Below are 72,089 nucleotides of genomic sequence, written 5' to 3' on the forward strand. Positions count from 1 at the left end.
AAACAAACACGAACATGTTCATTTCTTAGCGAACAAACATGAACACAAATATGTATTGCATTAAAAATGATTGTTTGTAGTTTAATGAACGAACACGGAAATGCCCTTGTCCGTGTTCGTTCGTTTAGTTTAATTTGTTGAACCGAATTAAACGAACATAATGTGGTACCTTTAATTTGTTGAACCGAATCCTTGCATCCGAAAATGAATACGATATAATGGTCAATCAACAAATACTTCTTCCCAATTTGATTTTCAACATCCCATCTGCCTCAATATATCAAGAACACAGTTTTTGACTTTTTGGTTCAATATGTCCTGTAAGATATTCAAAAGCAACAGAAAGCAAGTATTACAACATTCGTCAATTAATATAATAGGATAACTCAAAATAGTAAATACAACTGCATATCATAAAACAAATATACGTCTTACCGGGTCACATGTCGAACCAGGTCAAAGGTTGGACCGGATGTTAAAACATGATAGTGTCATGATAATATATACATACACACACATATATATACAAAAAAAATTATTCAGGAAACTAGAAAAATAAATTGTTTTAAAAAAAAGAAGAAAGAAAATAAAAATCACACAGATACAATAAATATGGTTAAAAAGACAAAAGCATTTAAGTTTGAACCCAAAGAAAAAAAACATATGGCTCCCTAGATCAGATAGGTAACTTTCTTGTGTTACATTCAGACTAGCGTTCGAAACGGTCTCCTGATCCAAGGTTCAACCTGGTTCAATAAAAAACCGCCTGGTTCAATCGGGACCGGTTCAGATGTACTGAACCGAACCTTTGCCCAAGCCGGTTCCCAATTTAACCGCCCTGACCGACAGTCATGTAAAATCATAACATTGACATAATAATACGAATTTCTAATAAACTGACGCTAAAATCAAGAATCATAAATTACACCTTTAGCTGTTAAAGGAATAGAACAGAGGAGGTGTGAGCCTGGAATCCATAGCTGAACTTAAAACCATGACGATTTTACCCCTGGAACTCGTACCTGCATGAACCAAACCTAACAACACATAACATATGATTGATTATATCTTCACAAATACATATTATAAAATTGTTGCAGGTTATCATCATAATTAAATAGAACAAAACAAAAATTGCTAAATTTTAACCTTGAAATAACAGACGATTAACAGTTTAAACACGCACAAATCCTCTTTCATTTGTTTTAATTGAAAACCTGCACAAACTGATAAACCTAAATCATGCACAAATTAAAAAGATGAACCAAAACAAAGCACAAATTGAAATATATTCAAACCTAAATCTAGCGAGAAACACGTAAATGAAATCAATTGGTGGAACGAATTGACCTAAAAATCAAACATAATCAGTATAAAAGATAAAATAACTAATTATGTTGATATCAACTTTAAACTAACTGAATCAGAAGCATCGAACAGTTAATTAGCACAAACTGAAAAGATAAACTTCCATTATAGGTCTCATAAACCTAAATCGGTGCACAAATTGAAGGTAAAGGTGGAGAGATATCGGAGCTGATGAACGAATCTGAAATTAGGACCGGAAACTGGCCTGAAGTTAGGATCGGAAATTAGAATCAGTAGCATCGATTAGTACCAGACGAATTAACAGAGTGGCAGTTAACATATATGTGTGAGTGTCTGAGAAATTAAACGTACCGGAAGAAATAACCGGCGGAGCGAGAGGTGCCGAGTGATGCTTCACGGCGGACGGCAGCAGTGGCGGTTTCAGATGTACCGGTGATCGAACAGTTAATCAGCAGTGGCAGATATGATAAAATTAGGGTTTCATATGTTTGGGGAGTAACTTGCTTTTAGATGGGAGAGTTACAGAATTTAACTTTAGATTTTATGATTTTGTTGAAATCTTAAGTTTTAATGAAAATCAACAAAGTCTTTCGTAACCAATTTAATTAACCTATTGCTACCGCTAAGATGGTGGTTGCAAATCAAAACTACCTTCAAAACTTCGACCCCTTAGTTATCGCGAACAAAAATGGTTGCGAAAACTCTGACCGCCTAGTCGCAGTTGCAAAAATTCCGACCGCCTAGCCGCTCGGTAGCAAAAACTCCAACCGCCTAACCACCAGTTGCAAAAATTCTGACCGCTTAGCCACAGAAAATAAACCGTTGCAAAATATTTGACCGCTTAGCTACCGTGTCTAGCAACTATGCATTTCGGTAGCAAATTTGCTAAATCGGTCGCTAAAATTGCTACCGTTTTTTTCGTAACAAATTTTGATAGCAATTGCTCAATTTTCTAGTAGTGTCGGTTTCTGAGACATATCTAGCGTCCATCTATTAAAATAACAAAACGTGAAAAATATATAAACATAAAGGATGATTTGTGTAATTAATGAAGAATAATAATGAAAGCTACAGTTTCCTATATACCAAATTGTGTAACCAATATTTTAGGTGCATCTTCAATATGATGATTAGGTCGTTGGTGTTCATTCCAAAACCCAAATCAATTTCCCAGCCCATTGGTATTATGAGCTACAGTTACATATGGTTCGAGGATTACTTGAATCGAGGTGCCGATGTTCGGTGGTAGAGTGGCGGACCCAGGATTTTTTGCCAATGGGGTCCCATATTTTCGGTGTTCAAATTTTTCGGGTCGGTCGTTGTTCAGGTCGGGTCGAGGCGAAGAACATAATAAAAAACAATATCATAATAAAACTTTCTTTTCAATCATCACTACCTGAACGGGTCAAAATGGGTCGGGTTGACACATAAACACTTTGTTTTCCCTTTCTTAAACATTTTTGAGATAGAACCTAGATCCACCCTTTCATAAGCATGTGTTGAAAACCATTAACTTAAACTAGTGAAAAATAAAACTGATATTTTAAAGTGTTTGAATGTTTCTAAAGAAAACCATGCATAAAGTTGAAAACAATGATATGTATTTTAGAGGTGTTTGAATGTTTCCAAAGTTATCATTGCAACATTAGCAATCAAATGATTGATTAACACTAAAAATTAACACAAAAAACCAAAAACTGAGCCTTGTAACCATGACCTTTCAAAGATAAAACTAGGGACTTTCCACCAGACCACATCAACATTAATAGTATGGGTTCCAAGTATTAAATCTTATGGGGTCCTCAAAAAATTTAATATACCGCTTCTAATAAATTTTTAAAAAACATTGGTGTCCCGGGACCCCGATCCACACTTCTAATAAATTTAATATACCGCCCTGGTACGATTGATGAGTCAAATTGGTGATGGCATTGAAAGCCAATCAAATTGATTTAGAAGTTATGGGCAAGTGGAAAGTCGTTTCATCTTGGAGATAAGTCAATGGTCTCAAACAATGAAATTAAAAAAGGTTACGAAAAGGCTAAAAGATTTAGACTGATAACCTAAATAAATGTATGGTACATTAGTATTAGATTATCTTCTAGCGTAGACTAGAGTGTTTATGTCATTAGTGGCCGTGAGGTATCTAATTACAAGCCTAACCCTAGCTAAGCCCGGTCTTAGTCTTAATGTTGTGCGTATCGTGCCAGGGCGTTAAGGCCCGGGTGGTAAAGGGTAGGGCTTTAGCACAGTAATGGCGTGACAAAGAAGAATTAAATCGGCCAACAATTTTAATAAGGAAATGGTGGGGCTTTTATGTGGTAACAAGTCTTTAAACCATAGCGCGATGTTAAATGGTGTGTTAACTAAAGTCTCACTACCTATGTAGCAGTGATGTGACGCCTTAACTTGAGATGTAAAGCCCCACAACAACAACTAGCCTTAAGGCTAAGACTAGTATCTAACTATCTATAGTAAAGTTGTTATTGTTGTTGTTTGTTTAACCTAAAAAATGAGCCAAAGATCAAACAAATGATAATGAAAATAATTTGTTTTTTGCTTTAAATAATAAAAAGATTGCTTCCAAAGTGCTGACAACAAACAACGGATGTGAACCACTGATGATTCTAAGATACAAACTGAAGAAACTACTGAAGATCAAAAGACTGAAGACAAAAAACTGATGGTTATTATCAGTTGTTTGATGTTTTTCAGTTTTTATCGGTTGTTTGCAACTAATTTGTTATATGTCGCTTTTCACATGAATTTTAGCAGATGTCTAACGTTGGGGTAACAGTTAGGCTCAAAGTGCATGAGTTTGTAGACGTCGGGGGGTACCAGAATGCAAAAATCCACCATGAGGTTTTATCCTGTATTTTGGTATTGACCACTGGGATGCAAATTGTACTTACCACATGAAGTAATTAGTTGTTTTGTTGTGCTTTCACATTAGACACGTGAGCATCTATTAGAGGCTGAGATATCCATTAACCAATGTTTCATGAAGGCTATTAGGGTGTGGTTACATGTCTTAGATCATTCACAACAGTTCCCTTAGATTTTAGTGAGTGAGTTTGCAAATTATAGGATAGAGTTAAGAATGATTGTGAGGAGAATAGAAACAAAAATTAGTGATTTTTTGTAAATTTGGAGAACGTTGTTTGCCTCCTATTTATTTTTTCTTATTTGTTGAATAGGTCGTGAGTAGAACACAGAGAAAACTTTAGTAATAAATATATAAAATAGTATTATTTAATTAAACAGAAAAGAAAAACGTAATGATTTTTAGGGTGACGATGGAAAGTGGGAAACATGCTAAATGCTCTTAGGGGGTGGGTGGGTGGGAGTTAACCATCTTCAATAAATGGTCCCAACCTATATAAACGCCGACATGCACAAACCATGAAACACGTTATTGACTTCCAATTGTGGATCAGTCCTTTACGCAATATTGTAATACCAATTTGTGAATTATTCCAATATGTAAAGTCTCTCAAGAAAACCTTTGAAACTAAAGACATCAACACAGTCATAGAATATTACGTCACATATACGTTTTCTTATACCATGTATCATAAAACCGAACAAAAATAACATCAACATTTATCTATCGGTAGATATCATATACAAAACTTAATAAGTAACAACATATCATCATTCTCGTACCTTAATCTTCACCAGAAACCCATCTTTCATCTTCGACGTTAGAGCCGTCACCAAAACAGGCTCACTGCCGTCATCCACAACCGGAACCACCTTAAACTGTCGTAAAATACCCGCCACTACCCTCTTCATCTGCAAAAACGCCATATCCTTCCCCAAACAAATCCTTGGACCCGCTTGAAACACGGGATACGTATACGAATCTCTTGCTATGAACCTCTCATTCTCTGTCCACTCGTCCTTCTCCAACCACCGCTCTGGCCGAAACTCCATCCAATCTCCGCCCCACAGCTTCTCCACTCTCCCCATTGCATACGGATGATAACTCACCATCGTTCCTATTAAGGAATGAAAAATTCTAAAAAAGATAAATCATATAAAGCCAGTTGATTAATAATACATAATACCTTTTTTGACGACTGTTCCGTCAGGCAGAACGTCATCGTCGCAAGCCGTCTTTGAGTCCACGGGAACGGGCGGGTAGAGCCTCATGCTTTCACAAAGAGAAGCATGAGTATAAACCATGTCCTTAACCTCATCATAAGCTGGTGAATCCGATTTCTCAACAATTTCTTCAATAATTTTACTTTCGACCGCGGGGTTCTTCGAAAGCAACCAGAAGAACCACGTCAACGCCGCGGACGTCGTGTCCCTACCCGCCAGTATAAAACTGATCACAATATCCGTAACAAACTTCTCATCTGAGCTTAAAAATCGTGATAACAAGTCAACCGACTGGATCGAGGACTTATCACAAAGTTCTTGTTTCTTCTCGCTCATGATATTCATAGCAAATTCACGTATTTCCGATACAGCTTCTTTAAGCCGTTGCTCCGACCCAATATTCAAAACCCGTTTGATTTTCCATATCAAAGGCGTAATCGTGCGAAACCTCTGGCTGCTTATCCGAACCGCATCTTCAAACGCAACTGCGAATTTCCTTTGCGGTAGCGACGGTGTCAAGTAAGCGGGATCATGCCCAAACGCGATCTTGCATATATTATCAAAGGCGAACCGTTGAAGAATATCCTGGAGATCAAGAACAGTGTTATTAGCAGCAGCAGTGGATAATATAGGAAGCAAACGTTCATTCAGTTCGGTGTCAACGACATGTTCCACGAAATGCCTGAGAGACTTTGTGTTAAATTCATGGCTGGAAAGCTGTCGTTGGAACTTCCACTCATCGCCATCTATGTTAAAGATACCGTCTCCGAGTAAATCGTAAAGGGTTGTCCGAAACATGTCTCCTTTTTGGTAATTTGAGAATTTGGTTTTGAGGATGTGTTGGACGACTGCGGGGTTGCCGGTGATGACCCGGCTTTGGCCGAACGGACGACGGAGTAAGAAGGTTAAGGTGGGTGAGTTGCGGACGGTGTCGGACGTCCATTGGGTGAGACGGTGGCGGTTTGTGTAGATTGAGATGTAGCTTCCGATTAATGGGTATGACTTGGGTGATGAGTTTTGGTCGGAATTTGGTTTGGGTTTGAAGAAGATGACTAATAATAATATTAAAGGGAGGAGAAGATAAAGGAAGAGTAAAGAGTCTACCATTTTTGCTGACTTTGATGTTTTATTAAGGTTTTGATGTATATTTGTAGTGCTTTCATACAGTGACATTAATAAGTTGGAACGTCATTTATCACAAACAGCGTTTATAGACAATTTGGCTTATTATTTATTGAACGAAGAAGACAATTTGACTTCTAGCTTCTTATTAAATACTCGTAACTACTAGCATTAGTTCTAGATTATATTTTATTTGATATTTTGGATTATATATTTTTAAACATGATTATATACTTCTGTACATGAACATGAAAGTTTATTATATAACTGAACTTTTTAAACAACGAATTTATTTCTATCATTTTTGTTCAGGAGACTTTTAACTCATAATCTTTTCCTTTCAAATTTAGGTGTTGAAAGATTTTGCAAATACCAATTGATCACAAGCCCTAATGGTGAGAATAAGATAAAATAATAAAACTCGTCCTTTTTATTTAAATGATTTTTCAATGGATTTTCTTTAGCGAAAAAAGTAACAGAAAACATTCTTTATAATTAAAAACCTTATCACGTTTTGTCTTTTAACTCTAACCCGGTTAAATTTTCTCGTGAATACCAGTCATGTGCAAATGAATTTGTCTATTACTTCTTGAGGGACTATTTAGGTAGATAACTTAAACCAAATAATAGTAGTTAAAAGATAAATTATCTCTCTCTCTCTCTCTCCCTCTCTCTATAAACACATAAGTAAGAGTATTCTTATTTGATTCTTCATCTCCATCTCTATAATTACATTAAAAACACTATCTTTTCTCTTTCATTTTCAATTAAATAATATTTTTTTATACTTTTATCATTACTTTTTCTCTCTTATTCACTCACAACCACTTTAAAAAACATTAAAAATTATAGAGATGAATAGTACGTTTCCCCAAATTTAACCATGAACAGTAACATTTTCTCTTTTCTCTCACAACCATTTTTAACCATCTCTAAAACATAAAGAACCCCTCACATAATTTAAAGAATCCACTGGGAATGCTCTAATAATAATAATAAACAAAACAAGTAAATATTCATGTTCTCTGACATAGGTTTGGTTAATGTTTTATTATCCATGGGCTTATCAAGATTTTTGTTGTACTTCCACTGTTTGTTTTCTGCTTCCCAGTTGTTAGATACTTGCTTGATAGATTTGTTTTTGAGGTAATTTTTGCAGATTATTTTTTCACATTTAAGTTGTAATACATGGATTTTGTTGTTAGACATATAGTCAGGAACTATGAAGAATTAGGTTGAAGCATGAGAAGCTCAAAAATTATATTAAAAAAACAAAGAAGAGAGAGGGTCGGAAAATATGGTAGCCGGAGATAGTTGTTGGGTTTCAGTGGTGATCAGTTAAAATTTTGTTTATTAAATCCGGTTCAATAAACGTGTCAAATAATAATTATCACATTAATTAATAATTATACGTAGCGGAGTATATCATTAATCAGCACCGATAACTAAACCCGACAGGATCCGGTTACAAACAATACGAGTACGAGTCAAAACATTAAATATATAATTAAACTAATGACATATTTAAGTTTACCTCGATTAATAATTAATCGGTTGAGACACCGAAGGCTAATGAACCGAGCTAGGTGACACAACGAGATCCAACGACCAACGGTGCGGTGCACGACGGCAACCCGGCAGCGGTGGTGGTGTGCAGACAGCAAACAGGCGCTGCGGCAGTCAGCGCGGAGGCAGATAGCGGCAACGGCAGGCAGCGGGAACAGCTGGCAGCGGCGGTGGACAGCGGCCGTGGAGCAGTGGCGGCTGTGCAGCGACGGAAGGCAGGCGGATGGCGGCTAGGTGGTGCAAGAAAGGATTAAGGACTTGTTGATTGGCTTAGGGTTAATAAAACATCATGTGTTTATATAACCTATCATTAGGTTTAACCAACTTAGTTAGTTATAAACCCTAATGGGCCAACAAGTCCACTTCTTGTTCCAAAGCCCGCTCCATGTAATTTCATCTCGTTAAAGTATCTAACCCGGTTAACTAACTTAAGCGGGTCAATGGCTCGTTACCTCACGGTGTAACTCTCACGGGTCATAACCCGGTTGGCCGTATTGATTAACCCGAGCCAGTCCATAATTCCAACAGTCTCCCACTTAGACGGTTTCTGGTTAAGTAACTCAATACTGACAGCCAGCGGTGCTCTAGCTACACATAGCTGCCCCCCAGGTTATAACATTTTAAATTCATTAACCAAATTAATCTTGGAATACACTATTGCAAGATAACGAATTTATGGTAATCGTTGTCATCTATCCTTTCTGTATATGACATCAATTGAACAATGAGACATGGATCAGGTTCAATCTCATATGGCGTTCAATCATTATATTTCTCGATCAAGAGTCAAAGTGGTCTAATCAAACACACAGTTAGTTTGGGTGAGGCCTCACACTTTACAAGTTTAAATCAACGAGGGCGCCAAGATGTCTAACTGTTACATATCATGTAAGAGTATAGAATCCCATCTTGATTACATACAACTCCCACTGAACTTCAGATTATTCCCAACCAATGCCTTTATAGCTGGCAGTTACGCGACAACGGTTAACACTGATCAAAGAATAGCCTTTAGTAAACGAAAGTTCTAATATGTATCTCAGGTCTAAGGATACTAAATGAGTATACCAGTATCTGTAGGTCCCCCCGGGGCGTCGCCGATCGATACGAGATCCGCAAGAGGTCTAGGAGTGCGGAATCCTCCTAGACTCGTTAATGGTGTACAAGATGAAGAACACAAACACGTACACGAACAAATACACGAACAAATACAAGAACGGGATAAACAAATCTGCAGATTCTTTATAATAATAATTAAACAAACACGTTACATACCGTAACATAAACAGAAACACGTCCGACCCGAGGTGAGCTCTACCTCGGGTCGTCCCTCACGACACTTCCTCTCTTTTACTCTCTAGACAAATGAACTATAACACAATACTCTTATTTTCTGGATACAAAACCTAAACAAGACACACATATATATAGACAAAACATCTTCTCGGGCTTGGGCTTGGGCCAGTAGGCGAAGTTGTTCTTAACTTCGCCTATGGCGAAGTTGTTAAAACTTCGCCTAAGGCAGAAGTTGTTACAACTTCGCCGTTGGCGAAGTTGTTATAACTTCGCCTAAGGCGAAGTTGTTCTAACTTCGCCGTTGGCGTCTCCGCTGGTCTGAATTGCATAGCGACGGTCACAAAATGCACCAACAGTCTCCCCTTTGACCGTTGCTCTTAATTCTAACAAACACAAAAGATCATCTGTTACAAAACATGCACCAACAGACTCCCTCTTAACTGATGATCTTCTGTTTGCTCATCAACCAGCCGTGTCTGAAACTGTCCTGTAGCTTCACAAATCTACCAATCACCCAGCATCTTCCATATCAGATCTCCCCTACAGTGTAAGCTTCTCCGACTATAATGATTGAGGTCTTTGAAATGCATGCATTCCCGTGCCAAATTGATCATCTCAACCAATCACGTGAAGTCCATCTGACTTCACCAACACGTGAAGTTGGGCTCCCTCCACAACTTCACCGACTCGTCGGCATACGATAAGGTTTAATCTTCAACTACTCAACATCAAGTGATCAATTTCATCACAAAACCACCTTGACAGAATCTAACACATGACCATTAATTAATCTGAAGCATCTTCAATCACCAGGGATAACGATCAAGAACATAAACACTTTAATTCCCGATTAAATCCAACTTGTTCCAGAATTTTCACTTTAATAAATAAGCATCACGTTTTAGGATCCAATTCTCGAACGCCTTGAAAATAACATAATAATATGCTCTGACCGCAATCCAGTAATGACGAAAACCTGCAGTTCAATTTGACTTTCTTCAGTTGGTCAACCTCGAACAACAACAATTTCATTGCCCACAAACACCCGAATATGTGTCAATATCCAGTTTCAAACAATATCCCATTCACAACCTCAACTCCAAATCCAGAGTTGACACGTATTTGTTCACACGTAAGACCAAGAGATAACAAGTTTCACTCGTTGACGGAACAACATCTTCGGTCTCACAATAATCGTGTACACCTGGCCATACAGACGAAAACTCCAAACAATTTTTTTTTTTTTAACTTCACCTGGCTGCTAACTTCACCTGGCCATAACTTCACCTGGCTGCTAACTTCGCCTGGCTGCTAACTTCGCCTGGCCATAACTTCGCCTGTTCATAACTTCGCCTGTTCATAACTTCGTCTGGCTGCTAACTTCGCCTAAACCCTAAAATTTAAGCGACAACTTCGCCTGAACCCAATAACTTCGCATGCGGCGGCTGTTCGGCCGAAAACGCACAGAAACGTGTCAGAAACACCAAAACGCAGATCTCGAACCATAGCATAAGAGCCTAAGGCTCTGATACCACATGTAGGTCCCCCCGGGGCGTCGCCGATCGATACGAGATCCGCACGAGGTCTAGGAGTGCGGAATCCTCCTAGACTCGTTAATGGTGTACAAGATGAAGAACACAAACACGTACACGAACAAATACACGAACAAATACAAGAACGGGATAAACAAATCTGCAGATTCTTTATAATAATAATTAAACAAACACGTTACATACCGTAACATAAACAGAAACACGTCCGACCCGAGGTGAGCTCTACCTCGGGTCGTCCCTCACGACACTTCCTCTCTTTTACTCTCTAGACAAATGAACTATAACACAATACTCTTATTTTCTGGATACAAAACCTAAACAAGACACACATATATATAGACAAAACATCTTCTCGGGCTTGGGCTTGGGCCAGTAGGCGAAGTTGTTAGGCGAAGTTGTTAAAACTTCGCCTAAGGCAGAAGTTGTTATAACTTCGCCTTAAACTTCGCCGTTGGCGTCTCCGCTGGTCTGAATTGCATAGCGACGGTCACAAAATGCACCAACAGGAAATGCCCTCCATATAAAGTGATTTCTTTTCTTTACCACTTTCCATGTGGGATGAAGTCTCCTTACTTCATTCCCTTAACATAAGCTATTTCCATTATTTGTTTTTTTACCTATTATTTATACCATGAATATTTTTATTCCTTAAGTTTTATTAGTTTGTTAAATTTGGACCAAATTTTTGTGATGTTACAATAGAGATTAGAAAATAGGACAATTAAACCTAGGATTGAATGTGGTTATTACACATCATCCTCGTTATTTTTTGTTCATTCGTATAGGTAGAGGTAGATAGAAATTGTTTTTATCTAATAAGCTTGGCCCTTAGGAGTGAAAAAGAGAGTTTTTGAAAAATACCTATTTTAATAAATAATTTTCAAAACACCTATTTTGGTAAATATTTATTTTACCCTCCCAATTTTGGTATTAAAAAAAAACTCACGATGAAAGAGAGAACATAATGGAATAAAAAAACAAGGGGCATTTACATATATCCTCTTACTAAGTTACCTTATTACATATTTACCCATCCCTTAAAAATCAATTACATATTTCTCCTACCTCTTGAAATAGCGGAAGATGCTTTGAGAAAAGCTGAAAGAAAGAGACAAACAATTAAGGCAAATCTAGCTCTACGATGGGCTAGGATGAAATCCAAGCTATTGTTATTCAACCGCCACAAGATCAACAATTCCATAAGCTTGGGCCTCTGTTGCTGACATAAAAACATCTTTTCCATGTCTTCGGATACAACACATAAAGGTTTGCCCGTTCTTTGTACATAAACCCTTGTTAGGGTTTAACATAGTTTTAGCAGTTCTCCCACTTCCAGGATGAATTCTCCCGTTGCTACTTCAAAAAAAGAACCAGCAAGTTGGTGGATCATTACCCTGATGATATAAGATAATAAAAGGTTTCTCTCTTTTTCATGATGAGGGGAAGATAAAAGAAAGATAAAAGAATAAAAAGGAAAAAAGATAGAATCGAACAAACCACACACATTACATATCTTCCAATTTCATTAAAATTAACTAATTAAATGACTGTTTTACCCTTAATGACATGATTAAATAAGTATTTACATGTATCTCCTTTCCTTAAAACATCAATTACATATCTCCCCAAGTTCAATCCAAACCAAGCAATGTAAAGACGAACATATCGAACATTAATAAACCAATTGGCATCGAACTTTTTAATCAATAGTTAATATAAAAAAGTTTTGGATTTAAATTTTTTACCAACAAAAACAACTCAAGTATAATAAAAAAACTGTACATAAGACGGTGGAACTTAGAGGGAAAAAGTAGTGGTAGTCATTTATGGCGGTGATGAGATGGCTAGAAGTTTGCTGGAAAAATCGAGCTTGCCGGAAGTAGGTTGGAGAATATGATTTGATGGTGTAGGTTTAACTTTATAATTACTAATATAACTTTGTTTTTTAATTAATTTATTAATGGTGAGAGATATGAGTAACTTGGTAATTTGATATGAAAAGGGGAAATATGTAATTGCTTGATTAGGTGTGGGGAAATATGTAATTAGGGGTGTTAGGTAAGGGAAAATATGTAAAAATCCCAAAAAAAGGGAAAAAACAATGGGGTAGATGAAATGAATTTAATTGTAGTGTTTTAGGATAATGGAATGAAAGAGCTAATATATGGTACATGGTATTTTGTCTCTCATTCCTACATACCAAACATTATCTAAGGTTGCTTTTTTTCATTTCCTTATAATAGTCCATGGTATTTTGTCTCTCGTTCCTAGTTCCTACATGCCAGACAATTATCTAAGGTTAAATTTGGATAACACACAATATAACAAAATTACACACTTGTGACAGAGAACGAGAACCACCAAAATACCAACCCTAATCTCATCGTACTATCCCCATTCCCATTTTCATAGGGAATAAAAAACAAGGCTGAAGTCGGACAACTTCGGTTTAGTTTTGAGCACCAATCACAAGCAAGCAACAAGGAACGCAATTGTGATCTTGGTGGATTCACAAGGATTGGACTCGCATCCGGATTACGCCATCACAATGTGGGAACTGTCTAGTTTTCATCCTCGTGAACGAACTAAGGTACTGTATTTTAAATACCCTATGGTTGCAAAATTGGGTTTTCTTTGTGTTTTGCAATTGGATTATTAGAACAGGTTTCCTATTTTGATATCTAAAACTTTCATTGCGTTTCATGAGTAATACTTACCAAGAGATCACAACATAGGCAAATCAAAAACACCCAATGTATTATTGGGTATAAGGGATCCATTTCAACATTAATAGTGTCATTATAAAAGGAAGCATTCCTAGAAGTTATAGCTTCAATACAAGACCCGGACTCAGATTTATCCCTCCAACTAGGATTACAATACAATAACTTGAGAATCAATAAGACCTGGACTTAGATTTTCATCTTTCTTTTTCCTCTCTCACTCCTTGCATAAGGATAATTAGGAAATGTCTCATGCCACTTGAGCCAATCTTAGTTGAATAAAAAATAAAAAAATAAAAAATTGAGCCAATATTGATTAAAGCTGGTTGTATCATTTTGAAATTTATTCTCAAATTAATAATTCAGCATCCCTTATTTATACTATATAATAAATAAATGTTTTTCAATGTCATATGGCATCATTATCCAAGATAGCTTCTTATAAAATTTTCCCACATCTCCCTCTTATTAAATACATTTCTCTTTCTTATTAGTAGTTTATATTTAACTTTTTTTCTTTTTAATCTATTATTTTTTCTTTTTAATAATTATTTTTGATTTAAAAACTTTTATACCAACATAAATACATTATTTAGTTTTATATAAACATATTGTATTAGTTATTAATATTAAGCTTTTATAAGTAAAGATTTTTCACGTTGATTTAGATAAAATAATTAATTTCAAATTTAAAAGAAAGAAACTTCACTTTATGCTTGTTTTGCAATAAAGATTAACAAAAATTAAGGTTAATCACTATAGATGGTTGATTTATTTTTTATACAGCCTGTTTTAACGCATGGTAAATTATGTGTTTTATTATCTAAACTTGAAAAAAAAACAAAACAAAACAACTAATTTTTATATGGACGCTAAAATTACAAATATTGTATACAAAAAAATATTTAGAGATTTATGTATTTTCAACAACTTTTTATTTCCATATCGTTTAATGTGTAATTTATTCTACGATATATTATATCATTATATCTTTTGTACATATTTTTTGTATGTCACATTGTGTTATTATTTAAATAAATGTATTTATTATAACCCGTGTTCTACACGGGTCTTAATGTCATATGTTAAGAACACGGGTCTTAATGTCATATGTTATTATACATGAGTGATCCTTACAAAATTTTTCCACCTCATTCTCATGTTGAATATATATTTCTTTTTCTTATTAATAGTTTCATGTTTTATAATTTTTTCTATTTGATCTATTATTTTCTCTTTTTAATAATTATATCCTGGTTTAAAAAATTAATACCAACATAAATATATTATTTAGCATTATATAAATATATTGTATTAGTTATTAAATTTTAACCTTTATAAGTAACGAATTTTCATGTTGATTTAGATAAAACAATTAATTTTAAATTTTAAAGAAAGAAATTTTCATTTAATGTTTGTTTTGCAATGAAGGTTAATAAAATATAAGGCCAGTCGTTTTAGATGGTTTGTTTGTTTTTGAGACAACCTGTTTTAACACATGGTCAGTTATGTGTTTCATTATCTAGAGTTGAAACAAAAAATAAAATAAAACTACTAATTTTAATATGAAAGATAAAGTTACAAATTAAATTACAAATATTGTATAAAAAAATATTTAGAGATTTATGAATTTTCAACTTTTTATTTCCATATTGTGTGGTGTGTAATTTATTCTGTATTTTTTATATGTTGAACATAATTTCACATAATTTTATTATTTAAATTTATTTATTTATTTTAACCCGTGTTCTACATGGGTACCTAACCTAGTTTATATTAATAAACAACATTACGTTAAACATTTTTGAAAGCTCTAATTTGCTATTTCTCATTAAACTCAAAACGAATACAATAAAGTGACAGACAAAAGGGCAACAAGCTGCGCCGCAACCCTCTTTTGAATAGCAAATCCAATCCAACTAAAAACTACAACATGGAATCCAGATTTAAAGAAGCATATACCTTTGTCTTTTCTTTGCATACCACAAAACACATTCTAAAGCTTTAGGTTCAAGTTTAGATTTTAGGGATATGATGAGAATGCTCTTAGAGAGTTAAGAGCATTCTCAACTTATCTCCTAAATTATTATGAAAGAGTTTTGTAAATTATTGGAAAATGATGTAAGTGGAGGAGAAAAAAAAATAGTGATTTTTTTTGTAAATTTGAGGAAAATGTATTTGCCTCTATTTATTTATTTATTAATATTTGTTGAAAGTGGTTGTGAGTGATTGATAGAAAAAAGGTAATGATAAATGTGTAAAAAATATTATTTAATTAAACATGGGAGATAAATTTAGTGATTTTTAGTGTAATTATAGTGATCGAGATGAGGGATGGGTTGCAAATGCTCTTAGAGCATTCACAACAATTCCTCCATACTACGTGAGTGAGTTCTATATTTTATGAAGCGGTTGTAAGTGGTTGTTAGTAGAGGCAAAAGAAAACGTTACTATTTATGACTAAATTTAAAGAAAAATTGTTCACACTCTATAATTTTTTAATGTTTTTTGAAAGTGGTTGTGAGTAATGAAGAGAAAAAAGATATTGATAAACGTATAAAAAATTATTTAATTGAAAATGAGAGGAAAAAAAAGCAACGTATTTTAAGATTTGTTTGGTATGAGGTAGTAGAATGGACAATGGAATATAATAGATGAGGGAATGGAATAAATGGGGTAGTGGAATGGATCATTACCATTCCATGAGATGTTTGGTTATCGTATGTGAATTAAATGAATTATTACCCTGTGTTGTTTGGCAGACAGGGTATAATAAAATAAAATTGGTAGTGATGGTGGTGGAGGTGGGTAGCGGGCAGTGGTGGGCGGCAGGCAGTTGTGGTGATGGTCAGAAGCGATGGTGGTAGCGCTGGCTAGCGGTGGTGAGTGATGGTGGTGGTTGGCAGTCGTGGTGGCATCGGTGGTGGTGGGTGGTAGAAGTGGTGGGCGGCAGAATTAATGGTGGTTGGTGGTGGTGGCGGTGGTTGTAATGGTGGGGGTGGCGATGACTGGGAGAGCGATAGTTGGTGGAAGTAGGTGGAGGGGTTGGTGATGGTGTTGATGGGTAGTGGCGGCGATGGAGCGAGCGACAATTGGTGTCACACCTCAACCTACGGAGGAGCATGCCGGAGAGTGCAATAATTTGTATCATGACTCAAAAGACAATAAAAATAACATGTGTCAATTTTTAATTTATTCATTCAAATCATCGTATACAAAAGTTTCACAAAACAAAATAATTCAAAACATTACACTCCTTAAAGTAACTTATATTATGTTATTTACCTTCCCTGCAGCTGATATCATAAGTAGCTACTTTGAGTTTATTAGAAATTACTCTTTTGATTATATGGAAAACATTTTGTTGTATATGCATTAGCTAACATAGCGTTAATCGATCATGTTTAATCACCATTCTTCATTTCCACCACACTAGTTTGTTGTGGTATATAATGAGTCGTCATTTATAACCAAATCAAGATTTTCACAAAGAAATAAAATTTTTCTTTCTTTTCTTTTTTTTTTTTCTTATCAACCAACAAAAGTTTTATTAAAAAACACTAGCAAGATGCTAGAATGTTGAATAGCCCTAGCCGTCCACCCAAAGGCAGACTTTCTTTTAACCGCTGAAATTTGGGTGGAGTAGAAATGGTGTACAAGATTAAGAAAAAAAGTGTGAGGTATTTCTAGAAGGCTGCTTCGTTACTTTTCCAAAGAAAAATGTTGGTGTAAAGTCATTCTACGTTTAGAAAAAATATATAAAAAAACGTGTCTTGTATTTTTCTATAAAAGTAGAGATAAAATATGGGTTATTAGTTGCCATAACTACTCTATTAGCGTGGACGTAGTATAGCTGGAGGTGGTGGTGGGTGGTGGCGGTGAGAGGGTGGAGGTGGTAGTTGATGTGATATAGCGTGAAAGAGGGGATGGAATAAACAAAAAACCGAGCAAGAAGGTGAATGGAATGAATTTGGTGTGTTTTAGAGGGAATGCATTGGACGATTCCATTCCATTGACCAACCGAACATTTTTTTTTTCATTATGTTACAATGATCCATTCCATTTCACCTATCATTTTTGCATGTTAAGCGCTACCATAGTGTAATTATAAAAATGAAAAATAGAAAAGCTATAAGGTCCTGCGTAGTGGGCGACTAAAGGCAGATTTTTTGGCGATTTTGGGCGACAATATCGCCCCTAGGTGATTTTTGGGCAACAAGTTAGGGGGGGATACCTTTGTCGCCGGTTTTGTGGCTTGAAAATAATAATAAAAAATTAAAAGGATGATAAAGGACGACAACCCCACTACACCCTAAAATTAAAATAGCCTACACATAGTCTAAGGAAAGTTTATAATAAAACACTCATATATGTTGTCACACCCCAACCGAAGGCGGAAATGTCGGGGCATGATCTGATTGCTCACAGCTCGAAGATACTATCATAATATAAATGTGACAATATCTAATTAATTATTTTATTTCAGTTATACACGCAATATCCAAATACAATAAACAATGTAAATATACAAATATAAGCTCAAATAAAGGTTAACTTGATTATATGCTAAGGTCTTGTCTACATGTCCAAACTTCAATCTTCAATACAAGCAACCTGCATATGCGTATAAAATGGAGTTTTGTCAACATAAAGTTGAGTGAGAATATCACCAGTTTTGACACAACAATATAAATAAGCATGACGTAATAAGTGCGGTAAATATAATCAAACCAAAAACAAGTATGTAGACCGTTGCCAAGCGAATCGGGTGTTGGTCACCAGAAGGAGCACCCGCTATATGATTGATTGAATAGTAATCCCAATATACGATTGATTGAATGGTAACACAAGTAAGTAAGTAGCACGTATGTTTGATTAAATCACTCATAATAACACGTATGCATTTGTTTGAATATATATATAGTATGAAATTACGAATACGTATGCATATGTCCCCAAAACATTTAGAAAATTTGGTAAAATAGGGGAATGATAAACTCACCTTAAGCAATTACTTAATGCGATTAAATAAGCTAACGAATAAGCGAGTTGTCCACTACATGTCAAACGATATATATAATTCAGAATCTGAGATTTTAGGTTATGATAATATAAATAAAACGAACTCGTGGCCGCTGGAATCAATCCAAACGGATGTTTAGAACTCAAGTTATGTTTGTTTTAAGATTTAAGCGAGCTGGTACTGACCAGAATCCGAACAGCGAGTCGGACGTCGGGTTTTGGTCAGTAGCCTTAAAAATTAGGTTACGAGAATAAAAGTCTTCTGGACCGAACGTTGAAACCGATCAGAAGTATGAGAAAACGGATAGTCAAACTTGTTGACTATTTTGCCCTTTAACGAGTTTTAGACGAATTAACCAGTCAACACCATTCAATCACCGAAATTGAATGAAGGTTATTGACTAGAGAATGTATATGAACAATTTCTATGTTTACAACTTACCCGGAAAGTGAAAGAATCAAGAGAAACGAAGAGTCAAAGGTCCACATGTATGCAAAGTCAACCGTTTTATGAGTGTATCTTCAACAATAATGCAATAACCGAAGAAGATTGGTGATGAACAGATGGAGGACGACTGGAGTAGGTGAGTTAGGGTTTAGGGATGATTTGTAAGTAGAGAATATATGATATGTTTATATAGGATTCACTAAAACGAACTAAATATGGTAACTTACTTGTTTTAGAATCAGATGGGCCTTTAATGATCAAATCAACATTATAACCAGTAAATTTCGTTTTCGATCAAGGGTTAATGAGTATGGACATGTATCTAAGCTATATTAGTCTTCTTGGGTCTTAAAACACTCGATTATGTCCTAAAATAAGCGATTTCGGGCAAAAAACGAACTAGGAAACAAAATAAGCTATTAATAACAAAATCGAACCAATTAATAATAAAAATTCGTTTTTAATTTTTAAGGTAAGAAAATGGACATGTTATAATATTATATAACTTATCTTGGGGCATAAGTTTCAAGATTTTGGTCAAAAATAGTCCCTGTACCTTTATAAATGCAATTTTTAGCCGTTTTAACTGATTTTAAGGATTTTTAAGAACTATTTGGCATAAATGAAAGTTATGAAATTATAAAATAAGTTAAACCAAGTTAAATACAAATAAATACAAGTTTTAAATAGTTCGAAAGATCCAAATTACGTTCCCGAATCGGTTTAAACTTAAACGAATACAAATACGAAAAATCTGAGATGTTACATACGTTCTTTAAAGTAACTTATATTATGCTATTTACCTTCCCAAATATCATAAGTAGCTACTTTAAGTTTATTAGAAACTAGTTTTTTAACCCGTGTATTACACGAGATTTTTCAAATGATAAAAATATAAGGTTCGTTATTTGAAATAAAGACAAAGCAAATCATGAAAAAGAAATGAAATATATAGTAAAAACAATAATAAGTTTAGAATCTCAAATTTAAAAATATCTTTATATACAACATTTGTAGTTTTATCACGAGTATTCTCATCATCATCCAATATCACAAGTGACCACGTTTTTCGAATATTTTAGATAACGCAACATATAGTTGTCTATAGGAAAATAGTGACATCGTAGGAATAAACCAACCCGGGAAAGAGATTGTCCTCGGCTCTTGTTACTCGTCATAGCAAAGCATACATAAAGCGGAAACTGTCTTCTATAAAATTTGAATGGAAACTTTTTATCAGACAGAGTCAAGGTAACTCTGTGTATAACATGACGTTTACCAGTGTCACTGCCTGATATAACCTCTACCTCTATAACCCGATTACCAAAAGATTTACTATAAACCTTGTTCCGTTGCATAATGCATTCTTCTAATCAATATTTCGTAGTAGCATAACCGGGACACCAACTTTTAACCCAACATTGTGAAAAGGAATGTTTGAAATTTAAATATTAAATCCCATGATATTAGTTAAACATTTTGAAAAGTTATTGTAATATTAACTAGCTTTTAAACCTGTGTATTACACGAGATTTGTTAAATGATATAAAAATAAGGTTTGCTATTTGAAATAAATGAACAAAATTAAAGGTAAAAAAGAAATGAATATTGTACAAACAATAAGAAGTCTGGAATCTCAAATTTATAAATTTGATAAAATCTCTTTATATGCAGCATTTGTTGTTTTATCACAAGTATTCAAATCATCACCTAATATAAATAAATTTAGACAATTTATGTCATTACCCTGAATAATGCAACATATAATGTTCATGAGAAAAAGCCGGACATCGAAGGAATAAAACAACTTTAGAAAAAATATTGTTCTTTATTATTTCTACTTGTTTTTCATATTTTTACTTGTTTGATTTCAGTCAATATGTTACTTATAATTTCGTGACTATTTTATAACTCAATTGCCAAAATGGTTTTAGCCCATGCGCTATTGATAGCTAGTGTAAATGAGATGATATATTAGAATATTAGAATGGAAAATTAACTATTTTATAACCCAATTGCCGAAATGATTTCAACCATGGCCCATGGATAGCATGGATTAAGGAGAATAGAGATTAAAAATTAGGATTTAATGCGGTTATGACACATCATTATCATTATTTTTGTTTATTAATAGAGTAAGATAAGATAAGATTAAAGCCACCAACTCTGACTCTTTCGCGAATCCAGTAGGAATTATTTTGGAAATGATGTCGATTGAACTGTTAAGATCATTGATGCCAAAAATTTCTGGCAACATCGCATTGATGAAATTACTTGATATATCTAAAACACCACCAACGAAACTGATACGGGCTATATTATATATATATAATATAGATATTTTCTACACTTCTGATATTGAGTTGGTTTTTATCAATGTTTAGTCTTAATTGGATCATATTTAGATTTTAAAACTTTCATGAGAGAACAAGTTATACGGAGTATTTATTTACACTAAAAGTGAGATAAACATGGTTAATGTAATAGAAGTATTTAGTTATTGTTTTAATGATGGTTTAATATAAAAGAACGTAGTAAATATTTTAACAAGATTTAAATTATGAAACTAAAGAAAGCTTTTTCGTTGGTTTTGGCAGTGAAAACAATAAATTAAGTGGGCCTCCATTTAATTGGAACTTTGACAAGCAATTACCCACAACAAGATCAAGGCCCACGTAAAGATCATTTTTAAGGAATTGCTAATGGAAGATTAAGGTGTGTGGAGGGGGACCGCCTCCTGATAGGCTCGGAAGCAAGAAAAGACGAAGAAAACAAGGTAGGTGAATTAATTGGAAAGCAAGCTCCTTGGGTGCTAAAAAGCTTACGGCCAAAGAAGAAAATAAACAAGCAAGCAGGCATGTCAAAAAGTCACGGCCAAGAATAAAGAGAAGCAGGCAATCAGGCTGCTGAATTAATTTAAGCTACCAGACACATAGCTGAATTAATTTAAGCTCACAGACTAGTAGGTCAACTATATTATTTCTTTTACGATGAACCGTAATAATTATTTTATCTTTGTTTCATCAATTATTATGAGCGGGCAGTCTGCTATACTGTTTGGGTTTGGATGAATATTTTTTAGACTCGTATTATTTTCAGTTTTATATTATTTATTGATTGGTTTTGCTTTGATAAAAGTTTTTATTGTTTTTGGTTATAATGCTTATGCGTATTTGATATTAATTTATGATTAACTTATAGTTCAATATATGTCTTTGTTTTCATGTATGGGTATTAGGTTGTTTACTGTGTGTTTACAACTAGTTTATGGTTTATAGTTAACATATTCCATAGGAACGGTAATTGAGAGTTTAGAGATACCTTATATTCTGCCACTTGAGAGAGTGGGAGGTAATTAAGTGTCGTTTGTTTTGGTCTTTTACGGGTTTGGGTAGTGATTGCACGGGAGTGAGTTGCCCTAGATCTTCCTTTAGATTCTTACAAATCCGAATTATAACCGAATTTAATAAGGATATCCCTTTACACCTTAGGGTGTTTTGTGATTAGAGAGACAGGGAGGTGATTTAATATTTGGGTACCTTAGCATAGTTAGGTAAGGTGAGACCAGGAGGTGATCCGAACCAATATTAAACCGTTGAGCTTTACATGATATTTAGGGTTCTTAAGTATTGTTGGTGAGACCGGGAGTTGATCTAGCATACTTTAGTTATTCCTTACGTTTCACATTTTTAGAATCCGGTTACCAATCATAAATCCAATTCCGAGAGTTTACGAGTTTACTAGTAGGATTCCTTACCTAGGTAGTTGTTTCCCATATATAAGTTTCTGTCCTATTTGTTCGTGTCTAGTTTCCGTGTCAGTTTTAGTTTAAGTATTCTTTAGTCTATAGTTAATAATTAAAAACATAAAAATCAATTAAATCAATATATTTAAGTTCTTAGTCAGAGTCTAGTTTAGGTGTCGCTAGTGTACTGTGGGTTCGACATCCGGACTTTATTAGGCTTTACTACAGTCGATAGGTACACTTGCATGTCTAGTGGTCTAGCATTAGGAGAGTCTAGGTTTATAAATTTAAAACTAGAGTGTCTAGGTTAGATTTAGTTTTTATAGACCGCGCTTTCCACATCAGAAACCATTGTTAAATTGGGTAGCGAGCAACTGAAAACATCAAGTGTCCAAAGTCTCGCCATCATCCGGCGAACTCAAAAATCTCGTTGGTGATCAAATTAATTTGGCAAATCACGCGACTCTGGTTCCGGCCACTGTACAACTTGACTGAATCATTCGCTAAATTGACTTCTTGAAGGTGTTCAATCAAACCAAAATTCGAGGAAATGGAGGCTGTGAGTGCGGAATTAGGAGTAAAAGAAGAAGTGGAAGGTTTTTGATTATTATTCAAATAGTGTGAGTTGTGTGGGATTTATGAACATATAAAATCAGAATGACATTTATGTGTGTGTAAAAGAGAGAGATATATATATTATAGTTGAACACAAATGTTCAACGCTGGAAAATGATATGAATTTCGGTCGTCGGTGAGGTAGGTGTCCGGCCGCATGATGGCGGCGGCGGCGGTTTCATTGTGATGGATGTGTCTAAGACAGGAGAAGATAGAATTAAAAAAAATGTATTTGTGTTTATTTATTTATTATATAATATATAATAAATGATTTGTGGGTCATTAGTTGGCTTTTTCATATAATTTCATTTTTATGTTTAAGAATTCTATGTCAAGAGACTTTAAGATGCAAAAACAAGTTACGGGATTTTTGTGAGCAAACTACTTTCAAAAAAGTAGGTTGGTTATTTTTTGGTAGTTGCCCTTCAATCCTTACAAATGTTTTGAACGTTTATTTTGAATGGCACTATTCCATATTTTTGGGCGGCCCTATTCAATATTTTTATGTTTTTTAATATGACAAGATTTATTTAATTTTTTTTTGGAAGTCCCTATAAATACATACAGCTAGAAACCATAACGAATTATCAACAAAAATGTTAAACTTTCTACTTGTCTCTTGTTTTCTTCTTCCGTTTCTATTCTTCTTCTTCAAATCCAAATCCAACACAAACTCATCACCCAACTCATATCCAATTATCGGAGATTACCTCATAACCAAGGTTAATGGCCGCCGTCGAACCCAATGGACGTCGGACCTCGTCCGCAACTCCCCAACATCAACCATCGTCCTTCGCCACCCCATCAATCCAGGCCACGTCCTCACAGGCAACCCTGCGGTCGTTGAGCACATCCTTAAAACCAACTTTTCAAATTACCAAAAGGGCATGATCGCTCATAGCACCCTCTCCGATTTCTTCGGAGACGGAATCTTTATCGTGGATGGGGAAAAATGGAAGTCACAGAGACAACTGTATAGCCATGTATTTAGTACCAAGTCACTTCGGCATTTCGTAGAACATGTCGTGGACCCCGAAGTAAACGAACGTCTAATTCCCATGTTATCCACTGCTGCTGCTAATGATACCGTTCTTGATCTTCAAGATATTCTTCAATGATTTGCTCTAGACAATGTTTGTAAACACTCGTTTGATTATGATCCAGCGAGCTTAACTCCATCGCTGCCACCAATAAAATTCGCAGATGCGTTTGATGACGCTCTTCGTATCACCGTCATGAGGTTCGCTGAGTTTACACCTGTATGGAAAATCAAAAGGTTTCTAGACATCGGGTCCGAAAGACAACTCAAAGAAGCCAAATCAGAAATCCGTGAATTCACCAAGAAAATCCTGAGTAAAAAGCCGTCTAGTGATAATTTGTTGGCACGATTAATAACCTCTGGTCAGTCAACTGAAGATTTGGTAACGGATGTTTTAATCAACTTTATATTTGCGGGTAGACACACAACTCCGGCCGCCTTGACCTGGTTTTTCTGGTTAGTTTTCAAGAATCCCGGGGTTGAAAGTAAAATTATTGAAGAAATTAATGAGAAATCAGATTCCCCAACTTATGATGGAGTTAAGGACATGCCTTATACTCATGCTGCTCTCTGCGAAAGCATGAGGCTCTACCCACCGGTTCCCGTGGACAATGCTGCCGCGATAGATGACGATGTTTTGCCGGATGGGACAGTCGTGGAGAAAGGTATATATCTGCTCAGAGCATCACCCATAAGAAACCCAAAAACATGCATTGTCATATAAACACTCATTTTTTTAAATCTTCAAAAGAAAACCCATTAACACCCAAAAAAAAAAAAAAAAAAACCATATCATCACAATCTTTTACATTTACTTTAGTTACCAATCTTTTTATTTTAATAAACTATATAAAAGAATATATATATATATATATATATATATATATATATATATATATATATATATATATATATATATATATATATATATATATGTTAAGGGTTAGGTTAGAATAAAAACCCATTTGAGTTGTGAAAACTTTAGAAATCCATTCTCAACCACATGTTTTTAATTAAACATTAAATTTTATGGTCCATAATTAAAGTTAATAAAAATGTAAAACTTTATTTACATTTTCTCTCTCCTAAAAACATAACTAAAAATTACTAAAAAAATGTAAAAAAAATAGCAAAACATTTTTTTTTATGTTTTCGATGTTTTGTATTAAATGTAACAACATATATTACATGTAACAAAAAAAAAACGATGTTACATAGGGTTTTCATGGGTTTTCAAACTATACTTCTCCTATATGTTAATTTCATAGAAAATGTTAATACTAAAAATTTAGAAATTAATTCTAAAACAAAAATTTTAGAAATTTAAATTTAAATTTAAATGAGTTTTGGCCTTTAAACCCAACATAATACTTTAAGAGTAGAAGATAATATATTTATTTTTGTTATTTTCATTTAATTTAGTGAGTAAATTATACTTCAAAACGATTTAGATTCTTTTAACGATGTTAAATAAATTTGAATTTATTATAAGGTAATGAAGTCTAAAAAATAACTTTTACCCCTGGTTAAAAACTATTGGTTCAGCCTATTAAATATAACCAATTAGGTTTGAGTAATATTAGTTCTACTAGGTAGGGTCCCTTTTAATGTAAAAGTCCAAATTTAACATGTATTTTCGGTCCCTTAACTTAAATGTTTAAGTTTCGTCTTTGCGTCCATCCATCTTTGTTTTATTTTGATTTCAAATAATCAAATCCTATATGAGTTCAAGAGGCAAGGTTTGTTTTTTTATGGGTAAGGATTATATAAATGATGTTTGCATTGTTATATCGAAATAAATTCCATTTCAAAATTGTGATTGAAAGTGTGAAAGAATTATTTTCAAAACATGAAAACGCGTAAGAACATTTATAATACGTAATTTAAAATAACTTTGTATTTATTGAATGTTGACAATGTTGTTTTGTTACTATAGTGATATTGCATTCTATTTATACGACTCGACCCGCCCCGGCCCAAAATTTTCAACGCTGAAAAAAATTCAGGTACTGAAAAAACTCGAACCCATTAGAAAAAATTTCTAGCTCTGCCACTGGTCTCATAATGCTTTCTTCTAACACATGTTATGGTTTAGTCAGTTAAAATGTCACGTCGCTGCTAAATACGCGATGAGCTTTAACTAACCAACCCTTTAACAAAGGTGTTGTCATGTTGTGGTCTAATCAGCTATTAAAAAAACAAAAACAAGAAAGACAACAAAAAAAAAAGTGATTGACTGAAACTGAATGGACCTCATCTTTTTAAGCCCTCTTGAACGTTATTAGGATGGCGAGCAGGGGCAAAATTTTGGCGCTGTGAAGGAGTTGTGGATTGGTGGTGGTTAAGGCGTGAGGAGGCATGGGTTGGCGCCCCCAAACAACAACTACGTTTGGTCTAAGGATAATATTATGAGTCTGTTCATGTTGAGACCTCGGCTCTCAAATCGTTTTCAAGTTGTATAAACTAGATAAATCAGATAATATAAACTTTAGTAATTTAGAGAAAGCAGAAAATATAAGTAATAGTAAAGAGAATCATAACAATGAAAAAAGTGATTTCAAATAGCTCGTAGCTCGTGGCACGCTCGATAAAAGCTCGAACAAAGTTAGCTAAGAAAAAACTTGATTTCAAACGACCTGGGTCGCCGGCTGATTTTTGTAATCGAGCTGAAGCTCGGCTTGGCTCGTGGCTAGGCACGTTGTCTCGCTCTTTGGCTCTAATAACTTCAAGCTCGAGCTCTAGTTGAGCCGAGCTGTCTCGTTTAATTTCAAGCTCAATCTCGAAGCCATGCTGGCTCGGTTTGGCTCGACTCGTTTACATCCTACTAGTGATAATAGTAGTACCCTATTTGTGGTAAGAGATCAAATAACAAGATAACTTGAAAAGTTACTCCTTTAAGTTTGGTAAATACGATGATATAAATTACAGAGAACTAAATTAGGTTATTTATTTAATTAACAGGTATGTCAGTGGGTTACCATCCATATGCAATGGGGAGAATGGAGAAGATTTGGGGTCCAGATTGGATGGAGTTCCGGCCAGAGCGATGGTTTGAGAAGGATGAGAAGACGGGGAATGTGAGTTTCAAGGACAGAGATCCATATACATATCCCGTGTTTCAAGCTGGTCCAAGGATTTGCATGGGGAAGGATATGTCCTTTTTGCAAATGAAGAAAGTGGCGGCAGGTGTTTTACGACGGTTTAAGGTGGTTCCGGTAATGGATGAAGGCAGTGAGCCTGTTTATATGGCGATTCTAACGTCGAAGATGATGGGTGGGCTTCCTGTGAAGATTAAGGAACGAAAATGATGATACATTATTAGCTGCAATAAAACACTGTCGTTTTACAATTCAAAACGGGGTAGCGGCGCAGCTTGTTGCCCGCTTGCCTTCTGTCTCGATGTAATCAAACACCATTATTATTAAAATTTTCCAAATGATTCTCACATTAAAAAAAAAATTAATAATTTATTCCAAAATTTTTGAATAATAAATGTGTTTAGTTAAGCTCGCTTGTGGCCCATCTCATCATCATAGCTTTTGTCACTCAAAATTGTTGCGGTTTACATAATTTTTAGAAAACTCAACACCTCAAATCTCTCTAAAATAAGAATAGTCTCTTCAGCAATGAATGAAAGAATTATAGGTCCTCCGGCGCCATAAACGGCCGGAAACGACAGAAGCCCCAAGATGACTTGTACTAACATTCAGAGTCGGCTCTGAGATCTAAAGTGCCTAAAACGAGTACTAATAGATGGCTCTTATTTATTTATTTATTTTTTCCAAAATTAAGTGTGTATTGTTGATTTACTTCATTACTAGGCTTAGACCCAATGACATTTTATTAGATTATGTAGTGTTTAATGGACTTGTTTAGATTTTTGGATTGTTATTGGCGTTTCTTATCAACCATTTTCAGCATAATTCACTAGTAAAGGTTTAAAAAACTTGTATATATAATTTTTTTTTTAAAAAATTTTGGGCCCTTATCAAGACTATGTCTTAGACGATGGTCGGACCTTGTATGAGGTCTAAGACAACCCTGGTGACATTGAAGCAATTAACTTATCGGCTGATAGTAGATTGATTAGCTTTTAGTTTATTAGATAAAAGTCATAATCGAAATTAAGTTGAAGGTAATGTAATAGCATACGAAAGCTTTGTATTTAGACATAAGACAATTAACTAACCAAGAACCCTGCTTAAGAGATGTATAATAACTTATCATAAATGTAATTACATATTGTAATTACATATCGCATTAAATATAATAATGGAAATGTATAATGAAACTAACGTATAGCTATTCTCACTTTAGTGAAGTGATAAGGTGATTAATGTTGGTTCAGCCCCCTTGAAAACACACACTTAAAAAACTCAAAAATATATGAAATATTTAATCTGCTACACATTCATTAATACTCAAACGTACTTACAATAAATAGTGAACAATATACCTGCACCTAAAGATAAGGAAAATAAACTACCTACTAACCCATTGGTCCATTATTAATAAACTAACCCATGCTCTAAATAACACATAAAACATGTGATTACATAAATAACTTCCTAATAACTTGACCCTTTAAACTTGAGTTTGCTGTTGACCTGTTCTGAATAATCAGCCCAGATCCATAACCCATCAAGATTAACCCAACATTCACCCCCTTAATCTTGACGTCTTAACCCGTATTTTCATCCAAGTGTCGGTTCTTCTTCTTCGTTCTTGCTACTTTCTGTTTTGGTCTAAACCGGTCTCTACTACACTCACTAACCGGTCCCTTCTTGCTTGCTTGCTTTCGTTCCTACCTTTCTTGCTATAATCGGAACCGGTTTTCTTGCTAAACATGCTTTCTTGCTTTGATTCGAACCTGTTCTTGCTTGTTTGCTTCTAATCTTCTTGCTTGTTGGCTGGCTTTAATAAACATGCTACTTGCTATCTGCTTCTTTCTTGCTTTCAAATGTTCATTCTTTCTATTCGAACACAACGTTCAATCTTGCTACTTGCTTGATCACAGGCTACTTGCTACCTGTTTTTTTTTTCAAACCCCCATTCCTGCTTTCTTGCTTGGTTCGATCTTGCCCTTTTTACGAATCACACGGGTATGTTCACTCGCCAACTTTCGGTTTTATTTCTTTCTTCGGGCTATCGTTTCATTCGTTGTTTCTAATCGATGCTCATACTTTCTTCTTTCTAGCCGATGCTTTCTCTTTCTTTCTTACTGCAATGGTCTCTTTCTTTCTTGCTAAGTGACGCCGACCTCTTTCGTTCTTTCTGATGGCGCCTCTTCTTTCTTTAGGATTCAATGATTTGAACCCAACTTTCTTTCTCTTTCTCGCTGACTTAATCCATTAGCTTCTTTCTTTCTCTTCTTTCTTTGCTGATCTAGATCAACCTTCTTTCTAGTTTCTTTCTTGGGAGATCTTTACATAAACTTGCCTATCTTCTTCCTGCCAATCATAAAATTAATCAGCCCTTTCCACTTGCTTTAACTTTCTCACGTTCTATAATCTTACTTCAATCACCAGTTCGCAATCAGACCTTCTGCCTCTTCCTTTCTTCAGCCCGCAGCCAAGGGCTGCTCTCTTACGTGAACCGACTCTCAAACGACCACTCTTTCGTCACTCGAGCCCTAGGCTCTGATACCAAATGTTGGTTCAGGCCCCTTGAAAACACACACACTTAAAACTCAAGTATAAGAAATATTTAATCTGCTACATTCATTCATACTCTAACTTACAATAAATAGTGAACAAAATACTTGCACTTAAAGATAAGGAAAATAAACTACCCATTGGACCATTACTAATAAACTAGCCCATGTTCTAATTAACACATAAAACATGTAATTAAATAAATAACTTCCTAATAACTTGACCCTTTAAACTTGAGTTTCCTACTGACCCATTCTGAATAACCAGCCCAGATCCACAACTCGTCAAGATTAACCCAACAATTAAAGTGTGAATTTGATGTCACAAATTTAAACTCTATAGAGTGTAAAACTTTAGTTGTTAAAAATAAATAAAGGAGTTAAATGATATTTTAGTACATCCGGTTTGTTTAATTATGTAACTTTAGGTACCATTTTGAATTTATTGTAAATGGCTACTTTAGTTTTCTAAAACTTACAATTTTAGTAATTTTTTCTAATACCATCTATTTTATCTGTTAAGCCAGGGGTAAGCTGGTAATTTTCTTTATTTTATTTATTTCTCTTTTCCTTTAATCACATTCCCCTTTGTATCTTCGTAACCCTAAATCCTTAAATCTAAACATCACCACCACCCCCTCCCCCAACATCCCTAAACCAGCGTCGATGAAGGGATTTAGATCCACCCAAACCTGTAGTCCTAAAATCCGATTTTTGTTCTCATATCTGACATAATCTGACTTGCCCAGTGAGTAAAGCTTTCACAGCCCTTACATTTTTGTTAATCTCCAAAAACCCTGGAAACCCCCCTAATTCCACCCAAATCAATGGCTTCTTCATCAGATGCACCTTCGTTAACACAGAAAAACCCCTAATTTCGTGAAATTGAGTCTCCATAATGAAGAACGGGAGTTGGGTTCTTCCATATATGCACAGAGGAGGAACGGGGGAAGGAAGACGATAAAAAGGGGAGGGATGTGGTGGTGGCCTAGTCTGGTTGTGTCGGATTTGACTTTTGAGATGAGGATGTGTGGTGGTGGTTGTTATAGTAGTGTCGATGACGGTTATGTATGTGCTATGGTTTTATGGTGGCGGCGATTCTGGTGGTTAACTGATGGTGTTGCACGACGTGGTGCGGTGGTGATTAATCGGTGGTGTTTAGCACGACGGTGGTAGATGGATAGCAGTGGTGCTAGTAAATTGTTTGATCTCGTACATGAAATCAAAATTATTTTGGTGGTTAAAAGAAGATGAAGAAGATAATGTATTGTGGTGTGTGATTGCGATGTGGAGAGAGAGTGAGAGAGAAGAGAGTATGAAGGTGTAAATGGAAAGAGGGGAAAGAGAGATGCCTATGGTTATGAAGATGTAAATGGAGAATTTTATTAAAGGAAAATTTAAAAAACAAGGAAAATAGTGAAGTTTCAAAATTACCCCTGACTTAACGACAAAAATAAACGTGGTTAGAAAAAAGTACTAAAATTGCAAGTTTAAAACAAACTGAGGTAGCCATTCGCAATAAATTCAAAAATGGTATAAGAGTTGCGTAATTTGACAAACCACATGTATTAAAATGACACTTAACTCTAAATAAATAAATAAAAATGAAACTAATCTATAGCATCATAAATGAAATTCACATATAACTCTGTTTTACTTCCCTGAAAATGATGTATGAAATAAAAGAATACACCAACTCGGATTTTATTTTTATATATGTTTTAACAAATATTCATGCCATTAACCTTTACTTTAGTTTTTAAAGGCTGAAAGTTGAAACCAATCAAAGTGTTCAATTTGAAGCACATCGGTCTGTAATCTTAAAGAACGATGACACAGAAACAAAAGAAGAAATAAAGCAGAGAGAAAAATTTTATTATCTCAGAATGAAAAGTTACATACAAGAAACAAAACAAACTGTATATATACATCAAACATATATGTCGTGTATGTTTATACGGTGTGTAAGTTTACACACCGTATAGCATATACGGAGCGTATGTATACTTATATGCTCACACCCCCTCAAGTTGAAGATTGAGAAAACCCCAACTTGCGTAAAAGCAAGTGAAAATGAGGCCCTGGTAAGCCTTGTAAAAATGTCAGCAAGCTGATCTTGCATGTTCGTATGCACCAGAGTTACTAAGCCTTCCTGTAACTTTTCACGAACAAAATGACAATCTATTTCAATATGCTTAGTCCGCTCATGAGAGACAGGATTTTTTGCAATATAGATTGCAGCCTGACTATCACATTTGACTATGACCGGAGTAATGTTATGAACATTGAACTCTGAGAGAAGTCTTGTCAGCCAGGAAAATTCGGTCGTCACACGTCTAAGAGAATGGTACTCGGCTTCAGCTGAGCTCAAAGAAATAGTAAGCTGCTTCTTAGATTTCCAAGAAATCGAAGAGCCCCCAACTGAAACATAAAAACCACTAACCGAGTGACGAGTATTAGAACAAGCTGCCCAGTCTGAATGCCTGTAGATCAAAGGAAGGATTATTATTGACGAATAATCCTTGCGATAACATTTCTTTGACATATAATAAAGTGTGAAGGGCTGCATTCCAAAGGGACATCCTCGGATCTTGCATGAATTGACTCAGAAATTGAATAACAAAGGCAATATCAGGTCTTGCGTAAGTAAGGTAATTAAGTTTACTATTCTTGTATCGTAAAGGGTCATCAAGAACGAGTCCTTCATGAGCTTTGAGTTGTAAATGATGAGGCAATGGAGAGTTGGTGATAGAAAGATTAGAAGTATCAAATTCAGTAAGCATGTCTTTAGCAAACTTGTGTTGACACATGATAACACCTTTTGTAGTGTAAAGAACCTCCATACCTAAAAAATAAGTTGAGACTTCCCAGATCTTTGATTTTAAAAGATGAATCCAGTAAAGTCTTGAGTTCATTGATCTCTTCCAAATTGTTTTCAGTAACTAAAATGTCATCGATATAGACAGCAACGTAAACCACGATGATCCCATAGACTTTGAAAACAATGAATGATCATTTTGAGAACCCACATAACCCTTTGACTTTAATGAGAAAGAAAATTTTCCATACCATTGTTGAGAAGCCTGTTTCAAACCATATAAGGATTTTTGAAGTTTAAGCACCTGATTATCAGAAAGTTGCATACCTGGGAACATATAGATATCCTCATCTAAATCCCCATGAAGAAAAGCATTGTTAACATCAAGCGGAAAAAGAGGCCAACTTCGTTTTGTAGCAACAACTACAAGGCTTTGAATGCTGGTCATCTTGATAACAGGAGAAAAGGTTTCACTATAATCAATCCCCACTTTTGAGTATCGCCTCTTACCACCAATCTTGCTTTACAACGCTCAGTCATCCCATCTACGTTGTGTTTAACTTATAATTCATGCTAATTATATTATATTCTTTCATAGTGTACCTTAAACTCGTTTAATGTTTGTTTCATATATAACTTATAATGCATACTAATTGTTTGATAGAATGCTTGAACCCAAACCTACATTAACAAAGTTATAGTCTCATGTAAACAACATATTCTGATCTTCTTAAGTTTGGTGGAATTGATATGTGTTGTTTTTATCTTTAGCAGGACCGAAAATGGATATAGTGTTACTATAAGAAGAGAAGGAATTAGGGTTTCTAGCTTAAACTATTGCAGAATATGCATATGTGACATTTATCATTTTTTAATTTGTATTTGTAATTGTATTTGTATTTGTTAAACCAACCTGTTTTGTCGTTTCAATGTATTCTTATTTATCGTTCATCATTGATATAATATTCACGATAATTTATGGATATCGATCGTTCATTTTCTATTCATCTCGAAACTCCAAAGTTTAAAGTTATAATTTTAAAGGTTTTTATTAAATTTAAATAACTTGCGAACTATAGGGGTCAAACCTGTAAATTAAATTTATAACCAAAAATTTAGTAATCCCAAAGTTGAGGGGTATAATATGAAAATTTTCTAAACATTATAACTTTTATTACATTATATTTATATATACAATTAGCAACTTTTTGTTGCATTAGAGTTTGTACATTAGGCTTAATGAGTTGTTCTTACTTTTGTTTTTTTCTTTCTTTTAATCTTTTACTTTTAACCCAATAGTTTTACGCTTTTACAATTTTACATCAATACTTTTCATTTTCAACTTTGTTCCATATGCTTTTCATCTTTTTCAATTTTTATGTTTTACGCCTCGGTGTAAATTTTGCGAGTTAATACGTCGAAACGTGCGTGTGTGGTTCAATGTTTTACTTTCAACTTTTGGTCCCCTATACTTTTCATATTTTCAAAAAATTCCGTTTTTCGTTCCGGTCTAAATTTTTTCGAGTTAACACATCGAGACGTGCGTGTGTTTTTCAACGTTTTTATTTTTATTTATTTTGCTGTTTAACATTGTTACAAATATGAAAGGCTATCAACTTTTGTCTAGATTGACTTAGTTATTACTCTCTATGTTTTATGTTTCGCGTGCATAGTTTAATTTTATGACGTCTACTTTTTGTTCGGTTATATTTTTTTTTCTATTTCCTTTTTATACGATTTTTTTGCGGTGTTGGTGGTTGCTAGTGGTGGTGTGACACGGATGCTGCTTGACACGCTTTTACACTCCCTCTGTAACGCGGGGGCATAATGCTAGTTATTAACACATTTCAAAGTTCATGGACTGAAATGTAATTATATTATATTTTAATTTCTATTTTGAAATAACTTGAAACTCCAGGGACCAAATGTGTAAATTAATTTAAAATATTAATATTATATTAAACTAACCCTCTCCCCCTTTCCCTGTCGCTTTTCTGGCGACCACCTCCGGCGAGCCGAAACCAATTTCAACGACCTTTAAACACGTTACAACTCGCAAATCAAATCAATTAACGGCTCGTAAATCCTTTAGACTATAACGACAATTCTTAATCATCGACAATAACTCGTAATAACAGCTAATTTTGGGTGTTTTAATCTAAGAAATCCGCTGGAAATTATAAAAATTCCATAACAAGCATTCAATCCAATACGCTCCAATTAAGGCTATATAAAGCACCTTATACAACATCTAAACTTGCTAGTAACTTCGATTTCTTCTAAAACACTCTCTGTAACCTCATAATTGTTCGTCCAGGTTCGGATTCCGGCCAACCTCCGTTAACCATCAATTCCTTACAGTTCTAGGTAATTTTTATATGAAATGGAATCGTCTTCAGTAGTAGAACAAAACCCTTAACATAACTCATTGTACATGGAACCAATTTACCGAATTGAAAATTTAGGGTTATAAGAATAAAGATGAACATGAGTTATTGTTCAAGTAAAATTGTTTTTGTTATAAAAACCAAATAGCAACCTGGTTCAGCGGGTTTGTTCACATGTGTGTGGTCTAAAAGACCCAGGTTTGAACCCGGGTCTGGCCCTTTTTGTTGTTTTATTTTTTAACCATTTTTCATTTATAATATAAACCAAATTAATTATAATACGCTAAAATAATTGTATTCGGATAAATATTATACCGTTAAAATATGTGCTTCATAAATGATATAATTCTTATATTAGTGATAAACTATTAATTAAATAATAATAAAACATTAAAGTACCGTTAAGGCTTAAAATAATATTATAATATAAAATGCTCATAGAATAATAAAATAATTTCAAAAACTAAATTATTTAACTTTTATAATTTTGTTAGTTAGATTTTAATTTTGTATTTTTTTTATATAGTTCGCGAGGTTCAATCACTTCGATTACTTTAACGCGCTCTCGGCATTTGTTTCTATTTTATCTCCAATTTCAAATGTGAATTTATAACACCCCCTTTTTAATTCTTCTACACAATTTTGAGGTAGCATATATATCCTACCAAAACAATTGTTAACTTATTCATTTACAAGCTACATTCATATCATGGACTTGTGTGTTACTTGATTACTTACTCATATTTTACATGCACGTGGTAGCCTTAATAAGTATGATCATGCCTTTGCACCCAGGATCATTTTGTTATGAGTGGAAAATGGCCTCATTATCCGAGTACGTGCGTTGGTTGTTACCAACTGGAAAGGACCTTACTTGCGCGACTATTACACATGTTACATGGAATTGTATGATTTTGTTATTGTATATAAACAAAACTTGTGTGAACTCACTAACTATTTATTTAGTTGACTTGTATTTTACATACATGCTACAAAGACAGTCGTTAGAGGATGATGCATGGAGAAGACACTAGTACTTAGGTTATATTAATAAATGGACAAGTTTGTTTAATTTTCTTATAATGCAATGTATTTCTTGTTTACGAACTTGTGTACTTGATGTTTAAATTAATTAATGATAATATGGTCACTTAATAGTGTTACGTATGTTTGAGCAATCTGTACGTCACACTCAGTCATTTCCGCTTTAAGTCGGGGTGTTACAACATATGCGATTTTGAAGATTTTAAAGATTCTAAAGATGTAATCCTGGAAACATTTTGAACACTTGAGGAGATGTACAAATAACATTGTATATATATATATTTGTTTAGATTTTATTTATAGGTTAGACCAGTTTTGTATAAATGTAAGATGATTTATGTATATAAATTGAATTTTGGGCTTTGGTTACTACAATGTGTTGGTTATTGCAAACATAATTTAATTTAAAAAAACAAATGTGTAGAAACGTTGTTTTTTAGATAGACAGAATTACAAATTTTGTCTTTTAAACATATGCGATTTATGAATCAAGTCCTTTAAAAAGTTTACTTGCAGACGGTGCCCTTTACATGAAATGTTTGCTTGATTTTCCTCCTTTTGACTAACTGTCATCCCAAAACTCAGTTAAATATCATCATGTGCCAAACACGCGAGGGTATAAATTTAATTTGCACCTGTTTTTATAATTAACATATAAATATAATATAAAAAAGATGATTAATATATAGATACAATTAAATTAATATGGGTCCCACACTTTCATCCCCATCATCTCTTCTGGACATTCATTACCACCAAGACCCACCCACCTCACAACCACCACCTCCATCGCAACCAAACCGCTACCAACATATTGTTAAACCCAGTGTTATACCCAGGTGGTGTTTTATCACAAAACTAGTTCATTTCGCTAAAAATAACCACTGTGTCAAAACCTTAATTGCCGCTGCACGCCGCTTTTTGGCCACCACAATTATCGGCTACCCATTAAAGATGATATGGGTTCAATTAGCAAATCTGAACTATTAGAGACGAGACTCTAATGATCTGCAGGTACTAGTTCATAGGAGAAACCCACAATGGTGGTGTAGATCGGTGGTATCACTGAAAAAAATCCTCTCAAGAGCTAACGGAAGGCCCAATTTTCTCGCCGTAACAGCTCCGACGATCAGCCAATGAGGACATATCCGGCAAGCTCCGATTCAAACGCTGGGAAAATGATTCAAATGGAGCCCCATTTGGGTACTCCATTAGTAGGGTTTTTGGAAATAAAAGTTGTGGGTATTTAGGGTATGAAGACCTGAAGAAGGAATGAGAATCGGAAGAAAATATGGTGTGAAGAACAAATGATTGGGTTTGGATTTAGAGAGAGAAATAGGGGGGATCACCATTCACCGCTCGAAGAGGCCTAAGCTGACGGTTTTCTAAGATGGTTGTGGCAGAGGTAACGGAAGCGGTGGTGGTGGTGTGGTGGTTGAAAGTTGGAAGGAGAAATGAAGATGAAGATCTATGGGTTGAAGATGATGACTTAAATGGTGGGACCCACATCAATTTAATAGTTTTTACTTCAAATGAATAAATTAAATAAATATATAATTACATTTATGCCCTTACATGTTTGACAAATGATAATGTTTAACTGAGTTTTTGGATGACGGTTAGTCAAAAGGACAAAAATTAAACAAACATATCATGTAAAGGACACCGCCTGCAAGTAAACTTTTTAAAGGACTTGATCCATAAATTGCATATGTTTAAAGAACAAAATTTGTAATTATGTCTTTTAGATAATCAAAGAAGTGGTGTTGTTTTTTTTATATAATTTACAACGGTCTTTTGGATATTTTTACACTACAAAGAAGCATTGTTTTTTTGGTATTGAAGCGTTGTTTTTGTGTATCATTTTACACCGGTTTTTGAAGCATTGTTTTTAGATACCATTATACCGGTTTCTAAACTGTTTTGTATACATTTTGCAATGCGAAGTTTAAAACGGTTTTGAAACAGTTATGTAAACCCCATTAACCGTTTTAAAATGAACTTTTTTTGTACTAGTGGGTGAAGAAACCCTCTACACGGCCAATCCCATTTTAAGACCAATCATGGTAACCGAGACTTTAAGGACGGTTGGAAGACTGAAGTTAGATGTTCTAAAAAAAATGGGTGTCCAACTTATGGGTTAAAAGCACAACTTTCTACAACATTAAACCTTCAAAGTTAGTCATAAATTAAGCTTTTATTTAAAATTTCACATTTCTAAATTGTTTAAATTAACATCATCCATGTTGGGTCTAAAGGACAGATAAAGGAAGATTGGAATCTTCTCAACCTCCTCAGAAAATGATAAGTATGGAACTCGAGCAAACTCAAGTACTACGAATAAGGAATTTACTATTTCGAGCAAGATATCTTATCCGAGTAAGGTTATCTTCTAGAATTCTTCTAAGTGTTAGTTTCGAGCAAGCTGCACTTCTTCGAGCAAAGTTGTTCTTCTATCAAGCAAGGTTTCTACAGAGCAAACCCTTGATCAATCTAAGCTTAGACCAAGTTTACGAGTAAACTGGTGGGTCGAGCAAGGATAGAATAAAAGTGGATCTCAAGTATGCCGGAAGCGAGTTAATGGAAAGTTAAGTGTTACTCCGTGCATAGTTCAGTCTCGAGCAAGCTACAGTACCCGAGTATACTTAGCTTTGTTCAAATAAGACTAAATCAAAGATTGAAGAGATTCGAGCAAGAACTTGTTTGCTCGTAGGATATTTCCGAGCAATATCATGAAGATTGAAGTTTGATTGAGAAGAATATTTTCTATCAAAATATTCTAAGTAAAGTCTACTCGAAGTGGTGTTCCAAGCATACTCAGGACTACAAGACCTGCTCGACAAAGAACATGTTTACTCGAAGACATGATTTACACTTGTATTTATTTTGAGGATACCACGTAATGATTAGGGTTTCTAGAAGGATTGTCAGGTGCCTATAAATAGAATGATTAGGTCATAGTGAGGAGAGCTTTTGAATAGACCTCTGAATACAATAGGAATATTATTGGCAGCCGCACCTGATAGCTTTCCATTTGAAACCCTAAGTTTTTCATTGTATCTTTCTAATCATCTTTATAATGGAAATCTTTTGAGTTATCATGTGTGCTTGTTTTTCATAGACTTTGTATATTAGGCAGCTTTCTATGTGTGGTTAATTCCACCTGCCACACTTAGAGGTCTTCACATATTTTAGTGTTTCGTGAATATTCTTGTCCGATTACTTGTAGTTGTGTCACGAAATCCGATTCTGACAATCCAGGTTGAAGATATTCCTTTATGGATATGACCCGCATACATTTTACCATAAACTAAATCACACATATCATGAATTCTGTTGGGTGACATCTTGTAATAATGATAGTAATACTAGTAGTTCGTTAACCATATGAATAAATTTGGCCAACTGTACATTCCTGTAGCTAATTGAATATATTCATTTTCATCTAAAGATCTTGCAAACACAATTGCAATTGTTAGCATATTCAACTTTAAAGTCATCTGACAGTATGTGAACTCACTTTTACCTAGTTGTAAAGAGCATATGCATAGTTGCGTTTATATGATATGCGCCATATATTAAAGAGCGAACAAAGGAAACCTTAAATCGTTATCAGACAAAGCCGAATCAATGGGTGTGACATTCGTCATTTTTCAAACCCGAAACCCGCACCATTTTAAAATTGCAATAAATCCGGATCCGTTTTTATTAATAGAGTTGGATTTGCTTATTTTATTTACGATGTTAAAATTCATTATTTCAATCCAATTAATTACAAGTTTCATTTCATAGCTTTATATCTTTATATCTTTTATGCATTTTATATCTTTATTTCTCTTAATCTATTATAAGTTCCATATTACAAACGTTAATCATGTTTTGTTATTTATCCAAGTCATGCATTCAATCCAATTTATGGCCCAATTTATTAGTTTTATGTTTTAATTAACATTTTTATGATCACATTAATCTTCGTTAATCAAAATTCATATGTTACAAGTCTATATTTATGATTATTATTCAACATTTTAAAGACTATTTAACACAATTAAATTCTTTGACTAACTTAATCAAATTGAAACACCCTTGACAATTTTTTTTCCTTATAAATTGAGCTCATTTCTCTTCCTTCACTTTGTCACATCCACAATTACTAAATTTCCTTCTTCTAAAGCTCTCTTTGGTGTTTTGCAAAACTTTGACTTATAAAGTCAAACCGATCAAGTTCAAGACTTTTTCTTATTATCTTTCATGTCCTTTCCTCGGGTATGTTTTTGTTATTTTATGCATGTCTCTATCATTTAGAAACTTAATGCTATGTTAAACTTAACTTAACATTAGTATTAGTTCATAAAAAAAACTTGATTCGCTTACGTATTTATTCGGTTCAGTTTAGTTATTTTATATATCCAACATCTAAAAACTAATTCTTTTCATCACATCAACTAAAAATATATACTTTTTAACAAGTCGGTAAATACTGTGACTAACATAAATAAATTTGACCAATAAAATTTGTATCCCATAAATATTAAAGTTTTCTTATTAATATTAAATTATTAATTAAATAGTATTAAGATGCTTCAAACCGTTAAAGTTAGCTTTTATTTCATTAACCTTTAATGTGTTATCATAATTATTATTTTCGAGATAAGATCACCACTTGAAATCCGTACTCCATAATTCCCTTATTATTTATTAGCATTAGTTACATTATTAAATTAATATTAATTCGTTAAAAACTATAAAAAAATTATATTATAGTATTATATTGCCATAAAATACTAATAACATATTCTAAAATAATGCATTGTTCCGTTAACCAAATATATATAACTTTTTCAATCCCGATAGATTAGGCTTTAAATTTCATATTTATTTTTATAGTTCGTGTGGATTGTTCGTCTCGGTTTCTTTGACGCATTTTTGGATTTCGTTTTCTTGTTTATCATCGATTGCGAAGGTGAGTTCTTCATAACCCCATTTTTAACGCTTTGTAATGTTTTGGGGTGTAGCACGTCACAAGTTTTTCTTTCGTTAGTTATGCGCTTGTTTACAAACCGATTCACTTATATCATACATGTTAATATTATTCGTGCATATTGTTTATGACTATACGTGAACTTGCTTGCAACGTGTTTATTGTGTCATTGGTGGAAGTTACGCATACCCATAGTGGGAGGGTCCAACGGGACGTACCCGCGCCGTCTAAAGTTACGACTTCGATAGTTTACGTAAGTTGGTTCTCATTTCCCCGACTTCAACGGCTTCGGCTAAATGAATGAGAGGACGACACTATTTTGATTTCATTTACTTTACGTTTGAATACTTATTGCATGACGATTGTTGAATCGCGAGTTTTCTATATATATGTATACGCAAAAACTTATGAAAACTCACCAACATATGTTGTTGACAAAATATATTATTTTAAACGTGATGCAGGTTGATACGATGAAGTGCTAAGGATGAAGATCATTAGTATACCTAAGGTTATTTAAATAAAGAACTTATTTGTGATGTGATGAAGTGTTTATTGTTCCTTTTACTCTTATAAACAATTTGTGTACTTGCTATGCTATGAAATGAAATAAATATAATTATTGTCGCTTTAATAGCGTTACGAGCTTATGAGTGATCTGTACGTCACACCCGAGTGTATTCCGCTTAAAACCGGGGTGTTACAATGGGTGTGTCTAAGAAAACTTAAATGAACACGCAAACTTACATTAATACATAATATACATTTAGGCATTATGATGTTTTACCTAAACAAATATGCGGACATATCACATGTTAATCCATCAAACAGGTTCTAAACAAGAAGCCAAAAGGCTTAACAACAAATGCGACAAATCAACATTTAGACTCGTAAGTCAAATCACTAATAATTTACCCTAGGTGTTTTTATAGGGTACTTTTCAAAAAATCAACTTGGAGTTATATTTTCATTAGCGTAAATAGTTCCATAGACCTCATTCACTTCAATCACCCACCTTTGTATATAGAAAAAAATATATACAATCAACGCATGGCACAAAAGCAATCGATATCAAAGTGAATGCCAAAATTAACGATACTTATTGTAACATTTGCTATTTTTCTAAACCCGAAAACCCGACCCGTTTAAGTTTTTAGATATTCATTTCGTGTTCATTTATGTTAATTTGATCAAATTATTTTTATTTATATTTTTGGGGCATTTACAAACTCAAATTTAAGTATTTAGGTCATAATTGCATTTAAATAAAGTCCAGGGGTCAAACTCGTTTTCATGTCGGTTTCGTTAATTTGGTAAGCCGATTTCGTGTATCTTTCATATAGAACAATTGGAATATGCCTTGGCATCATGCCAAAACATATTCCCTTGATTCCTTGGAGTAAGGAACAAGAAATGAGTTAATTTTGTCAATTTCTTGATTTCTTCCATTTTTGACCATATTGCAATTAATACACAATTATGACGAATTTTTGGACAATAAGTTGAATTGAGGTTATATAAAGGACCTCTAACCTCTGCTCAATGTTCACCCCCACCTCAAATTACTCTCCTTTTCGGCTTTTGGTTGTTAATTTACAAGTTTTTCAAGGTTTGACTTAAAAAGTCAACTGTTTGGTTGATCATCATCTTCCTCATGCTTTCCAGGTAAGTTGTAAGCACAAAATTTGTGTATTTTTATCTAACTAACAAAACCTCTCTATTAATTTTACTTATCAGAGGGGTTTTGTTAGTCAATTGCGGTTTGACCCGTTTAGGGTTCTTTAGCATTAAAATTGGAATTTTCAATTACATTAAGTTCTGATCAAAATTGGTTTTCGCTCTAGTTAAGTTTTTTTATTCGTTTTCATATTTTAAAGCTGCTAGAATCAAACCCGGTCTCGAATTGCTGTTCGGACTCAGTACGTATAAAACTCGCTTAAATCTCGTTTTTGTCATAACATGAGAACCGCAATGAATAATAATGTGATTCAATTTGGATTCTTCTCGGTTTTAATGAACACATGACTGTGGAAAGACATCAGGAAAAGAAAAATCTATAAATAAATTATAATCGCCACATTGAAACTAGCATATGTACACGCGTAAAAACATAATTTGTTGATGTTCATAAACACTAAATTCCATGAAAAAACTGTAGGTTGGCTTTTAATATATATACATATACATATATATATACATATATAGGGGATGGATCTTGCGAGAAGTGATATTATAGCGAGAAGATAATCTGAATCATTGATTTGTTTAATCAATGGTCAACAAAAGAAATGGCAAAATTAGTAAATATGAACACATGTTTATGACATATTTTTAATTAAAAAGGGTGCATATATCTTTTGTGATGTAGCCCTTATTAAGCTAGTTATTAATGCATTTAGCGGTTTCATTTTTTATGTTTAATTAATGGTCATAGTGTCATATATAATTTTTACTATTTTATTTCTTTCATTAAGCTACACATTACATTAAGGTATGTGAAAATTTTATAATTATAGATTATTAGTATGATCCGCTATTTATTATATGTAGTTTAATATAACAAAAAGAGTTTATTTTGTACTGTGTAAGTGGTATTTAACGTTTTATTTTTTATGCTAAATCAATGGTCATAGTATCATATATAATTTTTACTATATTATTTCTTTCATTAAGCTAGACATTACTGTATGTGAAAATTTATAATTATAGGTTATTAGCATGATCCGCCTTTTATTATATGTAGTTTAATATAAAAAAGAGTTTAATTTGTACTGTGTAAGTGGTATTTTGAATTGTGTATGTGTAAACTTTATTGTGTGTAGCTTCATATATGTACTGTGGAGGTGGTATTTCGAATTGTGTACGTGTAAATTTTGTCGTGTGTAAGTTCATATGTGTACTGTGTAGGTGGTATTTCGAACTTTATACGTGTAAATTTTATAACATGTAGGATCATTTATGTGTTATGTAGGTCCATATATGGGTTATGTAGATAACATTTCTAATTGTGTATTCGTAATTTTTATCTTCTGTAGGTGTTTTACGAATTCGATATATACTGTGTAAGTGGTATTTTAAATTGTGTATGTATAAATTTTAGCGTGTGTAGGTTCATATATGTATCGGGTATGTGGTATCTCGAATTATATACGTGTAAATTTTATAGTGTGTAGGATCATTTTATGTAATATGTAGGTGTTTTACGAATTCAGTATAAAGTTGAAAATATTTAAGATTTGGTTAAATTTAAAATATTATGACAAACGAATTAATCATAGATTAAAAAAAATAATTTAAAACAGAACGTAGTTTGTTACTTGGTTATATTAATTGATAAGCTGGTACTCGAAATGCATCAACTATTTCATGGTAAATGAAACTAGTGAAATAAATAAATTGTAACTTACAAATCATAAAGTCTAGATATTAATGCTTTAGACTTTTATTTAGGGATAGATTAAAAAAATTAAATGATGAATTGTTTTAATCTATCTATACTACCCTTTTATTTATTTATTTTATTTTTTCTCAAATTTCATTAATTACAATAAATGCAATACATCTTCAACCATTGATTAATAATCTAATGGTTGAGATCACTTCTCGCACTTCTCGCTATAAGAATCACTTCTGAAATGATCATAATCCTATATATATATATATATATATATATATATATACGAAACGTGTTTTACATTAAAATTATAACGAAACGTGTTTTTTTACATGTAAAATCTTAAAAAACTGTTGTTTTACATGTAAAATGTTAATGTGATTTGTTGTTTTACGTGTAAAATGTTAATGAAAAGTGTTATTTTACATGTAAAGTATTAATTTTTATATGTAAAATCTTAAAGAACTGTTGTTTTACATGTAAAATCTTAATGTGTTTTTTTGTTTTATGTGTAAAATGTTAATGAAAAGTATTATTTTACATGTAAAATATTAATTTTTACATATAAAATCTTAATAACTGTTGTTTTACATGCAAAATGTTTATGAGATGTGGTATTTTATATGTAAAATGTTAATGAACATTTTTTATTTTGCCCCTACCCCTGAGCTAAAAAAACCTAAACCCCTAAAAGATAAATTAAACCCGAAGGCTAAACCGAGATTTTTTTTTTGGAACGAGGGATGGGAAGCTAGATAAACATTTTAGTTTTTTACCTTTTTTATTTTTTTTTCATTTTTTTGGTTTTATAATTTTTTAATTATATTTTTTGGGGTTTTTTTTTCCTTACAAAAATGATGTGATGTAGGTGATTGAGGGTGCCATAAGGATGTGGCAAAATGATAAGGGTTGGGAAGGGTGTCCCCAAGTTTCTTACGTTTTTGGAGTTTCGTTTTGAACCTAATTCTCAATTAAGATAAAGAGTATGTTTGGCAATGAGCTTTTAGGAGTTTTTAGGGGCTTCAAGCTTTTAAGAAAAAACTCAGATTCAATTAAAAGACTTGTTTGGTTAAAGCTTGAAGCTTGAAGCTCCTACTTGTAGCGTTTAGAAAAAGTTACAAGCTTTTAGTATTTTAATTACTTAAATAACCTTCCAAAATAAGTACATTTAATATTATTATTTTTTAGTTATGCCCATTTTGGTTATTTTATACATTTTGTTAAAAGCTCCAGCTATTCTGCCAAATATCTAAATATATCTAAAAAGCTACAGCTACCGGCTTCAAGCCACCAGCTTCCAGCTACCAGCTAGTTTTACCAAACATACCCAAAATAAAAACCCAATTGAGTTGAAAAAACTCTAAAACATGTTATTCTTTATACACATATATACAATTAAGATAAATGATATTGTACATATGTGTACATTATGTACATCGAGATTAAATAAAAATATGCATATGTGTATAATTAGTTTTTTTTATGAAAAATGGATGAAAATAAAAAATTTTGATTCTTTTTTACTTTATTAAAATTGTCGCTTTTTTTGGTTTTATAATTTTTTTAAGTGTTTTTTTTTGTTTTTGTTGTGGTGTGTGTGTGTGAACGTATATGTTGTTATCCAACATATACGCCACATATATGTAATCGTATAAAAACGATGACACGAAAAGAAAGGAGAAATGAAATAGAGAGAGAAAATTTTATTATCTTATAATAAATTCTTAGCATACAAGAAAACAAACAACCTATATATACGCACACATGCATACGTGACGCATATGTTATGCGGTGTATATGTTATACGCCGCATAACATATGCGACGTATATGTTGGATAATAACATATACATTCACAGTGTGTGTGTGTAAATGACAATTAAATTTTTTAGCTTCGGTATGTTTATCATAACGACGGGTTTAAATTGAGATATATGTAATAGTCAGTTTTAGGAATGAGAGATATGTAAATAGTTATTTAATTAATTCATGAAGAGTAAAATAGTAATTTAATTAGTTAATTTTAATAAAATAGATAAAATATGTAATATATGTGGTTTAAGGAGGTTAATATGTAATTGTTTTTTAAGGTTTGGTATGTATAATAAGGAAACTTTAAAAGAGGATATATATTAAAGGTGAACAAACCAGTTTTTTAACCTAAACCGGTTTCGGGATAAATCGAACCGGTTTTCAGTCAAATCAATCAAAACCAGGTTTTGTCTAAACCGGGGAGAACCCGAACCGGTTTACAGCATTGGAAACTTGAAACTGGTTGAACCATCCGGGTTGGACCCAAACCGGTTTTACTTAAATCAGTATTGAACCGTTTTTAAAGTTTGAATTAGAAAAATGGAGACTAAATGTTACAGCGTGTGAATTTAAGGAATTAAATGCTACATGTGCACAATTATGGAATTAAATGTTACCGTGTGTAAATTTATTATGGTAACCGGTTTCCAAAACATACTTTCATAGTTAATATAATATTTAAAAGGCTATACATTAAATGGAATGAATATGGACCATGAAAGAACATATTTAAGGAATATTGTTGAGCTTTTAGGTAGTGTTTGGTACGAAGGAATGGAGGGTGGAATGGGATGATCCATTGTGAGGGAATGGAGAAAAGTGTGTTTGGTTGATCAAAGGAATGGAATAATTCATTACCTAGTCCATTTCATTCCCTCTAAAACACCCCAATTTCAATACATTCATACCCCATGTTTTTTTTTTCATTTCATTCCTTCTTTTACCGTACATCACCTTCACCACCCTTCCACCACCATCAACACCCACCACCAACACCCACCGCCGCCACCACCAACCACCACCATGGTCGTCCACCGCCGCCGTTACAGCCACCAACCATCGCATCAGTGCCAAGCGCCCACCACCGCCACCTGCCCGCCGCCACCATCAACCGTCTCCACCGCCCCTCACCACCACCGCCCGCCACCCACTACCCATCGTCACCGCTACCCACCACCGCCTGCCACCTCCACTGTTACCGCCACCACCCACCCCCAAACCAACACCACCCACCTCCAACTACCATTATCTCCCGTCACCCACCAGCACCCGCCACCACCAACTACCATAACCGCCCACCAATGTCACGACTGCCACCTACCTCCGACCACCACTACCACTCACTACCATTTTAATTTTAATTTTCTTTTTTTTCCTACCTACCAAACAACACAAAGTCATCATTAATTTCATTCCCATGTGGTAACAAAACATCTCATTGGAATGATAATAAATTATTCCATTCCTTTGTCCATTCCATTACCACGTTCATTTCATTCCTTCATCCATTCCGTTACTTCATAACAAACAGACCCTTAATAAATCTGGTGGCAATTAAAGTATTAAACCAATACAAATGAATGGATATTATAGCCAGCGGTATAGGTGGGCAAATAAACCGGTTAACCCAACTGACCTGAAAACTGGACCGAAATCGAACCTGTTTGAAACCGATTATGTAGAAATCGGTTTGGAACCGATTGAAACCGCAGGTTCAGAACCGTTGTAATTTTCTCCACCAAAACCGGTTAACCGAACCGAAACCGGCCAAAACCGGGCAAAAACCGATCAAAATCCGAACCGAAACCGATCGTACCATGGTAAGAAACAGGTTTCAAAATCCGAACCGAAACCAATCATAAACCAGGTTTGACTTTTGTTGACCAAACCGGTTTTGAGTTTTAAACCGGTTTGTGCACCTCTAGCCAACGGTACCATTACATTTCCAAACCGGTTTTTAACCGGGTTTTTATGAAACCGGTTCCAAACAGCCGGGTTCAACCCGGTGACACCTAAAAAACTCCAAACTGGTCCTAACCCGGCGGTTTTCAGCTACTCAAACCGGTTTTTGTAAAATCAGGTTCAAACCGACTCGATTACGGTTCCATTTTCAGATCGGTTCAGTTAACTAGTTTGTATGCCCATCTCTAATATATATAAGCACCCCTTATTTTAACATTCAGTTTAACCAGTTAGTCAAACAATGTTACCAGCGCTTTTTGAAACCCGACTTTTATCATAATTAGCATTTGGTAAAATAAAATTCATCGGTGATCACCCACGGATCCTACGAAATCACAAGAAAACTTTAATTGCATGTTGTAGGAAATTCCATTGGTAAGTGTTTTACGATAACTATCAATTATGTAAATTATGTAAACTTTGATTTGCTATTGAATGAAATATATGAATAATATGACTATCTAAGGAATAGTAAGACTGGCGTACGTCTCACTAATAACTTAGTAAGTATTATATATAACTATATGAACATTGGTGTTGGTAAAGAATGTTGAACCATAACTTTATAAACTGGATGTTAAAATAATACACGAAATGATCGAGTTAATTAAAATATACATGTAGCCAATCGTAAATAATTAATCAACGAATGGACGAAATCACGTAAAATGGCAAACAAACTGTTCGAAAAAATAGTCTTGTAACTTAAAAGGTGGTTAATCCAATATTTGCTGGCTGGTATCAATGATCAGTTGAAGTAGGAGGAGTTAATGGTGGCGGTAGAGCACCATAAGCATGGCGACCTGCTACCTTCCTGGAACCGACACAAGGGTTGCCACCATTTCCTGTGTTCCCGCATCCGCTTCCCGGAGGTCGAACAGGGCGATGTTGTAGAGATGATAATAATAGATTTCCTCTCTTCATCCAGGTCTCTTCAAGTTCTCCATCAAGAAGTCTGCAGGCCTCATTTTGTTTAAAATTTAAGAATATGATTACGAACAAAGCGATAATTGCCAACTTTTTTGTTTCGGGTCTCATAGCTTAAAATGCAAAGAGCAAAAAGAAAATATGAATGAATAAATATAGCGACGAAGGGAAAAGGTGAAAGAAAAAAACGGTTAGTGTTTTGATGAAATATTTGAATGAAGTAGAGGAGGTTATTTATAGGTAAGGAATACAGCAAATGGTTTGACTTTGACTTTGAATATTTCTAGTCTTGAATTAGGGTCTGTAAACTGAATAGGTCATTTATTATTTATAGATTGTATGTAATTCGTTCCGTCATCATGTACGGACTATAATGCCCTAAATAATATATGAGTTACAGGATAACAACTTTCATTAATATAACACGAACCTATTCTGATATGTTACCGAATCTGATCAGACATTCCGACCTGTCTAGTTTATCAGTTTACAAGATATAGTTAAAATTAAAAATCAAAAAAAGGTTATATAAGATCTTGATGCACAAAAGATAATAATATTCCTCAGGTTTACGGTAAATAAAAGTGTAAAATTATGGATCAACAAATAGGAATACGTACACTTGTCTGAAACTAACAATAGGGTGTACGTTTACGGTTCTTAGGTCAAACCGTGAGCTAAATTGTTGGTAATTATTTTTTGCCATCGAAAACGAAACCTACTCGTTAAAATTTTAAACCGAACCAAGACGAACTGTTACTAAAGGTTTGTGTTCACAATTGAAGCATATTGGACCTTATTAAAATGTCGAGTATTAATTATAAATTAATAAGGATTGAACAAAGTCAAGCCCTTTAGTTGAAGACAAATCCCCTCAAGTAATCGCTGTTTATGGGTTGCGACTAATTGTGTGAGTTGAACAAGTCATTTTGAATCACGGTTAAGGTTTAGAAGTTAACAAATAATAAACAGCAAAATACAAGTCATTCAAAATCTTACTTCACCGGCTTCCCACTACACTTCTAGCTAATATATAGTCTAATAGACTTGGTCCATTTTCATTTTATTAGCACCAAATATAATATATAATTAATCGACTATTACATGTAAGGGCGGGATCAAAGGAGGATCAAGAGGTCATCTACAGAATACATAAAGGATGCTTTATCAATTATTTACTTAAATGTAAAAACTTTCTTCTTCTGAGACATGGTCTTTGTATTGAATTGGATGAATATGAATGCGTTTACTAGGAAAAAGTTTACTTTTCGTAATTCTTGGGACTAAATTGAACACAAATAAAATAACGTGGCATTTAATAGTGATGTATATTGTATAATACGTTTTATATGTATTTTTTCTTGTTTGCCAAGAAATTAAACACGGTTATCGTTTCTTGAATATTCAATTCCTTGACTTTAATTTATCCATTCGGTTAATTGTTAATTTATATATATATATAAATAGTTTTTATCTCTTGTATTATGGGGTTTTACATTATTCGTTTTTAATATTTATATATTTTTTTGGATTTTAATTTTATTTATTATAAAGAAGTCAATAATATACTTTGGGCGCATTCGTTTCACAGAATCCATTAGAATTCAAAGAAATTGGAATTAAAATCCAATGACATGGCGTGTTCGTTTTGTTGGAATTGGAATCTTAATTCCATTTTAGTGTATTCGGTTGTCAATGAATTGGAATTGGAATTCAATTCCTTCAAATTCCTTTAAATAAAGGGATTCCAAATCATTTCAAAATGTGGAGGATTTCAAGTGAATTCGTTGGAATCTTTTCTCGAGTCTTTTTTTTTAGCGATGACAACAAATAAAACATTTTAGTTTTTTTATTTTCGATTTATATTTTGAGTTATGAATTTTTATTATTATTTTTGAATATATTTTTGAGGGGCTTTTGATCTCAATAGAAAACCCCTAAAAAATTCAAAAAATAATAATAAAAAAATAATAACGCAAAATATAAATAAAAAACAAAAAATCTAAAAAAAAACTAAAGTGTTTCCGTTGTTATCCTCGTAAAAAAATAAAAAATACTTGATTCCAATTCATTTGTCAAACGAACATATCAAGAATGAAAATGGATTTCAATTCTTTCAAATTCCAATTCTTATTGGAATGTTCAGATTCTAAATCCAATTCCTTCTAATTCAAAATCCTATGCAAATTCCAATTCCATTCCATTCCATTCTGTAAAACGAGCACGCCCTTAGAATTTGATGATAAAAAGGTTTCACAAATAATTGACACTAGAAAAGAGAGTCTTTGTTTAATACCATTAAGTTTTTAGGTAACTTAATTATTTCTATACTTCACCATTTCTTCATCTCATGTATGTTCATGTAAAACTTGCTTTATTCATTCGTAACCTGATTTGTAACTTGATATCAATTACAGTAATGAATGACTCTCTTTCCCACTGTCAATTTTTAGATTTATAAAGTTTACATCACATGAATTTGTTATAATTATCTCTTTTGCCTGGTATTCTCAGTCATACAGAAGAGGTTTTAACTGAACGTACTAATAAGATTTAACTAAGGAGAGTCTCTCTAGAAACTTGTAGGTGTTTGATTTAATTATCGCGTCTAACACTTTCATGTCAGTATATACTGATTGAGTTTTATTATTTGTGATTTGCAGACTTTTTGTTTCCTATGCACAATAGACATTGAATGATGCTACAAATGTTGCTATTATAAGATTAAAAGACTAACAAATTTGCAGATGAAATCCAATTTCAAACACTTGAATGATGATACAACAATTGTTAAAAGAGTATATGAATGTTAACTTCATATTTTTTACAATGTTATCTTTCAGGATTTCTCTTATCATTGTAGTTCATACTGTTACCTTAACAAACCGAACTAATACAGCTAAAATTCCCGCCGCAATGCACAGGTTTCCTGCTATATTTTAAATAAATATATATAAACAAAACCTCTCTATTTTCTTTCAAGCCATCAGATTGCTTTATTTATAAATGGTGGTTTCTCTTGTATTTGACCTGAATTCACGGGTATGGGTCTCACCAAACCCAGGAAGCCATTAAACTAGTTATAATATCTCATTATATCAAAAATTAATCTCACCAAATATTTGATATGAAAATTCTATAAAATAGTGATATACTAAAAATTAATATCCATTTAAAAAAATATATTATTTATAATTATGAGACTATTTTATAGTAAAGAAAATAAGCGGGTCATTGGTCTCATCAAACCTAGATAGCTTTTAAAAGGTTATAACATCTTATTTATTTGTGAAACTTTTTCATAATCAAACCTTAAGTATATTATTATTTTCTACAATACATAAAATTAAAATACAAAAAAATATATAAATATTGGAAACCTAAAATGTAAAACAAACCCCGTAATCAAACCCTAATTTAATTTCTCAATATGGATTTAGTTACATTAGCGATTCTTTTTTCTTTTAAATTTAACTTAAATGAAAAGTTTCACAAAATAATATCCAAATTATAAAAAATGAGCATAAACGAATAAATATAAAAACGAAGTAGATTAATCATTCAATATTTCATTAAAAAATAAATATAACCCAATATAAATTAATCAAAATAGGTTCAAGTATATTATTAACTTCTTACAATAAATAAACTAAAATCCAAAAAAATACATTCACAGTATTGGAAACGAAACTATTAGAAATAAAAAATTTTAAACAACCCCCGTAATATGGGAGATAAAAACTAGTATATATATGTATATGTGTGTATCAAATAACTACAAGTCTACAAGTGATCAACCATACCAAAACTCAAAAGGAAAAAAGAACGTCGTAATTAATCTTGTCTCCTTTTATGAATCAATTAGAGCATTCACATCCCGTTCTTCATCCTTATCTCTATAATTACACTACAAAACACTACATTTCTCTTTCCTGTTAAATTAAATAATACTTTTATCATTACAGTTTTCTCTATCCTCTACTCACAACCAATCCAACAAATATTAAAAAATAAATAGGGGCAAACAATTTTCCCCAAATTTACAAAAAAACACTACATATTTCTTTCCACCCTATAATTTACACTCACATTCATTCAAAACCTCACCCTATAATTTACCAATCCCCCTCACATAATTATGGGGGATGGGATGAGAATGCTCTTACCACACGTTGGTAAGTCAAATTCACCGATATTTGTCAAAGTCAAGAAGCTGTCAATTCCAAACAATTTTTCTTACTTCAAAAATATTCGCTTAAAAAGAAATAAAACCGCAACTAATATGAAGAATAATGTGGCATCAGATATGTCATATTAGTATTTACGCTTAAACTTGCAGTTTACGGAATATCAATTTAGTTTTTAGGAATAATCCGGGATCGGCTAGGAAGAGCATGATAAAGAAAGATGCACACTTAATGGAAAATAATTATTTCAGGTAATTTAAAATTTAGTTTTTAGAGATTCATGTTATAAGATCCCAGAGCGGAAGCCATACAAGCCATACATTCTATCAAAGGATTAGATTTCCTTCACCATTAGAGCATTCATAGTGTATCCCACTGTCTAACTCGGTAACTCCATCTCCATATTTCAACAAAATAACTTAAAAACTCACTCCATGCCATTCCTATCCCCGTCCCCATACCATCGTCAAATATTAGGGGAAAGGAAACTCATTTCTTATATTTAAGGGGTGATTACTAAAAGCATTCTCAGCCGATTCTCTAAAAATATGTGAGAGATATTTGTAAATTATATGGTATGTCTGTATGGCTATGAGTAGTTATGAGTAGAGAATAGAGAAAATGTTATATGGTAAAGTTAAATTTAGGATTTTACTATTAATATCGTATAATTTTTTAATATTTTTTAAAAATGGTTGTGAGTGGAAGAAGGAGAAAAGATAATGATAAAGGTATAACAAGTGGTATTTAATTAAACAGGATAAAGAAAAACCAGTGATTTTTAGTGTAATTATATGACATATGTGGATATATGATAGGGAATAGGTTGGGAATGCTCTAATGCATATATCTGCTTGCTTTATTTTTTTTTAATCAATGGATGTAAATAAAAGATAGAGAAAATAGTTTAAAAAGAAATAAACAAGTATTGTTTAATTAAATAGATAAAAATACAGGGAATGAAGTATGAAAGGTTTTAAAAAATTTTGAGAAATTTAGAAAATTATGGGTTTTAGATATATTATAGGGATTGAGTATGGATCATAGCACTCAGAGCATTCTCAGCCTGTTTTTTATTCCTATTTTTAAAATTATATTAAAAAACTTTATATTTCTCTCTGCTGTTTAATTAAATGATATTTTTTTTATTCATTTATCATTGTAGTTTTCTCTCTCCTTTACTTACAATCAATTCAACAAATATTAAAAATAAATAAAGGCAAACAAAGTTTCCTCAAATATACAAAAAGAAATTTCTCTTTATCCTATAATTTACACTTACAACAACTCAAAATCCTACTATATAATTTATAAACTCTCGTCACATTATTTTAAAGAATGAGTTAAGAATACTCTCAAGTCCCATTCATCATATCCCACTCTATCTTTAAAATTTAAGAAAAGCATCACTACATTCAATTCATCATCTTTATCTCCACCCCCTATAAATTAACAAAAACCCCCCATACACTCCTCACCAATATAAAAAGCTACTATAAACCCCTGTATCAACTCTCACACACCTACACATATACATTCAAACATAGATATTAGGCTGAGGGGTGTGGAGCGCGAGAAAGGGCGCGTGAGGCCATCTGCTCGCGCCCCGGGGCGCGAGCAGCACACCACCGAGGCGCGAGAGGGGCGCGAGAGGGGCGCGAGCGCGGATTTCCAGGCGAGCGCAAGGGTGATCGCGGGAGAAGAGAGAGGAAAAGCTGGTGGGCCCACCCAAAAGAGCCGTTGAGCTCGGGTTTTTTTTTTAAAAAACCTTTACAAAATCCTATATAATACCCCTAAATCAACCCATTTTAACCATATCAAGCACAACTTCAATCTCCAAACTCATATATAATATCCCAAACTCCTTTATAAAACCCAAAATTTTTTTCCTATATATAACCCATTTCATATAAATCAATTACCACAACTTCAAAAAAAAATCCAAAAACAACCCATCGTCCCAATTTTTTTTTTAAAAATAATGTCGTCGTACTCGTCTGATTCCGACTCCTCCGAAGAGGATGATTTGCTTCTTCATGTAGGGGGAGTTTTGACCGCAACCGTGGTCAATCTCTTGCAAAATCAAGCCCATCAACCCCGACTCCCGAGGGTTAGAGCACCACCTCGTGATCGTGATCGATCGGGTGCTAACGATACTTTGATGAGGCATTATTTTAGCCCTCAACCGGTATACGCGGACTCGGATTTTCGAACTCGTTTTCGAATGAGCAGGCAATTGTTCACGCGTATAGCGAGTGATTTAGAGGCACGGTATCCCTTTTTTCAACAAAGGGAGGATGCTAGGGGTCTTCCCGGTTTTACCCCTCTTCAAAAATGCACGGCTGCTATCCGTCAATTAGCGTACGGCATCTCGTCGGACGCTTTGGATGAGTATTTACAGATGTCGAAAAGGGTTGCACGTGAATCCCTTCATTTTTTCTGCCAAGGTAAAAAACATTAATTTTACTTTTTATTAAATATTTATTACATTTTGTAATACATATTGTACGTAGGAGTCATATCGACTTACGCTCGAAGATATCTGCGTAAACCTACAACGTATGACATCCAACGCATATATGAGGTGCACGCAGAAAAACATGGTTTTCCTGGGATGCTAGGTAGCATCGATTGTACGCATGTTGGATGGGCTATGTGTCCAACGGCCTGGCGAGGTCAGTTCCACCGTGGTGATCATGAAGGGCCGACCCTCATACTTGAGGCGGCGGTGTCACAGGATCTTTGGTTTTGGCATGCTTTTTTTGGTGTTGCTGGGTCAAATAACGACCTTAATGTTATCGATCAGTCACATTTGATCAACGACCTTATCGACGGGGTTGAACCACCTCAATCTTTTGTTGCAAATGGAGACCTCTTCAAGTACGGGTACTATCTGGTCGATGGTATTTACAACGAATGGGCTGTGTTAGTTCAAGCTTTTACAGATACAATCGCCGACAAACGGAAGTATTTTACGAAGAAGCAAGAGTCTGCTAGAAAAGATATTGAAAGAGCTTTTGGAGCTATAAAAAACAATATTATGTTCTGGCGAACCCGATACGTTACTGGACTCGGGAGAGGATAATGGACGTCGTCTACACGTGTCTTATCCTACACAACATGACGTTAGAAGACGAGGGCAAAGCTATATGCCAAAACTACCAAGGTGACATTCCGCCACAACCGTCCACAATCAGTGATCAACAAAAACTTCATAACATAGCAAATATCAAGAGCCGTGAGATACACGGGGGTCTTCGACATGAGTTGGTTGAACATTTGTGGGCGAGGCGACCAGATGATCTTGTATTAGATTAGTTTTATTATTAAATATTATTGTTTGTTTAATTTTTAGTATGTTTTTTTTATTATGAATTTTCAAAAAAATGTGTGTTTTTTTAAATAATTTCTTGTTTTTTTAATAATACGTTTTTTTAATACATTTATAAAAAAATAAAAAAATAAACCGCTCGCGCCCACTCTCGCGCCCCTCCACACCAGGGCCAGGGGCGCGAGCACCACAACCAACACCCATCTTATCAAGTTTCTCTCTCTGCCACACGTCACAATATTATTGGCTGGAGCCCCCACTCGCGCCCCCTCTCGCGCCCCCCACACCCCTCAGCCTTAAAAAATAGAAATAAGCAATAAAAAATAATGAGAACAATAATAAAAAAAATGATATAAAGATAGATATATTGAAATGCTTTTAAGAGACCATTCACCCACAAGCTAAATATAAAAATTTATAGTTTGTCAAATTCCCTATTCAATCATTTTGTTTTCAAACCTTCAATTTCTCAAACCTTTTTCTGTATCATGTCACATCGATTCAATTCAATATCAACAAAACTTCCCAAATTTGGTTCATGCATCTATCCCATCAATCGACTTTCAATTAGTTAGATCAATTGGTTTTCAACCAATTTTACCGAGCACTCGACCTTCAACACAAAGAGATTCAATCGATTTTATGTATACGATTTTAACCAATTTAAGCAACCCAATTTTAGATAACCATGTTCCTCATACAGTTATACGTCTATGTATAACATTAATAATACCTTAATGTTATATAAATTCTATATTTCATTTATAAACTTATATTTTATTAATGCAACGTTGTTTAGAAGAGCTTTATTCATAATATTCACTTAATTCCCTAGTTTAATAATATACATCATCATTTTCGTTTCTTAATCTTCACCGGGAACCCACCTATCATCTTCGACGTCATTGCCGTCACAATAGCAGGTTCCCTGTCCACAACCGGAACCACCTTAAACTGTCGTAAAACACCCGCGGCGACCCTCTTCATTTGTAAAAAGGACATATCCTTCCCCAAACAAATCCTTGGACCTGCCTGAAACACCGTATACGTATATGGATCCCTCACCTTAAACCTCACATTCTTCGTCTTCTCATCCTTCTCAAACCACCGCTCCGGCCGAAACTCCATCGAATCTTTGCCCCATATCTTCTCCATTCTCCCCATTGCCGAAATATGGTAACTCATCACCGTACCTGTTAAACTATTTATGGGTTAAGAGCATGTTTGGGATTGAGTTTGAAAAATGCTTATTGGCTTATTGGCTTTTACAAAAAGTCATTTTGAAAAGACATGATTTGAGGCTTTTAGAAAACTGTTTTTTAACCCTTTCAAAAAAATAAAATAAAAAAGATTTTTGTAATTACCAAACACATTTTAACTGTCTTTTTGAAAACAAAAATGAGCCAATAAACATTTTTCAAACTCAACCCCAAACATGCTCTAGAAATGATAAAATGATGTTAAAGCGTTAAATATAATCAAAAAAGGGATGACTTTATGTGGTTAAATATGATTAAATTGATGTTAAAGGGTTAAATATAGTTAAAAAAGGGATGACTTTATGTGGTGCTGGTATTTACCAAACTAAAAGGAATAACTTTTTATTTCGTAATTTTTTTTTATGAAACTATTGTTACCATTTTTTTTTTCGCCTGCTCTTATTTTTTTTAGTTACACTTTATATGAATTATAAGAGCATTTCCAATGGAATCTCTAAATTATGTGAGGGGTTCTCTTTTTTTAGAGATGGTTAAAAGTGGTTGTGAGTGAAGAAGAGATAAAATATTACTGTTTATGGTTAAATTTGGAGATCCACACTGTTTATCTCTATATTTTTTTAATGTTTTTTAAAGTGGTTGTGAGTGAATGAGAGAGAAAAGGTAATGATAAAAGTATAAAAAAAGTATTATTTAATTGAAATAAGAGAGAAAAGATGGTGTTTTTAGTGTAATTATAGAGATGGAGACGGAGAATTGATTGGGAATGCTACAAGTTATTTATCGAATTAGAGTACCTTTCTTTACGACCGTCCCATCGGGCAAAACGTCGTCGTCAACCGCGGTCCTCGAGTCCACGGGAACAGGCGGGTAGAGCCTCATGCTTTCGCAGAGAGCAGCATGAGTATAAACCAGGTCCTTAACTTCATCATAAGTTGGGGAATCTGGTTTCTCATTAATTTCTTCAATAATTTTACTTTCAACTGCCGGATTCTTCATAAGCAACCAGAAAAACCACGTCAACGCGGCCGAGGTCGTGTCTCTACCCGCAAATATGAAGCTGATGACAATATCGATCAAGTAATTTTCATTCGAATAACCCGAGCTTATGAATCGCGATAACAAATGATCAGACGGATTTTCATTCATGACTTTCTTGGTGAATTCAAGGATTTCTGCTTTGGCTTCTTTGAGTCGTTTTTCGGACCCAATGTTTAGAAGCCTTTTGATTTTCCATATTAAAGAGGTAATCGTTTGATACCTCTTTATGCTGAGAATAAGAGCATCATCAAAGGCGACTGAAAATTCTTCTAGTGGAAATGATGGTGTTAAACAGGCTGGATCATAATCAAACGCGATTTTACAAATATTGTCTAGAGCAAATCTTTGAAGAATATCTTGGAGATCAAGAACAGTATCATTAGCAGCAGCAGTGGATAACATGGGAATTAGACGTTCGTTTAGTTCGGTGTCCACGACATGCTCTACGAAAGTCCGAAGTGACTTGGTACTAAATACATGGCTGTATAGTTGTCTCTGTGACTTCCATTTATCCCCATCCACGTTAAAGATTCCGTCTCCGAGGAAATCGAAGAGGACATGATGCGACTCATCGCCTTTTTGGTACTTTGGAAAGTTGGTTTTAAGGAAGTGCTCGACAACCGTGGGGTTCCCGGTGATGACACGTGTTGGACTGAAGGGACGGCTGAGGACGACGGTTGATGTGGGGGAGTTGTGGATGAGGTCCGATGTCCATGCGGTAAAACGGTGACTGTTGGCATAGATAGAGAGGTAGTTTCCGATGAGCGGGTATGATTTGGGTGATGATATTGAGTAGGATTTGGATAAGGATTTGAAGAAGATGAATAGTAAAGGAAGAAGAAAAGAAAAGGCAAGTAAAGGGTATAACATTTTTGTGGTGTTTAAACACAACTTGAGATTTCAATGCAAGGTTTTAGTTAGCATGTATTTATAGTGGCTTTAGACATTTTTCTGACATTTTTAATATACATATGAAAATTATCTAAATATTAACTTTGGCTCAATGGTTTGTAACTAAAAAAAAAACGGTTCACTTACCTATATTTTAAAATATAGCCTACTTACGGTGAAAGTTGAACCTTTAGAGTGAAACTTAAAAGTTGAAAAATATTATGGTTAGTAATACACATTGAAACTAGTTATAATATCTAATCAAAATTCTTTAGTCCGATTTTGAAAAAAAAAACAGAGATTGTGTGTGGGTGTGTACGAATAATAGATAAAGAGGGAGAGAAGTCAAGAAGAGGAGAATTCTCATAAATTATCTGACTGAGACTCAAGAATCATTTGTTATCATAGATTGAACCATCTTTACTGATTATCGCCATCATCTTTATCAAATATTGTAAGTAATATTTTTATCTGAATCACTATGATTTCGAATAGTGGTCCCGGATTCAAGATCTCCACCTTCTAACTAGAGTGTATGCATGCAAATTCAAATACAACAATAACGATTCATTATTCTTAAATACCTTATTGCTATTCATGGGTAATACGAATCACTCAGATTCTCTCATATATATAAACTTCCTCATCCAGTCATCCGTTTCTCCAAATAAAAAGGTTGTTTTCACATCCATTTGACGTATAGGTAAATTATAATTAAACAAAAGCTAAAGTGTACTAACTAAAGTTATTATAGCTACTAGCACGTCTGTATCAAAATAATGCCCGTTATCTTGGATTAATAGATCAAATTGCATGTACTTACCTAACCCTAAATACCCATATGCACATGCACACAATTGCTTTGGAATTTTGAGGTAAATCTGTTGGGCTATATTTTGTAGTTTATGCTTGTTATTGTTAAACTTAGATTGGGTTTAGTTGGGCATTTATATGTAAACCGAGATCCATTTGGATCTCGGTGGGCTTTTGGTTAGGTATTGGGCTTGAGTGGTTTGTTCCCTATATATATAGAATGCATTGTATAGGGTTAGGTGGTTGGTTCACTGGAGATTTTGGCCGTCTAAGGGTTATCATAGACGAGTATTGTATTAATAGTGCTTAAGCACCTGACGTTAATATTAACGTTTGTTTTGAAGCAAGTTCTTGGTACTGTGTTTGTATTCTTGAATCATCTAGTGTTGGTTCCGCACCAACACCTAGATTGTTGATATCATAATTGTAGTGATCCAGATTCGGAACTTACAAAATCAGAAATTGTCCATCTATTACTAGAGTAAGGGAATCCAATTCATCATTAGATGTCTCTTCCAGGAAACATGATCCTTTGAAGTTATAGCTTTTTGATAAGTCTTGGTGCATCTTCTGCATAGAGAAGAATAGGTATTTGTTCAACACTTTGTTATTCCTATGACCTTCAACTAGAAATGCAATGGCTTAAGAGTTCATAGAATTTGGACATAGATATTTATCTTTTCCTCTCACACTCCATCTAGACCTTGGTGCACTAGAGGTTTCTGGAAGTTGTCTCTACTTGATCGATTTCAGTCAAGTCATTCGCTCATCAGTAACCATATACACAAAATTTGATAAAAATTGAGATAATACATAATAAGAAATCAGCTCGAATTTGATTAAACTTGTGTCAGAAGCAAAAACCTAGGGTTTGTTTGTTTTGTTTGTAAAACGAGAACACAGAGTGTTTAGTGTGTACTAGTTTACGATAGAACTAGCAGAAGATATTATTATATAAGATGTGATGATGTGGAGGTAAAATGATGAAATAATTTATATTTGGTTTTAACATGGAGAAAGCTTGTTGCGGGTAGTAATATTGGTGGACTGAAAGAGACTTAAGAGATACTTGATTTTGCAGCAGAGCATGGGGTAACTGCAGACATAGAGAAAATATCGATAGACTATGTGAACGCAACAATGGAAAGGTTGTTGAAATCTAATGTGAGATACCGATTCATGATCGATGTGGCGAACTCGATCAAGGCTGAATAGGTTGGTTCTTGAAGCAATTGGTGAATGTTGTATTTATATTTATTGTGTTATATATGTGTGGCCATGTTATATGCGAGATTATGAGGTTATGGTTGTACACTTGTATGCCTTTGTTTTATGGTTTTGGAATGATGTAAAACTAACAGTAGAAAGGGTTTCCAGATGTGACTGTTTAACGGAATACTATATATAAAATATATTTAGTTTTTGATGTTTAGTGGCGGGCACTACTAACCAAGACAAGCCCACTTCCCGCCAATAGGCAATGGTAGCTTGCTTCCATTCCAAACCTTGCCTTATAGGATTGTTGTGGTCATGGCCCGAATGAACGTTCAGCACTTGTACAATGCTTCAAGGCTCCCATTGCCTTAAGCCTGGACTTTCATGTTTTTAGTTAAATGTGTGCTAGCACGCTACAATTAACTAGTACTTTTGTTTTTTTCTAATAGGTTTGCTTCGCCCATTCTTGAAAAAGAAAAAAAAAAGAAAATAAATGGAAAAGGGCTAAGAGCATTCCCAGCCCACTCCTTACCATATGTCTATATATATATATATCATTTAATTACACTAAAAATCATGGCATTTTCTATCTCCTATTCAATTAAATATACTATTTATGCCTTTATCGTTATCTTTTTCTCTCATTCACTCACAACCACTTTCAGAAAATATTAAAAAATTATACGGTGTGAATAGTGAAGTCCAAAATTTAACTTTCTTATATAACATTTTTTCTCTCATCTACTCACAACTACTCATAACCATACCAAATAATTTATAAAACATCCTTATATAAATACAGGGAATAGACTAAGAATGCTCTAAGGTATGTATTATAAACTAATAAGTTAGTCTTTTGATATAGTATAAAGTGTTCAATTATTGCATCAATACCACTTCCATACAAGCCAGATGGGACACGCCTGCATCGACGGATTAATTTTAGATCTACCGCCTATATTTGTTCATTTGGCCCAATGGGGAAAAGTAACCTGTCCTTGTTGCTTGTTGCTAGTAGCTTTTCTATCAAAAACAATAAAGATGTTATAAACGTGTTGGGTAAATATATCTATGTAAATGAATGAAAATTTTCAACACCACTGATTACGGCCGGCTTCGAGAAAACAAAAAAAAATTTAGGTCGAAGGCGAAAATATTTTTGAGGCTTAAGTAAAAGGAGTATTTTGTTGGGTTTAAACAGTTTAATTTTTATATGGGCTTACCTCGTTATAATTTGAGTTATGTAAAAAACTTTTGTATACAAAAAAATTAAACATGTATCAATTGAGGCCAGAACCTACAACCTCTTGGTTGTGAGTAATATCATTTACCACTAGACCAAGCTAGTGGTTATGTGATTGTGTTTAAACATTAAATATGCATGTTGTTTTTAATAAAAATACATATAATCTTTTAAAAAAAAAAACAATTCGAGCCTAGCGGGATGTCGGGCCTATGGCTGTCGACCACCCTGCCACCCCAAGGGCCAGCCCTGCCAATGATTTATTTATGTCTCCTAAATAATAGTTCAAATAGTATATATCTACCTCATGTAACGAAAGAAAAATTTACATCGAAAAAGTTACTGATTTGTATAGCTCTTATTCTCTTGTTTCTTTGTCATCTTCAAGTTCAAAGATTACATTAATGATCTTCTTATAATTTAGTGGTCAAATTATAGCACGTTATCAGTACAACTCGCTTGTGTCTTAATCCAGAAGATCAACCAGGTAAGAAGATATCAATCATAAACAAGGTAAGTGCATTGTTAATAATGATTGAAAAAAGGGATAATTATAATGATAAACAAAACAAATATAAAAGACATCTCATTATAAACTTTTACTAATCATGGGATTAATAACTCTCTAATTGTTACTTACTATCTCTCTAACCTTTATGCACACTAAATTTTATTCATATACTTACAGTTATTTATGTATGCTAACAAGTTCATTATTATTATTCTGCATACTAATTTTACATTTTATTTAATAGATTATCATTTATATCTCATTTATCCTATTACTTATATATATATATATATATATAACCGTTGATGAAACAGTCATATTGTCGTTATAAAACGGTTATAAATTTTTCACTACAGATAACCAGTTATCAATCTCAATTTTTCACAAATACGAAACTTTTCTTCTCAGGAATACCCAAAATAATATTTTGAAAGATGTTTCACTTAGTTTTGATGTTAACCACCATAATGATGATAATCTTATTGTTCTTAATTTGTAATCTCCCACCTAAGGAATTTAATCTTTTCTTTTTTCTTTTATCTATTTATAGCTCTACCTTTGTATTTTATTTCAATTTTAATAAGTATGTAATCATAATATTAATCTAATTTATGTCTAGTAACAAAATGACGAATATTACAAAGCTTGAATTTTTGGCTCTCAAAAGTTCTGGAGAGAACTATATGACATGGACAGCAAATGTCAAAAGACACCTCAAATCAATGGATGTGTTAGATGCATTTAATGAAAACACTATGTTGGATGAACACAATAGAGCAACAGCTGATGCCTTTATCTATAAACACATCGATTAAATGCTTCAGTTGCAGTATTTTAATTATGATAATCCAAGTGTTTTATAGAAACAGTTAAAAAGCAAATTTGATAATCAAAGGGATTCATTACTCCCTACTGCTAGAGCTTAATGGAATAATCTAAGGTTCCAAGATTTAAAAAAAAAGTGAATGATTACACATCTACTCTATTAAATATATGTTCAAGGCTTGAATTTTGTGGACAAACTATGTCTAAGGGAGATAAGTTAGAGAAAACTCACTCTACTTTTCATGCATCAAATATAATTTTGCAATGACAATTACGGTTGCAAAAATTTCAAACATACTCTGATCTGAATAAAAATCTCATCATAGAAGAGAAAAATAGTTAGCTATTAATGAAAAACCATCAAGCTCGTCCCACAGGATCATTATCCATACTAGAAGCAAATGTTGCTTATAATAATGATCATAAGAATTCTGGACGTAAATGGGAACAAGGACGTGGGCATGGCCGAAACTATTTTAATAAAACCAATTTTAGTGGTCGCAAACACTCATTTAAATGGAATAATAATCGTGGAAGTGGACACGGTTGTGGTCGTGGTCGTAGCCAAAGAACTAATAATTACCACGCTAACCAGCAAAACAAGTTTAAAAATGATGCTGGTACGTCCCAAAATGATGGAGGCTCATGTTTTAGATATGAAAGTACTAATCATTGGGCAAAGACTTGTCAAACACCTTCATATCTATGTGAATTATATCAAGCATCTCTGAGCGGAAAGGAAAAGGAAGTGAATCATATTGACAAAATTAATGATATCGATATTGAGCCGAATACCTTAGACTTTATCAATGAATTAGAACTCTAAAAGTGATATTGTTAAATCATAATGATAATTATATATTTCCTTTCAGGTTTATGTCTTAACTATGTTTAGTTGTTTTTCCTTTCATGCAAAAATAAAAGTTTCTTGTAATAAATTTAAGAATGTATAATATATGCACTTACTGTTTTTCTTTATATTTGAAGATTAGAATGAATTACATTGGAGCAAAAGATTAATTAAATGATTCTGATTTTATGCATAGCGGATAGTGGTGCTACACATACTATCCTAAAATCTCAAAAATATTTTTACGAATTAAACCAACAAAGGGAAATATTAATGCAATATTAGGTCATTCAGACATAATAAAAGGAGTGGGAAAAGCTAATTTAAAATTACCAAATGGTACAAAGCTTTTAGTAGAAAATGCTCAATTTTTCCCAAAATCAACTAGAAATTTGTTAAGTTTCAAGAATATATATCATAATGGATATGATGCCCAGTCGAGGACTGTTAATAATGAAAAATATTTACATATTGTAAAGAGAAGTCATATATTGGAAAGGCTACCAATGCTTCATTCTAGTTAACATTATATATATATATATGTGTGTGTGTGTGTAAATGTACCTCAAGCACATTTGCTTGTCAAAGAAAACAGTTATGATTCTGGTATCGTAAACTTATGGTAGGACAGATTAGGCCATCCAGGATCCACAATGATGAAAAGGATCATTGAAAATATACATGGGCATCCATTGAAAGGTCAAAAGATTCACAAAATAGATAAAATGCCTCAATGTACTTCTTGTTCTTTTGGGAAATTAATTACAAGGCCTTCGCCATTAAAAGTTGATAAAGAGTCACCGATGTTTCTTGAAAGAATTCAAAGTGACATATAGAAGCATGTGGACCATTTAGATACTTCACGGTCTTAATAGACGCATCCCGCATATTGTTTTATGTCTCTTTTTTATCGACTCGTAATGTCACTTTTGCAAAATTTCTTGCTTAAATTATCAAATTGCATGCACATTTTCACGATTATACCATTAAAAGAGTAAGGCTCGATAATTCAGGAGAATTTACATCGCATGTTTTCAATAATTATTGCATGTCTGTGGGGATTGTTTTCGAACACCCTGTTGCTCATGTACACATGCAAAATGGTTTAGCTGAGTTGTTGATCAAAAGCCTACAGCTAATAGTTAGACCATTAATAATGATGAGAAAACTCCCTGTTTCTATTTGGGGTCACGCAATTCTACGTGCTGAATCATTAATTCATGTGAGACTAAGTGCAAATCATAAATACTTTCCCATACAACTTATTTCCGACAATGAGACAAACCTTTCCCACCTTAGAATTTTTGGGTGTGCTGTGTATGTTCCTATTGCATCACCAAAACGCACAAAAATGGGTCCTTAAAGAAGGTTGAGAATATATGTTGTACACGAAACATCTTCCATCATAAGATATCTTGAACCTTTAACAGGTGATGTATTTACAGCACGTTTTGCTGATTGCCATTTTAACGAGGCAATATTCCAGACATTGGGGGGGGGGGGGGGAATGAAAAAGCAAGAAAGTGATATATCATGGTGTGTGTCACACCCCGACCAATAAAGGTAGAAACGTCGAGGCGCGATATGATTGCTCATTGCACAACGACACTATAAAGTTACAATATTTAAACAACTCATTTAAATCCATATCATCATAAATAACGCAACAATTGTTCATACAAAATGCCAAATAGATAGATAAACAAATAACTTGTTCTTTCATTATCTAAAATCCTAAAGCCAAGATGATAAGTTTCTTCAAGTAATCCAATCAAGCTAACATCAAACCTGTAACATTGCATAAAATAGAGTTTGTCAACACAAAGGTTGGTGAGCAATTTTCATAGTTTTGGACAATAAGTATATAGTATGAAATTCACAACTAGTATATGAAAACAATAAATAATAGCAGCAATTTAGATAATAAAACCGTCAATAAGAATACATTGACGAACCGTCAATAAGAATACATTGACGAACCGTCAATAAGAATACATTGACGACAATAATGAAATCGTCAATAAGAATACATTGACGACACCTTTCTATATGGGGATACCATATATACTCGGAATTAACGTATGATCATACTTTGATGAGGCTACCCGCCTTAGCATTCAAGAATTTGCACGTAATCATGTAAAGCATATAACACCAAATCGAGCATTTATTTAAGTAAACATATACAATAAGTGTTGTGGTTTAAGACTCTAGTATAAATCATTTGAATTTGAATAAGTATGCAATGCCACCCCCAAAACGAAAGATGGAAAACGGGGGATGAAAAAGTACTCACATTAACAAGTAACTTGAAAGATGGTGTCGTGAATAATCGGAGAGATTGGTTTAACGAGCAAGACCTATATTAAACGGGTCTTGTGTTAGTAGGTAGTCTTGGAAGGGTTTAAAATAAAATACATGACAAATAAAGTAAATAAATAAAGTTTAGAATTTAAAATGTAAATACTTGAGAAATTAAAGAAACGAGTTTTGTAAAATACGTTTACTCGAAACCGGGTCTCGGGATTCTATTCATTAGTTTTTTTTTTCTTTTTTTTACTCAACCTATGTTAAGTAATAATGTGGGTTAAAATGCAATATTGTAAAACCCTTAGTTATAAGTATACCAAAACGAGGTTTAAACGAGTGTTCGGGTTTGTCGGTTCGAGACTTGATAATTGACCAATTAACTTCCCAAAATAATAAATGTTATGAGATAACTCAATAAAATCAAAATAGACTTAACCAAGTATGTAGTTCTATTGTGAAGAACCTTAACGTTCGTTAAGCGAGTATACGACTTTATCAGTCCGAACTTGTTATAAGATCAAGCTGGTTACCGACATGCCAAGTATGTTTAGAAATTAACTAAAATTGATTTAAAATATAATATTGAAGAAAAATATGAGTTTTGGTGGCTAAAAACACACTTGTGTGTCTTAAGCGAGTGAACTCGGTTTAGTTCAGTTTTTCTGGTTCGGTCCTTGACTCGGAATAAGACCGAGGATGGTTACCACATACCCAATTACCATGGAACTTGTAAATAAGTTATAAATAATAATACTCGAGTTTTACATTAAAAAAGTTAACAATAAAGCTTTTAAACAAAAGTTCGGTTTTTGGTTCGGTTCTCAACTCGGGATGAAACCGAGGCTAGTCACCACATACCCAATACCATGGAACTTGACAAATATGAACAATAAACTAAAATGTGCAGAAGTTAAGCAAGTATAACAAGTTATATGGTTAGATTTGTTAAATATATAAACAATGACTACAAAGTCCTCCATGTAACCTTGCCTTACTAGCCCGACATTTCAACCGGCCTAGACCGGAGAAATGAAAGACCGAAGGTACACAAGGAGTTTATATTATATATATGTTGTAACATCAAGCTTTAAGTATTGAGAAGTTAGTTAAAATGAAATATTAGCTTATGAATAACAACATTAGAATTCAAGAATTTGAGAGAGAAATGAGGAAATGAGCAAGCACAAATGAAGAAGATGGGTGTGTATATATAGGGTAAGTTGAATGGGTCTTTCATAAAGGGTGTTGCATGAAAATGGGTTGGTTATAGACACAAGAAAGCACAAACTACAAATGGGTCCTTCAAGTCTCCATTTTGGTAGTTTTAGTCCATTGAGTTCGTTTTGAGTGTTTTCGGGGCATTTTAAGAACCGAAAAGGGTGTTTTTTTAGATCCAACAACTATAAAACAAATATGTAACATAAAATTCATCATTTTGATAATATCGAAAGGTTCGGGATACAAAACGGGTCGGGTTTACATTAAGAATACAAGTATAAAATAACCCGAAATTGACAAATGTCACAGTGTGTGCCATCATTGTTACACCTAAATCCAAGGTCAAAATAAAGTGAGACAGAGGTTCAAAAGATAATACATCTACAAGAAATCGCAAATCAGTTACCTGATGCATATATTGATACAAACAGGACCACTAAATCTCATATACCAGCTACTAATGCTCCAGCTCGAGTTGAGATTCCAAGTAAGCAAAACCATGATAATGCACCTCATGAATCCCAAAAACGTTTAAAACGTGGGAGGCCAATCGGTTCAAAGGATAATAATCCTCGAAAAAGAAAAGAGTCTGAAAAGGATAAGGATACTAACCATAAAGAAAGAGAAAATGGCAAAACCTTCCCTCAGGAAGAAGTAAATGATATAACCTTCCACCAAGAAGAAATAAATGATTCCAACAAAGAGTTGTCAATCAACTATGGTCAAACACACATAATATGGGATCGAGATGAAATGGAAAATATTGATGATATATCTTCTTATTCCGTGGTAAGTGATATCATGGAAGAAAATGATGATCCTGAACCAAAATCTATAGATGATCGTCAAAATCGACAAGATTGGAACAAACGAAAAGATGCCATGCAAGCTAAATTAAATTCACTAAACAATCGAAAGGTTTTAGGACCTATTGTCATAACACCAAAGTCAATAAAGCCTATAGGATATAAATGTGTTTTTGTGAGAAAACGTAATAAGAAAAATGAAGTTACAAGATATAAAGCTAGACTTGTAGCTCAAGGTTTTTATCAAGGCCAGGAATTTACTATGAAGAAATGTATTCTCATGTTATGGATGCTATTACGTTTAGATATTTAATCAGTTTGGCAGTTTCTAGAAATTTATGAATGAGTCTTATGGATGTTCTTACAGCTTACTTATATGAATCACTTGATAGTAATATCTATATGAAAATTCCAGAATGATTTAACATGCCTAAAGCATTAGGCTCAAAGCCCAAAGAAATGTGTTCAATCAAATTACAAAGATCTTTATATGGGTTGAAGCAATCTGGAAGGATTTGGTACAATCATCTAAGTGATTTCTGATAAGCAAATGCTATACAAATAATCTGATTTGTCAATGTGTTTTTATTAAGAAGACAACATCAGGATTTGTGATCATAGCCGTATATGTTGGTGATCTAAATATAATTGGGACGCATAACGAAATCCATGAAACGATCATTCATTTAAACAAAAAATTTGAAATGAAAGGCCTTGGAAAAACCAAATATTGTCTTGGTTTACAGATTGAGCATATGAATAATGGAATACTTGTCCACCAGTCGAATTATACTGAAAAGCTCTTAAAACGTTTCAAATGGAAAAGGCAAATTCCTTAAGTACCCCAATGGTTGATAGATCACTTAATGCCAGCAATGATCCATTCCGTCATTGTGAAGAAAATGAGGAGGTTCTTGGTCCAGAAGTACCATACCTTAGTGCAATTGGAGCGCTTATGTATCTTACTAACTGTATGAGACGTAACATTTCTTTTGCTGGTTAATTTGTTGGCAAGATTCAATTCATCCCCTACTAAAAGAACATTGGAATGACATTAAACATATTTTTCGGTATCTAAAAGGAACTATTGATTTAGGTTTACTATATTCTAATGACTCAAAACAAGGGTTAGTTGGTTATGTAGATGCAGGTTATTTATCATATCCCCATAAGAAAAAATCTCAAACTAGATACGTGTTTAAGAATGGAGAAACTACAATTTCATGGCACTCTCAGAAACAAACACTCGTTGCAACGTCCTCAAAATTATGCTGAAGTCATTGCAATACTTGAAGCTTCTAGAGAGTGTGATTGGTTAAGATCTATGACACAACTCATAGTAACCTCGTGTGGACTAGGGAAAGAGGCAAGTCCAACACCAATCTATGAAGACAATTCAGCCTGTGTCTCACAAATGAAAGAAGAGTGTATCAAAACTGGCTGAACAAAACATATACCTCCAATATTATTCTCATATACTTAAGACCTTATCAAATATAAACAAATTGAAATAAGATATGTCCAATCTAGCAACAATTCAGCTGATCTTTTCAAAAAGACACTCCCTATAGCGACTTTCAGGAAACATGTTCCTGATATTGCCATGCGACATGTACGAACAATGTAACGACCTACAACTTGAGGAGGAGCTATATACTGCATTCTTTTTCCCTTAACTAAAGTTTTTTCCCACTGGGTTTTCTTTGGCAAGGTTTTTAACTAGACAGTAATTCAAGATCCCAAAGTTTGAAAATGTTTCATCCAAGAGTGAATGTTATAAACATGTTGGGTAAACATATCCATGTCAGTGGATGAAAAATTTTGAACAGCAATGATTTGTTTATGTCTCCTAAATAGTAGTTCTAATAGTATATATCTACCTCATGTAACGAAAGAAAATTGTATATCGAAAAAGTTACTGATTTATATATTTCTTATTCTTTTGTTTCTGTCATCTTCAAGTCCAAAGGTTACATTAATAATCTAATTATAATTTAGTGGTCAAATTATAACAAAAGATATATTGTATGATTAAAAGCATTAAAAAAACAATCGCATATATAAAAAAGTGAAGAGTGAAATGTGGTTT

The 72,089-nt window shown here is 33.6% G+C and overlaps 2 protein-coding genes and 1 pseudogene across 3 annotated transcripts; 1 reads left to right on the forward strand and 2 right to left on the reverse strand.

Moving 5' to 3' along the window:
• Positions 1-4,916: 4,916 nt before the first annotated feature.
• On the reverse strand, positions 4,917-6,543 carry LOC143532576 (cytochrome P450 94A1-like). The gene is made up of 2 exons (XM_077027595.1): positions 5,400-6,543; positions 4,917-5,330 (listed from the first exon to the last, which is right to left on the reverse strand). The coding sequence occupies exons 1-2, from the start codon at positions 6,541-6,543 to the stop codon at positions 4,984-4,986; spliced, it is 1,491 nt and encodes a 496-aa protein (XP_076883710.1). The 3' UTR covers positions 4,917-4,983.
• Positions 6,544-24,122: 17,579 nt separating this feature from the next.
• LOC143532577 (cytochrome P450 94A2-like) lies at positions 24,123-27,883 on the forward strand (annotated as a pseudogene). The gene is made up of 2 exons (XR_013135201.1): positions 24,123-25,230; positions 27,527-27,883. The product of XR_013135201.1 is annotated as a cytochrome P450 94A2-like (transcript).
• Positions 27,884-57,911: 30,028 nt separating this feature from the next.
• Positions 57,912-60,219, reverse strand: LOC143532578 (cytochrome P450 94A1-like). Its single transcript, XM_077027597.1, has 2 exons — positions 59,075-60,219; positions 57,912-58,253 (listed from the first exon to the last, which is right to left on the reverse strand). Exons 1-2 carry the CDS (start codon positions 60,186-60,188, stop codon positions 57,913-57,915), a joined length of 1,455 nt encoding a protein of 484 aa, XP_076883712.1. The 5' UTR covers positions 60,189-60,219; the 3' UTR covers position 57,912.
• Between the last annotated feature and the right edge of the window lie 11,870 nt (positions 60,220-72,089).

This window comes from Bidens hawaiensis, unplaced genomic scaffold (genome assembly GCF_021521415.1).
Source record: "Bidens hawaiensis isolate Kalapana, Puna unplaced genomic scaffold, B.hawaiensis_p1.1 tig00009479_1, whole genome shotgun sequence".
Classification (NCBI taxonomy): Eukaryota; Viridiplantae; Streptophyta; class Magnoliopsida; order Asterales; family Asteraceae; genus Bidens; species Bidens hawaiensis.

Coding starts and splice junctions, on each gene's coding strand:
- LOC143532576 (XM_077027595.1), bottom strand. CDS start 6,543: ATGGTAGACTCTTTACTCTTCCTTTATCTTCTCCTCCCTTTAATATTA. Junction 5,331..5,399: donor CGGAACAGTCGTCAAAAAAG/GTATTATGTATT, acceptor ATTCCTTAATAG/GAACGATGGTGAGTTATCAT.
- LOC143532578 (XM_077027597.1), bottom strand. CDS start 60,188: ATGTTATACCCTTTACTTGCCTTTTCTTTTCTTCTTCCTTTACTATTC. Junction 58,254..59,074: donor TGGGACGGTCGTAAAGAAAG/GTACTCTAATTC, acceptor ATAGTTTAACAG/GTACGGTGATGAGTTACCAT.